We start from the raw sequence: 72,089 nt of genomic DNA on the forward strand, positions 1-72,089 counted from the left end.
AACAAGCTTGAATGCATATCTCTTAGCCTTCTGATCTACGATCAGAGTCTTCGTGGTATAGGCTAGAATTATTGGCGGCCATTCTTGAGATCCGAAAAGTCTAAACCTTGTCTGTGGTATTCCGAGTAGGATCTGGGAAGGGATGGCTGTGACGAACTTCAAACTCGCGAGTGCTGGGCGTAGTGACAGACGCAAAAGGATTACTGAATCCTATTCCAGCATGATCGAGAACCGACAGATGATTAGCCGTGCGGTGACAACGCATTTTGGACCATTTTCACTGAGAGGACGGGAAGTAGCCATTGACAATGGTGATGCCCAACATACAGCTTGCCATGAAAAGGAGTATGAAGGATTGGATGAAGTCAGTAGGAAAGAAGAGATTCAGAAGGAACTAAGCATCTCCATACGCTTATCTGAAATTCTTACCAATGAATTACATAAGTATCTCTATCTTTATTTTACGTTTTATTTGTCTTTTAATTATTAAAACTCTATAAGCATTTGAATCCGCCTGACTGAGATTTACAAGGTGACCATAGCTTGCTTCAAGCCAACAATCTCCGTAGGATCGACCCTTACTCACGTAAGGTTTATTACTTGGATGACCCAGTGCACTTGCTGGTTAGTTGTGCGAAGTTGTGACAAAGAACTAAGATTATGAACGTGCGTATAAAGTTTTTGGCACCGTTAACAAGGAATGAATGATCACGATTTCGTGCACCAAGTTTTTGGCGCCGTTGCCGGGGATTGTTCGAGTTTGGACAATTGACGGTTCATCTTGTTGCTTAGATTAGGTAATTTTATTTTATGTTCAAGCTTTTTACTTCTTATTTTCGAAAAATATTTCAAAAAAAATTTATATTATTTTGTTCTTCAAGACTTTTAAGAATAAATTCTAGAGTTTCATGATGATTTGTTGAAGTCTGGCTGGCTGAGAAGCCATGTCTAATCTTTTGGACTGAGGTTTCAACTTATCATCACAAGGGCGTGTTGATCTCTATCAATCTTGATGTTGAACGTAATGATTTGCTAAAGCTTGGCTGGCCATTGGCCATGTCTAGTGTTTTGGACCGAAGCTTTCACTGAAAGCTTGGCTGGCTAGTAAGCCATGTCTAATTTCTGGACCGGAGTTTTAGACTAACATTGCATGATTCCTGGAATTCTCATTAAGAATTTTGAAGTCCTTTTTCTCTTTTTCCATATAATTTTCAAAAAATCACAAAAAAAATTTATAAAATCATAAAAACCAAAAATATTTTGTGTTTCTTGTTTGAGTCAAGTGTCAATTTTTAAGTTTGGTGTCAATTGCATGTCTTTATTCTTGCATTTTTCGAATATATACATTATGTTCTTCATTGATCTTCAAGTTGTTCTTGATGATTTCATTGCTCTGATCTCTAATTTCTCTTGTTTTGTGTCTTTTGTTGTTTCTCATATGCACTTTCAAATTGTTATAGTCCTTAGTATATAAACTTCTAAGTTTGGTGTCTTGCATGCATTGTTTATTTGATCTCAGTGCATTTTTTTATTGTTTCTCATCATTAAAAATTCAAAAATTTTTTAATTCATGTCTTTTCAAGTCAATAATATAGAGAATTAAAGATTCAGAACATTCAGAAGAGAAATTACACAGAAAAAGCTGGGCGTTCAAAACGCCCAGTGAAGAAGGAAAACTGGTGTTTAAACGCCAACCAGGGTGCCTGGCTGGGTGTTAAACGCCCAAAAAGGTAGCATTTTGGGCGTTAAACGCCAGAATGGATGCCATTCTGGGCGTTTAACGCCAGGAGGACACTAGAGGGAATATTTTGTTTTTAATTCAAATCTTTTTCAAATATTCATAATTTTTCAAAATCAAATTTTTTTCAAATCATATATTTTCAATCATATCTTTTCAAAATCAATTTCTTTTCAATTTTTTATTTATTACTATTTTCGAAAATCCTTGCTACAATTAGTGATTTAATTCAAAATTTTCAAGTTATTACTTGCCTATTAAGAAAGGATCAAATTTTAATTCTAGAATCATATCTTTTAATTTCCTGTTAGTCAAGTAATCAACTTTAATTTTAAAAACTTTCTTCCTTTAAATTTGATTCTCAATCATATCTTCTCAATCATGTCTTTTCAATTACATCTTTTCAAAATTAATTTTCAATCATATCTTTTTGATTTCTAATTTCAAAATCTTTTCCAATAATCACTTAATTTCTTTCCCAATCTTAGTTTTCGAGAATCATTTACCAAATTTTCAAATTTTTTTAATTATTTCAAAATCTTTTCGCGAAGAAACGAATTCTTCCAAAACAGACAAATCTAACCGACAAGTGCACCGGGTCGCATCAAGTAATAAAAACTCACGGGAGTGAGGTCGATCCCACAGGGATTGAAGGATTGATCAATTTTTAGCTTAGTGGTTAATTTAGTCAAGCGAATCAAGATTTAGTTGAGTGTTTTGTGATTTGCAGAAATTAAATTGCATGGAATTAAAGAGAACATGAAATAAATTGCTGAATCTTAAAGAACACGAAATTAAATGGCAGAAACTTAGAGTGCAAGAAATGTAAATTGCGGAATCTTAAAGTGCAAGAAATGTAAATGACTTGAATTGTAAAGGGGATTGGGACTTGGATTTGCAGAAATTAAACAAGGAAAAGTAAATTTGCATCAAGCAGAGAAGTAGAAGAGGGTTTGGGTTAAATCGGATCTTGAAGCAGAAAAGTAAATGAACATGAAAACAGTAAACAGAGAATTAGAAATTGAAAGTTCAGATCTCAGGACCCAGAGACTAGAAAACCGAGTCTAGATCTCAATGCCTTCCTAGATCCAACAAGAACAATTGCAAGGGAATTGTAAATTGCAAGGAAAGTAGATGAAGAGCAATTAACAGAAATTAAATTCAATCAAGCAGTAAATAAAGCAGAGAGATCCAAGGATGAGATTGAAACAGAATTTCTTCAATTCTCCAACCCAAGATCCAAGACAATTGTAATTGAAATTGAAAGCAATAAAACTAAGAGGAAGAGAAGTGAATTCTCCTTCCCCAAGACTAAGAAATTAAAGATCACTCAATATCCAAAGCTCTCCGAAAACTATTATGAAAACTCCAAAGGAAAAAACTCCCCGAAGAACTTGAATTCTATCCTATTTATACACTTTCTTCAAATGATCTTCAAGCCTTGAGTTGGGCCTTTGCTCTTGGTGGAATTGGGTTGAAAGAGGCCTTGGTTGATTGCTCTTGGAGTTTGGAGAAGAACCAAAGTGAACCAAATGAACCGGGTTGAAGTTTTGCAAAAGTTGGACCAAAAGTTGGAGCAAAAGTTTGAGGCAAACTTTTGGTCCAACTTTTCATATCAGCCCCCATATTTTGCTGATACCCACGTTGGTGCAAAAGTTAGGGGTCTAACTTTTGCTCCAACGTTGGCCTTCTTTAGTGCACTTATGGCGCCAACGTTAGCCCAAAAGTTAGGGGCTAACGTTGGCGCAAACTTTTGCTCCTCCCCTTGTATTTTTCATGTGCCAACGTTAGCCCAAAAGTTAGAGGCTAACGTTGGCGCAAACTTTTGGTGCCCAGGGAGTGATTTTCAAGTTCCAACGTTAGCCCAAAAGTTAGGGGCTAACGTTGGGGCTAACTTTTCACCCAAAAGTTTGTGCAAAAGTTTGAGGCTAACTTTAGGTCCAGCTTTTTGCTTCCTGGTTCAATTTCACTTATTCAATTGTCCTCTCTTTGCTCCTAGCCATTCTTTCTTGCATCAACCTTTCTCCAAGCTTTCTTCACCTATCATTAATCAACCAAACACATCAAAGCTATGCTCAAAATCATGAGATATTCATTCTTTCATAATATGTGACAATTATAGCCTAAAACCTCATGAAATAGCATGAATTCATACATGGTTGATTCAATCAAAGGAAGCATGAAAATCTACCCAAATTAGCTTACTTGTAGCTCAAGAAAGTGCATAATTCAATTGAAAACTAAAGAAAAAGGCTAGTGAAACTAGGCTAAGATGACTTGTCATCACAACACCAAACTTAAAGCTTGCTTGTCCCCAAGCAAGAAATGAATTATGCTCATAGGTTCTTTCACTTAAGACGGATTGAAGAATAAATTGTAAGGTCCTGTGAGTGAAGTGATCAAGTGTCAGTGGGGTGAACTCTAAATCATATGCTCATGCAAGGGCTTCAGTGCTCACTAGTCTTCACATATTGGGAGTCTTAGGTCTTAGGATTTTCATCCAAATGGTATCATGGAGATCTCTTTATATGTAGTCACCTTGAAGCAGCTTATAGTTTCTTTGCTTTGGCCTTGACTCTAAGTGTCATGTCTCAAAGCGGCTCTTTAGATAAGCTTTCAATCAATACTCCTAAACCAGTTGGTTTTAAGGTATTAGGTGTTAAAGCACCCCTAAGGATTTACTTGCTCAAGCCTCATTCGTTGACACAGCTCAACCACAAGCATTTACTAGGCTAACAACTCTTTGAGTTTTGTTTCTTCTTTCTTTTTCTGCCTAGTAATTGATGCTCAGAGCCTTGGGCCATGTTCTTTTTGCTTTTGTATTTTCTTTATTTTCTTTTGTTTTGTTTGCTGCTTCTTGGATCAATAAGTTTTTGAGAATCTCCACAATACTTCTTTGAACTTCATGTCCCGCCTATGAGCTCCCATGCAAGTTTTCACAAGCATGCAACCTCAATACATTATCATACAACTAGAACCACCACTTCTCCTAATCTTTTGCTTGCCTCAAAATTGTTTAATTCCTCAATCCTTCTTTTCAAAGAACTTTCATGTGATGCATTTTTGAACATTGAGTGCAAACAAGTTTTGAAGAGAAAAATGTTGTGAATGATCAAGCATCTTGCTTATTGAATTACAGAAAAATTATGCTATGCAGACAGATAATCAGGGAAACTAAACCACTCTCAATCATAGCAGTGTTTGATGTAAGATAATTACTTAACAATACAACCTTTTGGAGTTTGCTTGCTTTACTCCTTATCATCATCATCACTGATCCATACATTCCTCTTTCATCTCTTTGGTTGATGATGCTTAATCCTTCCAAAAGCTTGTATGATGCTCTGCAATGATATTGAAAGTTGCTTGTTCCCCAAGCACTTGAAAAATGGTTAGCATGCATGATTTATTTGTGGGCTTTTGTACTTACTTTGGTGTGGGAATACCAAACTTAGTACCTTGCCAATGGTTCTTGTTCATCAAACTAACCAGATGTGAAACTCTTTTTCTTTTCCAAAAGTGACAAAACTGAAAACTAAAGAATAGCAAAATAGTTAACTAGTTTATCTAGCTGCTTGAAGCTAGCATTATGCAGAAGGTGAGAATATGTTTTAAATGAGATTTTGGTGGAACACCAAACTTAGAATCCTTCATTCTCCCTTAGATTGTTTTGGTGTGCAACACCAAACTTAGCTTCCTGCAATATAGATAAAACTAATTAACCTTTTTATTGAAATAGATATGAAAAGATAGTTACCTCCGGTTGGGTTGCCTTCCAACAAGTGCTCTTTTATTGTCACTAGCTTGACATCTTGCTCTTTGATTATGGAGGCTGGAAATCATAATGCCTCAGTTTTTCTCCTCTTGCTGTAGGATTTCTTTCCTCCATGACCTGCACAATCACAAACAATCCAAATGAAAATTGGATATTCTCATGCCAGAATGTAGTCAGAGGATTAGTTGACACCATGTGTCAAACAGTTGGTAAACTTGAGAGATTAATGAACGAAAATCACTTCTCTCGTTTATTTATCAAGCTATGAGAATCATATTCAGCAAGATAAACCAAGAAAACTTCACTCTATTGCTAAAGTGAGGTTTCAATTAGCTCAGGCAAAAATTCAAACAGTTAGTGTGTCAGTCAAAAATTAAAGAAAAAGTGCTTGATCTAAATTGCCACCTCACTTAGTCATTGTCAATCTAATTAGTCCCCGGCAACGGCGCCAAAAACTTGATGGGATATTTTCGCGAAGAAACGAATTCTTCCAAAACAGACAAATCTAACCGGCAAGTGCACCGGGTCGCATCAAGTAATAAAAACTCACGGGAGTGAGGTCGATCCCACAGGGATTGAAGGATTGATCAATTTTTAGCTTAGTGGTTAATTTAGTCAAGCGAATCAAGATTTAGTTGAGTGTTTTGTGATTTGCAGAAATTAAATTGCATGGAATTAAAGAGAACAGGAAATAAATTGCTGAATCTTAAAGAACACGAAATTAAATGGCAGAAACTTAGAGTGCAAGAAATGTAAATTGCGGAATCTTAAAGTGCAAGAAATGTAAATGACTTGAATTGTAAAGGGGATTGGGACTTGGATTTGCAGAAATTAAACAAGGAAAAGTAAATTTGCATCAAGCAGAGAAGTAGAAGAGGGTTTGGGTTAAATCGGATCTTGAAGCAGAAAAGTAAATGAACATGAAAACAGTAAACAGAGAATTAGAAATTGAAAGTTCAGATCTCAGGACCCAGAGACTAGAAAACCGAGTCTAGATCTCAATGCCTTCCTAGATCCAACAAGAACAATTGCAAGGAAAGTAGATGAAGAGCAATTAACAGAAATTAAATTCAATCAAGCAGTAAATAAAGCAGAGAGATCCAAGGATGAGATTGAAACAGAATTTCTTCAATTCTCCAACCCAAGATCCAAGACAATTGTAATTGAAATTGAAAGCAATAAAACTAAGAGGAAGAGAAGTGAATTCTCCTTCCCCAAGACTAAGAAATTAAAGATCACTCAATATCCAAAGCTCTCCGAAAACTATTATGAAAACTCCAAAGGAAAAAACTCCCCGAAGAACTTGAATTCTATCCTATTTATACACTTTCTTCAAATGATCTTCAAGCCTTGAGTTGGGCCTTTGCTCTTGGTGGAATTGGGTTGAAAGAGGCCTTGGTTGATTGCTCTTGGAGTTTGGAGAAGAACCAAAGTGAACCAAATGAACCGGGTTGAAGTTTTGCAAAAGTTGGACCAAAAGTTGGAGCAAAAGTTTGAGGCAAACTTTTGGTCCAACTTTTCATATCAGCCCCCATATTTTGCTGATACCCACGTTGGTGCAAAAGTTAGGGGTCTAACTTTTGCTCCAACGTTGGCCTTCTTTAGTGCACTTATGGCGCCAACGTTAGCCCAAAAGTTAGGGGCTAACGTTGGCGCAAACTTTTGCTCCTCCCCTTGTATTTTTCATGTGCCAACGTTAGCCCAAAAGTTAGAGGCTAACGTTGGCGCAAACTTTTGGTGCCCAGGGAGTGATTTTCAAGTTCCAACGTTAGCCCAAAAGTTAGGGGCTAACGTTGGGGCTAACTTTTCACCCAAAAGTTTGTGCAAAAGTTTGAGGCTAACTTTAGGTCCAGCTTTTTGCTTCCTGGTTCAATTTCACTTATTCAATTGTCCTCTCTTTGCTCCTAGCCATTCTTTCTTGCATCAACCTTTCTCCAAGCTTTCTTCACCTATCATTAATCAACCAAACACATCAAAGCTATGCTCAAAATCATGAGATATTCATTCTTTCATAATATGTGACAATTATAGCCTAAAACCTCATGAAATAGCATGAATTCATACATGGTTGATTCAATCAAAGGAAGCATGAAAATCTACCCAAATTAGCTTACTTGTAGCTCAAGAAAGTGCATAATTCAATTGAAAACTAAAGAAAAAGGCTAGTGAAACTAGGCTAAGATGACTTGTCATCACAACACCAAACTTAAAGCTTGCTTGTCCCCAAGCAAGAAATGAATTATGCTCATAGGTTCTTTCACTTAAGACGGATTGAAGAATAAATTGTAAGGTCCTGTGAGTGAAGTGATCAAGTGTCAGTGGGGTGAACTCTAAATCATATGCTCATGCAAGGGCTTCAGTGCTCACTAGTCTTCACATATTGGGAGTCTTAGGTCTTAGGATTTTCATCCAAATGGTATCATGGAGATCTCTTTATATGTAGTCACCTTGAAGCAGCTTATAGTTTCTTTGCTTTGGCCTTGACTCTAAGTGTCATGTCTCAAAGCGGCTCTTTAGATAAGCTTTCAATCAATACTCCTAAACCAGTTGGTTTTAAGGTATTAGGTGTTAAAGCACCCCTAAGGATTTACTTGCTCAAGCCTCATTCGTTGACACAGCTCAACCACAAGCATTTACTAGGCTAACAACTCTTTGAGTTTTGTTTCTTCTTTCTTTTTCTGCCTAGTAATTGATGCTCAGAGCCTTGGGCCATGTTCTTTTTGCTTTTGTATTTTCTTTATTTTCTTTTGTTTTGTTTGCTGCTTCTTGGATCAATAAGTTTTTGAGAATCTCCACAATACTTCTTTGAACTTCATGTCCCGCCTATGAGCTCCCATGCAAGTTTTCACAAGCATGCAACCTCAATACATTATCATACAACTAGAACCACCACTTCTCCTAATCTTTTGCTTGCCTCAAAATTGTTTAATTCCTCAATCCTTCTTTTCAAAGAACTTTCATGTGATGCATTTTTGAACATTGAGTGCAAACAAGTTTTGAAGAGAAAAATGTTGTGAATGATCAAGCATCTTGCTTATTGAATTACAGAAAAATTATGCTATGCAGACAGATAATCAGGGAAACTAAACCACTCTCAATCATAGCAGTGTTTGATGTAAGATAATTACTTAACAATACAACCTTTTGGAGTTTGCTTGCTTTACTCCTTATCATCATCATCACTGATCCATACATTCCTCTTTCATCTCTTTGGTTGATGATGCTTAATCCTTCCAAAAGCTTGTATGATGCTCTGCAATGATATTGAAAGTTGCTTGTTCCCCAAGCACTTGAAAAATGGTTAGCATGCATGATTTATTTGTGGGCTTTTGTACTTACTTTGGTGTGGGAATACCAAACTTAGTACCTTGCCAATGGTTCTTGTTCATCAAACTAACCAGATGTGAAACTCTTTTTCTTTTCCAAAAGTGACAAAACTGAAAACTAAAGAATAGCAAAATAGTTAACTAGTTTATCTAGCTGCTTGAAGCTAGCATTATGCAGAAGGTGAGAATATGTTTTAAATGAGATTTTGGTGGAACACCAAACTTAGAATCCTTCATTCTCCCTTAGATTGTTTTGGTGTGCAACACCAAACTTAGCTTCCTGCAATATAGATAAAACTAATTAACCTTTTTATTGAAATAGATATGAAAAGATAGTTACCTCCGGTTGGGTTGCCTTCCAACAAGCGCTCTTTTATTGTCACTAGCTTGACATCTTGCTCTTTGATTATGGAGGCTGGAAATCATAATGCCTCAGTTTTTCTCCTCTTGCTGTAGGATTTCTTTCCTCCATGACCTGCACAATCACAAACAATCCAAATGAAAATTGGATATTCTCATGCCAGAATGTAGTCAGAGGATTAGTTGACACCATGTGTCAAACAGTTGGTAAACTTGAGAGATTAATGAACGAAAATCACTTCTCTCGTTTATTTATCAAGCTATGAGAATCATATTCAGCAAGATAAACCAAGAAAACTTCACTCTATTGCTAAAGTGAGGTTTCAATTAGCTCAGGCAAAAATTCAAACAGTTAGTGTGTCAGTCAAAAATTAAAGAAAAAGTGCTTGATCTAAATTGCCACCTCACTTAGTCATTGTCAATCTAATCAGTCCCCGGCAACGGCGCCAAAAACTTGATGGGATATTTTCGCGAAGAAACGAATTCTTCCAAAACAGACAAATCTAACCGGCAAGTGCACCGGGTCGCATCAAGTAATAAAAACTCACGGGAGTGAGGTCGATCCCACAGGGATTGAAGGATTGATCAATTTTTAGCTTAGTGGTTAATTTAGTCAAGCGAATCAAGATTTAGTTGAGTGTTTTGTGATTTGCAGAAATTAAATTGCATGGAATTAAAGAGAACAGGAAATAAATTGCTGAATCTTAAAGAACACGAAATTAAATGGCAGAAACTTAGAGTGCAAGAAATGTAAATTGCGGAATCTTAAAGTGCAAGAAATGTAAATGACTTGAATTGTAAAGGGGATTGGGACTTGGATTTGCAGAAATTAAACAAGGAAAAGTAAATTTGCATCAAGCAGAGAAGTAGAAGAGGGTTTGGGTTAAATCGGATCTTGAAGCAGAAAAGTAAATGAACATGAAAACAGTAAACAGAGAATTAGAAATTGAAAGTTCAGATCTCAGGACCCAGAGACTAGAAAACCGAGTCTAGATCTCAATGCCTTCCTAGATCCAACAAGAACAATTGCAAGGAAAGTAGATGAAGAGCAATTAACAGAAATTAAATTCAATCAAGCAGTAAATAAAGCAGAGAGATCCAAGGATGAGATTGAAACAGAATTTCTTCAATTCTCCAACCCAAGATCCAAGACAATTGTAATTGAAATTGAAAGCAATAAAACTAAGAGGAAGAGAAGTGAATTCTCCTTCCCCAAGACTAAGAAATTAAAGATCACTCAATATCCAAAGCTCTCCGAAAACTATTATGAAAACTCCAAAGGAAAAAACTCCCCGAAGAACTTGAATTCTATCCTATTTATACACTTTCTTCAAATGATCTTCAAGCCTTGAGTTGGGCCTTTGCTCTTGGTGGAATTGGGTTGAAAGAGGCCTTGGTTGATTGCTCTTGGAGTTTGGAGAAGAACCAAAGTGAACCAAATGAACCGGGTTGAAGTTTTGCAAAAGTTGGACCAAAAGTTGGAGCAAAAGTTTGAGGCAAACTTTTGGTCCAACTTTTCATATCAGCCCCCATATTTTGCTGATACCCACGTTGGTGCAAAAGTTAGGGGTCTAACTTTTGCTCCAACGTTGGCCTTCTTTAGTGCACTTATGGCGCCAACGTTAGCCCAAAAGTTAGGGGCTAACGTTGGCGCAAACTTTTGCTCCTCCCCTTGTATTTTTCATGTGCCAACGTTAGCCCAAAAGTTAGAGGCTAACGTTGGCGCAAACTTTTGGTGCCCAGGGAGTGATTTTCAAGTTCCAACGTTAGCCCAAAAGTTAGGGGCTAACGTTGGGGCTAACTTTTCACCCAAAAGTTTGTGCAAAAGTTTGAGGCTAACTTTAGGTCCAGCTTTTTGCTTCCTGGTTCAATTTCACTTATTCTATTGTCCTCTCTTTGCTCCTAGCCATTCTTTCTTGCATCAACCTTTCTCCAAGCTTTCTTCACCTATCATTAATCAACCAAACACATCAAAGCTATGCTCAAAATCATGAGATATTCATTCTTTCATAATATGTGACAATTATAGCCTAAAACCTCATGAAATAGCATGAATTCATACATGGTTGATTCAATCAAAGGAAGCATGAAAATCTACCCAAATTAGCTTACTTGTAGCTCAAGAAAGTGCATAATTCAATTGAAAACTAAAGAAAAAGGCTAGTGAAACTAGGCTAAGATGACTTGTCATCACCTCGATGAAGGTTGGGAAAGATACAAGCAATTGATCAGAAGGTGTCCTTTTGACATGCTTTTAGAATGGAGCATCATAGGTATCTTCTATGATGGTCTGTCTGAACTGTCCAAGATGTCATTGGACAGCTCTGCTGGAGAATCTCTTCACCTAAAGAAAACACCTGCAGAAGCTCAGGAACTCATTGACATGGTTGCAAATAACCAGTTCATGTATACTTCTAAAAGGAATCCTGTGGGTAATGGGACACCTCAGAGGAAGGGAGTTCTTGAAATTGATATTCTGAATGCCATATTGGCTCATAACAAAATATTGACTCAGCAAGTCAATATGATTTCTTAGAGTCTGAATGGATTGTAAGCTGCATCCAACAGTACTAAAGAGGCATCTTCTGACGAAGAAGCTTATGATCATGAGAACCCTGCAATAGCAGAGGTGAATTACATGGGTGAACCCTATGGAAACACCTATAATCCGTCATGGAGAAATCATCCAAATTTCTCATGGAAGGATCAACAAAAGTCTCAAAAAGGCTTTAATAATGGTGGAAGAAACATGTTTAGCAATAGCAAGCCTTTTCCATCATCCACTCAGCAACAGACAGAGAATTCTGAGCAGAATCCATCTAGCTTAGCAAATATAGTCTCTGATCTATCTAAGGCCACTTTAAGCTTCATGAATGAAACAAGGTCCTCCATTAGAAATTTAGAGGCACAAGTGGGCCAGCTGAGTAAAAGAGTCACTGAAACCCCTCCTAGTACTCTCCCAAGCAATACAGAAGAGAATCCAAAAAGAGAGTGCAAGGCCATAACCTTACTTGGTGTGGCCGAACCCAGAGAGGAGGAGAAGGACGTGAATCCTAATGAGGATTCAACTAGAGACCATAGAGATTCCATTCAACCTGCTTCTGCCCTTCATGAGCTCTGATGAGTATTCTTTCTCTGAAGAGGATGAAGACATTACTGAAGAGCAAGTTGCTAAGTACCTTGGTGCAATCATGAAGCTGAATGCCAAATTATTTGGTAATGAGACTTGGGAAGATGAACCTCCCTTTCTTACTAATGAACTGAATGAATTGGATAGGCAGAAATTACCTCAAAAGAAACAGGATCCTGGTAAATTCTTAATACCCTGTACCATAGGCACCATAACCTTTGAGAAGGCTCTGTGTGACCTGGGGTCAGGCATTAACCTTATGCCAATCTCTGTAATGGAGAAACTTGGGATCTTTGAGGTGTAAGCTGCTAGAATCTCATTAGAGATGGCAGACAACTCAAGAAAACAGGCTTATGGACTAGTAGAGGACGTGCTAGTAAAGGTTGAAGGCCTTATCCCTGCTGATTTCATAATCCTAGACACTGGGAAGGATGAGGATGAATCCATCATCCTTGGAAGACCCTTCCTAGCCACAGCAAGAGCTGTGATTGATGTGGACAGAGGAGAGTTGGTCCTTCAACTGAATGAGGACTACCTTGTATTTAAAACTTAAGGTTCTCCTTCTGTAACCATAGAGAAGAAGCATGAATAGCTTCTCTCACTGCAGAGTCAACCAAAGCCCCCACAGTCAAACTCTAAGTTTGGTGTTGGGAGGTCCCAACAATGCTCTGAATATCTGTGAGGCTCCATGAGAGCTCACTGTCAAGCTATTGACATTAAAGAAGTACTTGTTGGGAGGCAACCCAATGTTATTTAATTATATTTAATTATTTTCCATTTCTATTTTATGTTTTCTTTAGGTTGATGATCATGTGAAGTCACAAAAACTACTGAAAAATCAAAAACAGAATGAAAAATAGCATTAAAAATAGCTCACCCTGGAGGAAAAACTTACTAGCATTTAAATGCCAGTAAGAAGCATCAAACTGGCGTTTAACGCCAGAAAGAAGCATCAAGCTGGCTTTAAATGCTAGAAACAAGCACTAGACTGGCGTTTAACGCCAGAACAGAGCATGGAAGTGGCGTTAAATGCCAGAAACAAGCAGCAAGCTGGCGTTTAACGCCAGGATTGCACTGCAAGGGCGTTTACACGCCTAATAGGAGCAGGGATGATACATCCTTGGCCCCTCTGGATATGTAGACCCCACAGGATCCCATCTACCCCACCTCTTCTTCTCTCCTCTTCACACCTTTTCATAACATTCTTCCCCAAATACCCTTCACCAATCACCTCCATACCTCTTCCCCAAATGCCCTTAACCACTCACATCCATCCACTCTTCCCCATAAACCCCACCTACCTCCAAAATTCAAATTCTTTTCCCTCCCAAACCCAACTCTAATGGCCAAAACCTACCCTCTACCCCACCCTTATATAAACCCCTCAACACTACTCCATTTTCACACATTACAACCATCACTTCTCCCCCTTGGCCGAATACACCTTCTCCCTCCATCACCTCTATTTTCTTCTTCTTCTACTACTTTCTTTCTTCTTTTGCTCGGGGACGAGCAAACCTTTTAAGTTTGGTGTGGTAAAAGCATTGATTTTTGTTTTTCCATAACCATTAATGGCACCTAAGGCCAGAGAAACCTCAAGAAAGAGGAAAGGGAAGGCAATTGCTTCCACCTCTGAGTCATGGGAGATGGAGAGATTCATCTCTAAGGTCCATCAAGACCACTTCTATAAAGTTGTGGCCAAGAAAAAGGTGATCCCTGAGGTCCCTTTTAAGCTCAAAAAGAGCGAATATCCGGAGATTCGATAAGAGATTAGAAGAAGAGGATGGGAAGTTCTCTCTAATTCTATTCAACAAGTCGGGATCTTAATGGTTCAAGAGTTCTATGCAAACGCATGGATCACTAGGAACCATGATCAAAGTGTGAACCCGAATCCAAAGAATTGGCTTACCATGGTTCGGGAAAAATACTTAGATTTCAGTCCGGAAAATGTAAGGTTGGCGTTCATCTTGCCAATGATGCAAGAAAATGCACGCCTCTACACTAGAAGGGTCAACTTTGATCAAAGGTTGGACCAAGTCCTCATGGACATATGTGTGGAAGGAGCTCAATGGAAAGTTGACTCAAGAGGCAAGCCGGTTCAATTGAGAAGACCGGACCTTAAGCCTGTGGCTAGAGGATGGTTGGAGTTCATCCAACGCTCAATTATTCCTACTAGTAATCGGTGTGAAGTTACTGTAGACCGGGCCATCATGATCCATAGTATCATGATTGGGGAGGAAGTGGAAGTTCATGAGATTATACCTCAAGAACTCTACAAGGTGGCTGACAAGTCCTCCACTTTGGCAAGGTTAGCCTTTTCTCACCTCATCTGCCACCTCTGCAATTCAGCTGGAATTGACATACAGGGAGATATCCTCATTGATGAGGACAAGCCCATCACTAAGAAAAGGATGGAACAAACAAGAGATCATGGACCTCAACAAGAGCATGAGGAAATTCCTCACCATGAAATCCCTGAGAGGCCTCAAGGGATGCACTTCCCTCCACAAAACTATTGGGAGCAAATCAACACCTCCCTAGGAGAATTAAGCTCCAACATGGGACAACTAAGGATGGAACACCAAGAGCACTCCATCATTCTCCATGAGATTAGAGAAGATCAAAGAGCTATGAGGGAGGAGCAACAAAGATAAGGAAGAGACATAGAGGAGCTCAAGAGCACCATTGGTTCTTCAAGAAGAGGAAGACGTCACCCTCACTAAGGTGGACCCGTTCCTTAATCTCCTTGTTCTTATTTTCCTATTTTTCGGTTTTATGCTTTATGTTTTAATTATGTTTGTGTCTTTATTACATGATCATTAGTGTTTAAGTGTCTATATCTTAAAGCTATGGATGTCCTATAAATCCATCACCTCTCTTAAATGAAAACTGTTCTAAAAACAAAAGAATAAGAAGTACATGGTTTCGAATTCATCCTTGAAATTAGTTTAATTATTTTGATGTGGTGACAATACTTTTTGTTTTCTGAATGAATGCTTGAACAGTGCATATGTCTTTTGATAATATTGTTTATGAATGTTAAATATGTTGGCTCTTGAAAGAATGATGAAAAAGGAGAAATGTTATTGATAATCTGAAAAATTATAAAATTGATTCTTGAAGCATGAAAAAGTAGTGATTACAAAAGCTTGCAGAAAAAAAAAAGAAAAGAAAAATGGCGAAAAAAAAAGAGAGAAAGAAAAAGAAAAAGTAAGCAAAAAAAGCCAATAGCCCTTAAAACCAAAAGGCAAGGGTAATAAAAAGGATCCAAGGCTTTGAGCATCAGTGGATAGGAGGGCCTAAAAGAATAAAATCCTGGCCTAAGCGGCTAAACCAAGCTGTCCCTAACCATGTGCTTGTGGCGTGAAGGTGTCAAGTGAAAACTTGAGACTGAGCGGTTAAAGTCGAGGTCCAAAGAAAAAAAAAGAGTGTGCTTAAGAACCCTGGACACCTCTAACTGGGGACTCTAGCAAAGATGAGTCACAATCTGAAAAGGTTCACCCTGTTATGTGTCTGTGGCATTTATGTATCCGGTGGTAATACTGAAAAACAAAGTGCTTAGGGCCACGGCCAAGACTCACAAAGTAGCTGTGTTCAAGAATCAACATACTGAACTAGGAGAATCAATAACACTATCTAAATTCTAAGTTCCTATAGATGCCAATCATTCTGAACTTCAAAAGATAAAGTGAGATGCCAAAACTATTCAAGAGGCAAAAAGCTACTAGTCCCACTCATCTGATTGGAGCTAAGTTTCATTGATATTTTGGAATTCATAGTATATTCTCTTCTTTTTATCCTATTTGATTTTCAGTTGCTTGGGGACAAGCAACAATTTAAGTTTGGTGTTGTGATGAGCGGATAATTTATACGCTTTTTGGCATTGTTTTTACATAGGTTTTAGTATGATTTAGTTAGTTTTTAATATATTTTTATTAATTTTTAAATAAAAATCACATTTTTGGACTTTACTATGAGTTTGTGTGTTTTTCTATGATTTCAGGTATTTTCTGGCTAAAATTGAGGGACCTGAGCAAAAATCAGATTCAGAGGCTAAAGAAGGACTGCAGATGCTATTGGATTCTGACCTCCCTGTACTCAAAGTAAATTTTCTGGAGCTACAGAAGTCCAAATGGCGCGCTCTCAATTGTGTTGGAAAATAGACATCCAGGGCTTTCCAGCAATATATAATAGTTCTTACTTTTTACGAGTTTAGATGACGCAAACTGGCGTTCAACGCCAGCTTTCTGCCCTATTCTGGAGTTAAACGCCAGAAACAGGTTGCAAAGGAGAGTTAAACGCCAGAAACAGGTTACAAATTGGCGTTTAACTCCAAAAAGAGTCTCTACACATGAAAGCTCAATGCTCAGCCCAAGCACACACCAAGTGGGCCCGGAAGTAAATTTCTGCATCATTTACTCATCTCTGTAAACCCTAGTAACTAGTTTAGTATAAATAGGACTTTTTACTATTATATTTACATCTTTGGATCTTTTTTGATCATTTTAGATCTCTAGACCTCCATGGGAGGCTGGCCATTTGGCCATGTCTACCCTATTTTCACTTATGTATTTTCAACGGTAGAGTTTCTACACTCCATAGATTAAGGTGTGGAGCTCTGCTATTCCTCATGAATTAATGCAAAGTACTATTGTTTCTCTATTCAAGTCAAGCCTATTTCTTCTCTAAGATATTCATTCGCACACAAGAACATGATGAATGTGATGATTATGTGACGCTCATCATCATTCTCACTTATGAACGCGTGCCTGAAAAACACTTCCGTTCTACATGCAAACAAGCTTGAATGCATATCTCTTAGCCTCCTGATCTACGATCAGAGTCTTCGTGATATAGGCTAGAATTATTGGTGGCCATTCTTGAGATCCGGAAAGTCTAAACCTTGTCTGTGGTATTCCGAGTAGGATCTGGGAAGGGATGGCTGTGACGAGCTTCAAACTCGCGAGTGCTGGGCGTAGTGACAGACGCAAAAGGATTACTAAATCCTATTCCAGCATGATCGAGAATCGACAGATGATTAGCCGTGCGGTGACAGCGCATTTTGGACCATTTTCACTGAGAGGACGGGAAGTAGCCATTGACAATGGTGATGCCCAACATACAGCTTGCCATGGAAAGGAGTATAACGGATTGGATGAAGTCAGTAGGAAAGCAGAGATTCAGAAGGAACTAAGCATCTCCATACGCTTATCTAAAATTCTCACCAATGAATTACATAAGTATCTATATCTTTATTTTATGTTTTATTTATCTTTTAATTATTAAAACTCTATAACCATTTGAATCCGCCTGACTGAGATTTACAAGGTGACCATAGCTTGCTTCAAGTCGACAATCTCCGTAGGATCGACCCTTACTCACGTAAGGTTTATTACTTGGATGACCCAGTGCACTTGCTGGTTAGTTGTGCAAAGTTGTGACAAAGAACTAAGATTATGAACGTGCGTATAAAGTTTTTGGCGCCGTTACCAAGGAATGAACGATCACGATTTCGTGTACCAGGGTTCCTTGAGTGTCCGAACATCGGAAAGGTAATCGATTGATCACTTGCTCCAGTTCGTGAAGAGTTGCATGAAATTTTTCCACTGTTTCCTTCAGATGATCCTGTGATTCTTGTTGCACTCGGCTATCATAAGTAGGACGATAAGGCTCTTGGATTGATGGATATGGATATGGTGCATATGGAGGTGGTGGTTTTTTGGAGTAATTGGGTTAGAATTGGGGTGGTTTTATGTATGGTTCATATGGCTCATAAAGTGGTTGGTATGGTGGATAAGGGTCAGGGTCATATGGAGGTGTTTGGTTGTAGGGGGCTTGTGAGTATGGTGGTTCAAAGGTATGTTGGAGAGGCAGTTCATAAGCATATGGTGGGCCTTGTTGGTAACTACAAGGGGGTCCACCATATCTAACATCTTGGTACGCACCTCGGAATGGTTCTTGACCATAGTAATTTGGTAGAGGTGGTTTGTCACGAAGGGGTCCACCATAACTATTGTCTTGGCATGCATTGTAGGATGGTCGTTGTCCATGGTATCTTGGAAGGTGTTGTTGCCGAAAGGGTTGATCAGATCCTCGTGGCTCCTTCCATCTGTGATTGTTTCGACCTTGATGCATGTTCCTGTTATAATTTCCATTCCTTGCAATAACATTAGAACCAAACTTGAAACCAGAGGGGTGAGAATTCATAGTAGCTAATAAAAATTAAAAACAAAAACAAATAAACAAGCAAAGGAAAATAAAATAAAATAAATAAGAGAAAAGGTTTGAAAAAGATTTGATTTTAAAATTAGAAAAGATAAGATAAGTTAGGTAAGGGAAGATAAGTTTTTAAATTAAAAGGTTTTGAAATTTAAATTTTTGAATTTGAAAATTAAATTTTGAATTTTAAATTTTGAAATTTGAATTTTGAAAAAGTCAACAATTTAAGATAAAGATTTGAAAAAGATTTAAATTTTGAAAAGGTTTGATTTTAAAAATTTTAAATTTAAATTTTGAATTTTGAATTTTGGAAGTTAATTGAAATTTGAATTTGAAATAAGATAAGATAAGATAAAGATAAGATTTTTGAAAAAGATTTGAATTTTCAAATTTAAAACTAAGATAAAATAAGATAAAAAATTTTAAAATAAAAATCTGAAATTTTTTTTCGAAAAAATCAATTTAAAAGTAAATATTTACAATAACCAATAATAAGGCACACGTTTGCAATTCTCCGGCAACGGCGCCATTTTTGACGAACCGATTCTTCGCTGGTAAAGAATTTTATAAAAATATAATCGCGTTGTATGTATAGTTTCTAAACCAACAGAGAATCCTTTCGTACAAAAACTTTGGTTGTCACAAGTAACAAAACCCAATAAAATTTATAACCAAAGTATTTAAACCTCGGGTCGTCTCTCAAGGAATTGCAGAGAGGTAAGATTTATTATTGGTTATAGAAAAAGGTGTATTCCTGGGTTTTTGAAATAGGGAACGAGTAATTTAAATGGCAAGGAAAATAAATTAATAATTATAAAGAAAACTCTTGGTAAGGTATGAGAACTGGAAATCCTATCCTAGTTACCCTTATCAAGTGTGATGAGAATTGTTATTGCTCCCACTTAGTTAACCCTTACTAAATAAAGGAAAGTCAAGTGGACTAATTAATTTGATCCTCAAGTCCTAGTCAACTCCTGTGGAAAGACTAGCTTTAGAGCGATCCAAATCAATCAGCAATTCTCAAATCTCAATCAACTGCTGAGTTTGACAACTCAAGTGTTACCAATTACTTAACCAAAGCCAAAAGGAGAAAATAAATCTAAATTAAGTTGAAAGCATCATAAATAGAGTAAAACAATCATTAATCTGAAATACCTCAAATTATATTAAATAGAATATTCAAATCTAACATGGGAAGATTCATAAACCAAATTGAAAAGATAAATATCAATTAAAGTAATAGAATAAATAAAAGTAGAAAATAAATTAAAGGAACATTGAACCTGTGATTGAAGAGAAGTAGCCTAATCATAATAGAAATTCTAAATCCTAATCCTAATCCTAAATCCTAAGAGAGAGGAGAGAGCCTCTCTCTCTAAAAACTACATCTAATCCTAAAAATTATGAATAATGAATGTTGTATATGTTATTTTTCTGAATGGATTAATTCCTCCACTTTATAGCCTCTAATCTGTGTTTTTTGGGCAAAAAATATGGTCAAAAATAGCCCAGAAATCGCCCTCAGCAATTTCTGGTACGTACAGGTCGCTGCAAAGTCACGCGGAAGCATCGTCCACGCGTTAGCGTGGATTGGGTTTTTGCCAGGTCACGCGTCCGCGTGATCCACGCGTGCGCATCGTCTGGATTCGGAGCAGCTATAATAAATTATATATCGTTGCAAAGCCCCGGACGTTAGCTTTCCAACGCAACTAGAACCGCGTCATTTGGATCTTTGTAGCTCAAGTTATGGTCGATTTAGTACCAAGAGGTCAGGCTGGACAGCTGTAGCAGTTCCTTCAGTTTCTTTTATTCCTTCCACTTTTGCATGCTTCCTTTCCATTCTCTAAGCCATTCCTGCCCTATAATCTCTAAAAACACTTAACACACATATCATGGCATCGAATGGTAATAAGAGAAGATAAATAATTAGTAAATTTAAGACCCAAGAAGCATGTATGTTTTCAATCGTAGCACCAAATCAGGAAGGAAAATGTAAACTCATGCAAATCATATGAATAAGTGAGTAAAGAATTGATATAAACCACTCAATTGAGCATAAGATAAACCATAAAATAGTGGTTTATCAATCTCCCCACACTTAAACATTAGCATGTCCTCATGCTAAGCTCAAGAGAAGCTATAAGAGAGTGAAGGGGAATGGTAAAATGTATGAAATGCAACCTATGTATATGAATGCAACTACATGCTAAGATGTTTCTACCTACTTGGTTAAAAGTAAACAAATCTTTTAAGAACAAACATGAACTGGATTTCACTAGTTCAAATCACAAAATAAAGTACAAGTAAACTTGCAGAAGAAAATAGCTCATGAAAGCCAGGAACAAAGAATCAAGCATTGAACCCTCACTAGTAGTGTATATGCACTCTAATCTCTCAAGTGTATGGGGTTAATCACTCTACTCTTCTCTAGTCATGCTTTCTAAAACTTTGTTCTTCATCTAACCAATCAACAAATATTTAGTATACCAATGCAAACATCATGAGGTCTTTTCAAGGTTGTAATGGGGCTAAGGTAAAGGTGAGGATATATATATATGGCTAAGTGAGCTATGAATTGAATCTTTGACTAGTCTAAGCTCTCACCTAACATACACATACTCTATATAACTCTAAAATCATGCCTAACTACCCAAAATTCCCATTTTTTTCTCATACTCATGCATCAACCTTTCTTTTAATTTTTATAACATATGCATTGATCTTTTTCTTAACTTAACTTAACATTGTGGTAATTTTTGTTCCCTTATTTATTTACTTATTTATTGAATATTTTTTTTGGATTTTATTTTCTCTTTTTTCTTTTTTTTTAATTTTTTTAATTTTTTTATTTTTTAAATAGAAAAATAAACATAACTTATCAATGTACATGGATTTTTAATTTTTCTAGTCTCACATGAGTAGGTACCCTAATTCCCAATATTTTATCAAAGTAAAAATATAACACATTCCCTTATTAACCCATGTTCCCACAGTTCCCTACACTTAATTTATACACAATCTCTAACTTAAGCTAACCAAAGATTCATTTTGGGGTATTTAATTTATTTTTCTGCTTAAGGCTAGTGATGTGGTTATAGAACAGAAGGGGATTAAAAGGCTCAAAGTGGCTAATAAGGGTGACATAAAAGGGTAGGCTTATTTGGGAGAAGTGAGCTAAAACAAGTAATGGCCTCAATCATATGCAAGCATGTAAATATACTAAATAGTGGACATATAGAATGGAACAAAGTAAAGATTTCAATCATAGAGAAGAAAATACACAAGAATAAAAATTTATGGTTAAATAATGTAACCATATAAATAAGCTCAAAATCTCACAGGTTGTGTGTTCTTGGCTATAATTCATGTTCCAATTTACAATCTTCAAACAATTTTAACACAATTTTTTTTTTCAAATTAAATTAGTGAAATATTATAAAATAGAGTCTTGAAAAGAAATTTATTACTTTAACCAAGTAGTAACTAAATTCAAAAAAAATCAAACAAATATGCAATCAAACATGCAAACAAAAAAATAAAATGTTGGTGTTGAGAAGAAAATAACTAACCCATGGAGATCGGTATCGACCTCCCCACACTTAAAGATTGCACCGTCCTCGGTGCATGCAGAGATGTACAAGTGGACGGGTTGCTACAACTGATACTTTTCTCTAGAGAATGTGCAGATAGACTTGTCTGTTTTCCCATATAGAAATTTCTCTTTCCCTTTTTCGATGGCCAGCCTGAAAGAAGAGGAAAAAGAAGAAAAGTAACCCAGAAACAACGATAGAAAACAAATAAAATATGAGTGGGTAATGCCAAATAATAAGGGTCTCAAGTACATGGTAGCTATAACATGCAAGAGAGAAGACAGTAGAAGCAAATGGCATATCAATAGTGCAAAAATTGCAACAATGGGAAAGAGATAGTAGATAATGAAAGACAATAGAAATTCATGTCAATGCAAAAGGAATACAGGGATCATAAAAGATTGACATTGACAGAAAAATAATATCACCTAACATTGTAAAATAAGTCACTAAGCACCAAAATAATAACAGAAAAGATACAAGAGTTGAATAAGAAAATTTAACACCAATGGAAAAATAATAAATTTAGAAAAGAAAATAAAAATATGCACAAAATTAAAATGCAATGAATGAAAGTATGCAGATAAATTAAGAAAAATAGAATGAAATAAAAGAAGGATGAGAAGTTAAAAAGATAAAGAAGAAGAAAGTAAGAAAGGAAGAAGAAAGAAATAAGAAGGGAGAAAAGAAAAATTAGGATTTGGGGAAGAAAAGATAAGATTTCTGGCGCTGATTTGGATAAGCTGTGCGGCGCAGGCGACACAGACGTGTGGAGCATGCGTTCGCATGGTTGGCGTTATTTTTAGATGACGCGGACACGTCAGGGATGCGAACACTTGACCTGATTTGTGCTATTGGCGCGGGAGCAGCCGCGTGCACGCGCAACTCTCTGTTTCGTTCGCTTATTGCCAAATTTTAGGGTGACACGGACGCGTGGGTGACGCGATCGCGTGAGTGGCCATATTTTGAAAACGACATGGACGCATAGGGCACGCATTCGCGTGATAGGGCTTGTGCTTCCAGCATCATTCCAGCCCCACTTCATCATAACTTTCTGCCATACACCTTTTTACGTCGATTTCGCAGGGTCATGCGGTCGCGTGGGTGACGCGGTCGCGTGGGAGGCTCTTTTTCAGAATGATACAGATGTGTCATTGACGTGGTCGTGTGGGCATATTTGTGCCTAAGGCACGCCTCCAGCCACGCTCTCGCGTGACTCTCTGCTTCCTTTCTTCTCGTGTCCAAGGCACATATGATGCGGATGCGTCAGCGACGCTTACGCGTCGCGTACAAAATTTTTTTTAATGCAGTATGCAGAATGCAGATGATTATGCAGAAATTATGAATGAACACGAATGAAAATAAAATAAAATAAAGTTAAGAACAAAAAGGAAAGAATATACCATGGTGGGTTGTCTCCCACCTAGCATTTTTGGGTTAAGTCCTTAAGTTGGACGTTTAGTGCGCTCCCTATTATGGTGGCTTGTGCTTGAACTCATCCAGGAATCTCCACCAATGTTTGCAATTTAATAGCCTCCGGGATCCCATACTAGTTGCATAAATCCTTTAAGCAAGTTAAAGCAAGTGACAAGGCTCCAAGAGTGTTGATTGCCAGAATGAATTCTGGGGTCCCAAACCGTGCTTTTGCACCCGTCTTCTTGTTGATCATCATGATTCCATTTGGGTGTCAAGCAATCTGAATTCTCACTAAAGCGGCCAAACAACTTCCTAGACCCATTCAGTTGAGCTTTACACCAACCTTTGCATTTAAACTTTGAGCTTTCCACCATATTGAATCTTGCATGACGATTCCTACCACTAACCATCTCCCGTTTGCTCTTATAGCCACAAAGAGCTCTAAGTTGCCCATCCGTCTCAAGCAAAGCATATTCAAGTGAGCTAATTAAGCTTAGAGATGAGAGGTTTACCCACTTAAATGAAGGGATGGATGGTGATGGTTTTGGGGGAGAGGTCTCCAATAGCATTGGCAAGGTGATTTCCAGCTTTATTCCCTTGAGTTCTTCCTTGACAACTTCCACCTCTTTGCAAGCCTCTTCAATATCAACCTATTCCTCTTGGTAACTTTCTTCCAATTTGATCTCTTCTTCATTATTCACCAAGAGCATGGGAGGTTGTGCTTCTTCTTCTTTAATCTCCATGTTAAGTCCAATGAGAGGATTCAATTGTAGATAAGAATTCATCAATGATTGAATCCATCTCTTGATCAACCGCTTCAAAGTCTTCAACCATGATATGCCTTGGAGGTTGTACACCCTCCTCAACATGAATTTCAAGCTTCTTGGAGGGAGGTTCTATGACTAGAGGTTCCCATGGAGGTTCCGTATCTCCTAAGTCTTCGACCACTTCTTCCTCTTCAATGATTACGGCTTCCTCCAATTGTTCCAATACAAAGTCATGCTCCTTACTGTCCACCAGAGTTTCTAGTGTCTCCTTCATGCTATGTTCTTCATTAGATTGTCCACATAAAGCCATGGGGGTTCCTTGAGTGTGCGAACATCGGGAAGGTAATCGATTGATCGCTTGCTCCAGTTGGTGAAGGGTTGCATGAAATTTTTCCACTGTTTTCTTGAGAAGATCCTGTGATTCTTGTTGTACTCGGCTATCATAAGTAGGACCATAAGGATCTTGGATTGATGGATATGGATATGGTGCATATGGAGGTGGTGGTTCTTGGGAGTAACTGGGTTGGAATTGGGGTGGTTTTATGTATGGTTCATATGGCTCATAAAGTGGTTCGTATGGTGGATAAGGGTCAGGGTCATATGGAGGTGTTTGGTTGTAGGGGGCTTGTGAGTATGGTGGTTCAAAGGTATGTTGGGGAGGTGGTTCATAAGCATATGGTAGGCCTTGTTGGTAACTACAAGGGGGTCCACCATATCTATCATCTTGGTACGCTCCTCAGAATGGTTCTTGACCATAGTAATTTGGTGGAGGTGGTTTGTCACGAAGGGGTCCACCATAACTATTGTCTTGGCATGCATTGTAGGATGGTCGTTGTCCATGGTATCTTGGAAGGTGTTGTTGTCGAAAGGGTTGATCAGATCTTCGTGGCTCTTTCTATCTGTGATTGTTTCGACCTTGATGCATGTTCCTGTTATAATTTCCAAGAGGGGTGAGAATTCATAGTAGCTAATAAAAATTAAAAACAAAAACAAATAAACAAGCAAAGGAAAATAAAATAAAATAAATAAGAGAAAAGGTTTGAAAAAGATTTGATTTTAAGATTAGAAAAGATAAGATAAGTTAGGTAAGGAAAGATAAGTTTTTAAATTAAAAGGTTTTGAAATTTAAATTTTGAGTTTTAAAATTTGAAATTTGAAATTTGAAATTTGAAAAAGTCAACAATTTAAGATAAAGATTTGAAAAAGATTTAAATTTTGAAAAGGTTTGATTTTTAAAATTTTAAATTTAAATTTTGAATTTTGAATTTTGGAAGTTAATTGAAATTTGAAATTTGAATTTGAAATAAGATAAGATAAGATTTTGAAAAAGATAAGATTTTTGAAAAATATTTGAATTTTGAAATTTAAAACTAAGATAAGATAAGATAAAAAATTTTAAAATAAAAATCTGAATTTTTTTTTCGAAAAAATTAATTTAAAAGTAAATATTTACAATAACCAATAATAAGGCACACGTTTGCAATTCTCCGGCAACGGCACCATTTTTGACGAACTGATTCTTCGCTGGTAAAGAATTTTATAAAAATATAATCGCGTTGTATGTATAGTTTCTAAACCAACAGAGAATCCTTTCGTACAAAAACTTTAGTTGTCACAAGTAACAAAACCCAATAAAATTTATAATCGAAGTATTTAAACTTCGGGTCGTCCTTCAAGGAATTGCAGGGAGGTATGATTTATTATTGGTTATGGAAAAAGGTGTATTTTTAGGTTTTTGAAATAGGGAACAAGTAATTTAAATGGCAAGGAAAATAAATTAATAATTATAAAGAAAACTCTTGGTAAGGTATGAGAACTGGAAATCCTATCCTAGTTATCCTTATCAGGTGTGATGAGAATTATTATTGCTCCCACTTAGTTAACCTTTACTAAATAAAGGAAAGTCAAGTGGACTAATTAATTTGATCCTCAAGTCCTAGTTAACTTCTGTAGAAAGACTAGCTCTAGAGCGATCCAAATCAATCAGAAATTCCCAAATCTCAATCAACTGTTGAGTTTGACAACTCAAGTGTTACCAATTACTTAACCAAAGCTAAAAGGAGAAAATAAATCTAAATTAAATTGAAAGCATCATAAATAGAGTAAAATAATCATTAATCTGAAATACCTCAAATTATATTAAATAGAATATTCAAATCTAACATGGGAAGATTCATAAACCAAATTGAAAAGATAAATATCAATTAAAGTAATAGAATAAATAAAAGTAGAAAATAAATTAAAGGAACATTGAACCTGTGATTGAAGAGAAGTAGCCTAATCATAATAGAAATCCTAAATCCTAAGAGAGAGGAGAGAGCCTCTTTCTCTAAAAACTATATCTAATCCTAAAAATTATGAATAATGAATGTTGTATATGTTGTTTTTATGAATGGATTGATTCTCCCACTTTATAGCCTCTAATCTATGTTTTCTATGCCGAAAACTGGGTCAAAAACACGTACAGGTCGCTGCAAAGTCATGCGGAAGCGTCGTCCACGCGTTAGCATGGATTGGGTTTTTTGCCAGGTCACACGTTCGCATGATCCATGCGTGCGTGTCGCCTGGCTTTAGGGCAGCTATGAAAAATTTTATATCTTTGCGAAGCCCCGGATGTTAGCTTTCCAATGCAACTGGAACTGCGTCATTTGGACCTCTGTAGCTCAAGTTATGGTCGATTTAGTACCAAGAGGCCAGGCTAGACAACTTTAGCAGTTCCTTCAGTTTCTTGTATTCCTTCCACTTTTGCATGCTTCCTTTCCATTCTCTAAGCCATTCCTGCCCTATAATCTCTGAAAACACTTAACACACATATCATGGCATCGAATGGTAATAAAAGAGGATTAATAATTAGTAAATTTAAGACCGAAGAAGCATGTTTTCAATCGTAGCACCAAATCAGGAAGGAAAATGTAAACTCATGCAAATCATATGAATAAGTGAGTAAAGAATTGATATAAATCACTCAATTGAGCATAAGATAAACCATAAAATAGTGGTTTATCACTACTCAAGTGTGTCATCCGGACTTGAATGCTAATTTTGAGCTCAAAACCGCTTTGATCAATCTTCTTCCCAAGTACCAAGGACTTCCCGCTCAAGATCCTATTAGACAACTTAGGGACTTCCAAGGTGTATGTTCTACTACTAGGCGGGAAGGCTCTAGTGAAGTTGCAGTTTGGTTATTTTCTTTTCCTTTCTCTCTCGAAGGGAGAGCTATGGAGTGGTTCTATTCTTTGCCCAGTGAGATTGTTAGCAATTGGGACTTGCTTAGAAGGGAGTTCTTAGACAAATTCTTTTTTGCGGCGGTGACCGATAAGTTGCGGAAAGAAATTTCATGCATTGTCCAAGGTGAATTGGAAACTCTATACGAGTATTGGGAATGGTTCTGAAAGCTTCTTGACTCATGCCCCAACCATATGATTGACACTCTAGTGTTGATTAGCTATTTTTGCCAAGGAATGAAACCGCAAGACAAGATCCTCCTAGATGCTTGAAGCAATGGTTCCTTGACAAAATATAGAATGGCGGAAGAGGCATGGCAATTGATCACCGATTTGGCCGAGTCCACCTTACATGCTAGACAAAGGAGCAATCATCCTAGAGCCGTAAATGAAGTTTCTTCTAGTGGTGAGACCGCCGCCCTTACAAAGACCTTGGGCGAGATGACAAGTATTCTAAAGCAACTCCAAATAAATCAAAAACAACCTCCACTTTATCAACAACAACCTCCACCTCCTCATCAACAACAAAGTCATCAATTGGTTCTCCAAACCAAGGATATCTTCAACAAGGAGGCAATTATAATCAAGGGGGTAACAACTATAATCATGGTTGGCAAGACAACTCCAACCAAGGATGGCGGGACAATTATAACGAAGGAGGTAGGGACAATGGAGGAAATCAAAGGTGGAACAACAACAATCCACAAAATCTATACTCACAAAACCCTCCATATCAACAACCAAACCAAGGAAGAAACTACCAAACCTACCAACCGCCTCATCAAAGGCAAGCACCTCAACCCAACCAACCACAAGCACCTCAAATCGCCTACCCTTCCCCTTCCTCTAATCAAGATGAAACACTCTATTCCATTCTCCAAGGACAAAAAGAACTTCAAACTACACTTACCTCTAGTCTTACCAGTCTTACTTCTACACTCCAAGCTCTCATAGCCTGTATGGAACCACCTTCTACCTCTACTCCTCAAGCTTCAAGTTCTAGTGCCATACCCTCCCAACCTCTACCCAACCCCAAGGGTCACATCAATGCCATTACCTTGAGGTCCGGAACCAAATTACAAGAGAGGAGTTCGAAGGCACTGAGCACAATGATAGTCACTCAAGATGAGGAGGTGGTGGGGATAGAAGAAATTGAAGAGGAGGATGAGGCACATGAGGTAGTTGAAGATGAAGTCCCTCAACCAAGGAGTGAAGTCTCTAAAGATGAGAATGTCTTGGAGGAAGTTGCTCAACCAATTCTATTTCCCATATTAGCAAGGAAGACCAAGAAGCGTGTAGAGCTTGACCCCAAAATGGTGGAGATGTTCAAGAAAGTTGAGGTAGCTATCCCTCTCTTTGATGCTATCCATCAAGTATCTAAATATGCCAAGTTTCTTAAAGACTTATGCATGAACACAGAAAGAATTCATGAGTTAGAAACTATTTCATTGGGGAACTCTATTTTGGCTTTCATGCGAGCAATACCGGAAAAGTATGGTGATCCGGGCCCTTGCTTAGTCACTTGTACCATAGATGGTGTCCAATTCATTGATTGTATGTGTGATCTTGGTGCATGCGTTAGTATTATGACTCTTTCCATTTATCATATATTGAAGCTCCCACCGTTGAAGCGGTCGGCGGCTAGGTTTGTCTTGGCAGACAAGAGCATAATAACTGTGACGGAAATTGCGGAAGATGTGTTGGTAAACATAAAGGGTTTGGTATTTCCGATTGATTTTCATATCCTTGAGATGCCTCCTAGTGAATCCAAAAAGACATTGTCTATCTTACTTGGGAGGCCATTTTTGAGGACCTCTAGGTTCAAATTGGATCTCTATTCGGGAACTTATTCTTTTGAGATTGACGAAAGAGTTGTAAGCTTTAGTCTTGATGAAGTCATAAGGCACTCACCGGAGGATCATTCCATATTCCGGTGTGACTTAATTGATAATATTGTGGCCGAAGTATATTATGCTAATCTTGATGAGAAGAGTATGATTAAAGGATCAAGTGTGGGGAGCCCCCACGAATGTGAAGAGAACACCGTACCCTGTCCGGATCCACCGAAAGTTCAAATGCCAAGTCAAGAATAAAGTGTAGAGTTGAAACCACTACCGGCCCACCTAAAATATGCCTATCTTGATGAATCTCACAAGTTCCCGGTAATTGTTGCAAGGGAGCTCACTCCTCAACAAGAGGAGAAGTTACTTCATGTTTTGAGGAGGAACAAAAGGGCTATAGGATGGAGCTTGGCGGACCTAGTGGGCATAAGCCCCCAAGTGTGTGAGCACCGAATCCTCCTAGAAGAAGGAGCTAGACTCATTCAGCAACCTCAAAGGCGTTTGAATCCTACCATTCTAGAGGTTGTAAAGAAGGAGGTAACCCGGTTATTAGAAGCGAAAATTATCTATCTTATTTCGGATAGTGAATGGATAAGTCCCGTACAATCAAGAATGAGAGCGGAGAGCTTATAGCTACGAGGGTGCAATACTCATGGAGGGTGTGTATTGACTACCGGCGTTTGAACACGGCCACTAGGAAGGATCACTTTCTGCTACCGTTCATTGATCAAATGCTTGATCGATTGTCTGGTAAATCTCATTACTGTTTCTTAGATGGCTATTCGGGGTATTTTCAAATCCATATTGCTTTAGAAGATCAGGAGAAAACTACCTTTACATGCCCCTTTGGAACTTATACCTACAAGCGTATACCATTTGGCCTATGCAACGCACCGACAACTTTCCAAAAGGTGTATTATGAGTATATTTGCGGATCTTCTAGAGCATTGCATGGAGGTGTTCATGGACGATTTTAGTATTTATGGGGACTCCTTTGATCTTTGCTTGGACAACCTTGCAAAAGTGTTAGAGAGGTGTACTAAATCAAACCTTGTTTTAAATTTTGAGAATTGTCATTTTATGGTTAGACAAGGTATTGTTTTAGGACACATTCTCTCTAATAGTAGTATTTTTGTGGATTCAGTAAAGATCAATGTTATATCTAGTTTGCCTTACCCCTCCTCCGAGAGGGAAGTCTGTGCCTTCCTTGGTCATGCAGGTTTTTACCGACGATTTTTTAAGGACTTTAGTAAGGTGGCACTACCTCTATCTTGATTATTGCAAAAGGACGTTGAATTTGATCTAAGTGAAGAGTGCATGGAGGCCTTTAACAAGCTCAAAGTTGCATTGACCCAAGCTCCCATTGTAAGAGGGCCCGACTGGAAACTATGCGGTGGGAGCCGCGCTAGCACAGCGCGAAGGTAAAAATCCTTATGTCATTGCCTATGACTCTAAAACTTTGGATGGAGCCCAATCCAATTACACTGCCACCGAGAAGGAATTGTTGGCTATTGTCTTTGCTTTGGATAAATTCCGAGCTTATCTACTTGGCTCAAAAGTGGTAGTGCACTCGAATCATGCGGCATTGAAATATTTGTTGGCCGAAAAAGAGTCTAAACCAAGGTTAATCCGATGGGTTTTGCTATTGCAAGAATTTGATCTAGAAATCAAAGATAGGAGTGGTTTGCAAAATCTAGTGGCGGATCACTTAAGTCGCCTTGAGCACACAAAGGGTGATTATGCTCCTATTAATGATACTTCCCCCTTTGAGGGCTTGCAAGCAATCTCTGAAGTAATCCCTTGATATGCACCTATTGCCAATTACTTGGTGTCTCGCACCTTTCCTCCCAATTTCTCCAAGCATCAAAAGGATAAGCTCAAAAACGAATCCAAATATTATGTATGGGATGACCCATACCTTTGGAGATGTGGTGCGGATCAAGTAATTAAGAGGTGCATCCCACAAACTGAATTCCAATCTATCTTGGAGGCTTGCCACTCATTTGAAGGAGGTGGCCATTATGGACCTCAAAGGATGGCAAGAAAGATCCTAGATTGTGGATTTTGGTGGCAAACTCTTTTCAAAGACTCTTCTCTCTTTTGTAAATCTTGTTCTCAATGCCTTAGGTTTGGTAATATCTCCAAGAAGGATGAGATACCCCAACAAACCATGTTGTTTTGTGAGATCTTTGATGTTTGGGGTATTGACTTCATGGGGCTTTTCCCAAACTCTAATGGTTTCCTCTATATTCTACTTGCTGTTGATTATGTGTCCAAATGGGTGGAAGTGATACCCACCCGGATGGATGATGCCAATATGGTTCTTTCTTTTATGCGGAATAACATAATTTATCGCTTTAGATCACCACGAGCAATCGTGAGTGATCAAGGCTCACATTTTTGCGACAAGAGAATGACAGGGCTAATGAAAAAGTACGGTATCATCCACAAAGTAGCTATGGCCTACCATCTCCAAACGAATGGCCAAGCCGAGGTTTTCAATCGGGAGATCAAGCACGTATTGGAAAAGATTGTGAAGCCTCATAGGAAAGACTGGAGTGCTAAGCTCACCGACGCGCTATGGGCCTACCGAACCGCTTACAAAACGCCAATTGGCCTGAGCTCTTTCGGTTGGTCTATGAAAAAGCTTGCTATCTACTAGTGGAGATAGAGCATAAGGCATATTGGGCCGTCAAAGAGTGCAATTCAAGTTTGGGGGGAGGGGGGAGGAATTGAAAGAAAGCTACAGTTTGTGGAATTGGAGTGTTTGAGATTGAAAGCCTATGAGAATTCTAGACTCTACAAGGAGAGGATGAAAGCCGTGCATGATAAGAATATAAGAAGAAGAGAATTTAGAGCCGGTGAACTCGTCCTTCTCTACAATTCAAGATTGAGGTTGATGCCCGGGAAATTGAGATCAAGATGGGAAGGACCCTATAGAGTGGAGAAAGTGGAGCCATATGGGGTCTATCACTTGCGTCATCCCTCAATCCCCAACATCTTCAAGGTTAATGGGCATCGTCTGAAGCTATACCATGGGAAAAAGATGAAAAGCAACAAGGAGGTTGAGGTGTTCCATTTGGAGGATGCACCTAATGGCAAAGAGAATTGAGCTAATGACCATCCAACTTAAGGACGTTAAACAAAAGTGTTAGGTGGGGGACACTCCACCATGGTAAGATCTATCTTTTTGTCTCTTTTGTATATAGTTCTTGAACTCTTGCTTGATTTGGTGAATGCTTAGTTTTAGAGATTGTTTGGATAGACTTGATTTTATTAGACTTAGTAGTTGTGATATTCATAAAGGTTTGCATTGATCTTAAGTAGGTTAGATTCTTAGTATAAAAGAAAACACTCCATTTTAAGTATTGCATGGATTTTTGAGTGTTTTTTTGTCTCTTTAGCTTAAAATGCCTACTAAACTTATGATGAAAATGCATTTCTTCATGTTTATGAAAAAAAAGGGGGTATCCATGCGTGAGCGTGCTAGACACATACGCGTCGATGGCTTTTGCAACTCCTGAAACAAAAAAACCAGAGAGTTATGCAAGAATTGAGCCAGCACTGAGCCCCACGCCTGACCCCACTCACGCGTATGCACGCCTGACGCGTGTGCGTCTCTGGTCCTGATCGTGCAACCCACGCGTAAGCGTGGGCGATGCGTACTGGTGCACGAAATCGTGATCGTTCATTCCTTGGTAACGGTGCTGAAAACTTAATACGCACATTCATAATCTTAGTTCTTTGTCACAAATTTGCACAACTAACCAGCAAGTGCATTGGGTCATCCAAGTAATAAACCTTACGTGAGTAAGGGTCGATCCCACGGAGATTGTCGGCTTGAAGCAAACTATGGTCACCTTGTAAATCTCAGTCAGGCGGATTCAAATGGTTATAGTGAATTGATAATTAAAATATAACTAAAATATAAAATAGGATAGAAATACTTATGTAATTCATTGGTGAGAATTTCAGATAAGCGTATAGAGATGCTTTTGTTCCTCCTGAACCTCTGCTTCCTGCTGTCTTCATCCAATCATTCCTACTCCTTTCCATGGCAAGCTTTATGTAGGGCATCACCATTGTCAATGGCTACTTCCCGTCCTCTCAGTAAAAATGGTCCAAAATGCGCTGTCACCACACGGCTAATCATCTGTCGGTTCTCGATCATACTGGAATAGGATTCAGTAATCCTTTTGCGTCTGTCACTACGCCCAACACTCGCGAGTTTGAAGCTCGTCACAACCATCCCTTCCCAGATCCTACTCGGAATACCACAGACAAGGTTTAGACTTTCCAGATCTCAAGAATGGCCGCCAATAATTCTAGCCTATACCACGAAAACTCTGATCTCACGATCAGAAGGCTAAGAGATACACATTCAAGCTTGTTTACATGTAAAACGGAAGTGTTTGTCAGGCACGCGTTCATAAGTGAGAATGGTGATGAGCGTCACATAATCATCAGATTCATCATGTTCTTATGTGCGAATGAATATCTTAGAGAAGAAATAGGCTTGAATTAAATAGAAAAACAATAGTACTTTGCATTAATTCGTGAGGAACAGCAGAGCTCCACACCTTAATCTATGGTGTGTAGAAACTCTACCATTGAAAATACATAAGAATAAGGTCCAGGCATGGCCGAATGGCCAGCCTCCCCAAATGGCATATGAATTCGAAAATAGGGAAAAAGACCCCCAGTACAATAGTAAAGAGTTATATTTATCCTAAACTAGTTACTAGGGTTACAGAAATAAGTAAATGATGCAGAAATCCACTTCCGGGCCCACTTGGTGTGTGCTTGGACTGAGCATTGAAGCTTTCATGTGTAGAAGTCTTCCTTGGAGTTGAACGCCAGTTTGTAACTTATTTCTGGCGTTTAACTCCAGAATAGGGCAGGGAGCTGGCGTTGAATGCCAGTTTGTGTCGTGTAAACTTGGGCAAAGTATGGACTATTATATATTGCTGGAAAGCCCTGGATGTCTACTTTCCAACGCAATTGAGAGCGCGCCATTTAGACTCTTGTAGCTCCAGAAAATTCACTTTGAGTGCAGGGAATTCAAAATCCAACAGCATCTGCAGTCATTCTTCAGCCTCTAAATCATATTTTTGCACAAGTCCCTCAATTTCAGCCAGAAAATACATGAAATCACAGAAAAATACACAAACTCATAGTGAAGTCCAGAAATGTGAATTTTATTAAAAAACTAATAAAAATATACTAAAAACTAACTAAATCATACTAAAAACTATGTAAAAACAATGCCAAAAAGCATATAAATTATTCGCTCATCACGTACGCGTCGACTGCGCCATCTGAAACTCTGGGTACATTTTCCAGAGAGTTAGGAGAAATTTATGTGGATACTGTGCCTCACGCCTAGTCCTGCCCACGCGTACGCACGCATAAGAGTAAGCGTGGATGACGCGTCCGCGTTGATTGCGCAACTCCAATTCTTGGTACATTTTTCCCGAGAGTTGCGCGAACATTGCACGACCACTGTGCTGGGATCCCAACTCCCATCCACGTGTAAGCGTGCGTGACGCTTAGGCGTGAATTTACTTTCTGCCCATCCACGCGGGCGTGCCCCATGCGCGTACGCATCGATGTCCCCACAGCCAACTCTTGGTACTTCAACTAGAGAGTTGCGCGAGATTCATGCTAACATTGTGCTACTAGTGCAACTGCCCCCACGCGTGGGCGACGCTTATGAGACGGAGCATCACAGTAACGGTTGGGAAACTTAGTAGAATCCCTCGCAGGGTTATCCTTCTCGTGTTCATCGACATTAATGATGTTCCTTGCCTTCTTGAGGAGGGGCTTAACTTTTGGTGCTTGGTGCGCCTTGGCGGTGGATCTTTGAGGTGCCTTTTTGGTAGGCGGCTTCTTTGGTGCCTTTCCCTTATTCTTTGTGATGACCATCCTTAGAAAGGGAGGAAAAGAGAAGACATTAAACTCAAAGAACAACACATGAATAGTACCACACAAGTGAGAAAGAAAGCCACAAAAGAATAAGTGTCTTGAAGACATGACAGCTGCAACATGTAAGCAAGACAACAATAGAAAAAATGGGCAAGTGGCGCGCACGCGTGGGGGCAGTTGCGCTAGTAGCACAATGTTAGCATGAATCTCGTGCAAATCTCTAGTTGAAGTACCAAGAGTTGGCTGTAGGGACATCAACGCGTAAACGCACGGAGCACGTACGTGTGGATGAGCAAAAAGCAGATTGACGCCTAAGCGTCACGCACGCTTACGCGTGGATGGGAGTTGGGCTCCCAGCACAGTGGTCGCGCGATGTTCGCGCAACTCTCGGGAAAAATGTAAAAGGAATTGGAGTTGCGCGATTGACGCGGACGCGTCATCTACGCTTACGCCTGGATGCAAAATTAACAGAGGGATGCGTACGCGGCATGCGTGCGTACGCGTGGGCAGGTGAGGAGCGGATAATTTATACACTTTTTGGCATTATTCTTACATAGTTTTTAGTATGATTTAGTTAGTTTTTAATATATTTTTATTAGTTTTTAAATAAAAATCACATTTCTGGACTTTACTATAAGTTTGTGTGTTTTTCTGTGATTTCAGGTAATTTTTTGCTGAAATTGAGAGACTTGAACAAAAATCTGATTCAGAGGCTGAAGAAGGACTGCAGATGCTGTTGGATTCTGACCTCCCTGCACTCGAAGTGGATTTTCTGGAGCTACAAAACCCAATTGGCGTGCTCTCAATTGCGTTGGAAAGTAGACATGCAAGACTTTCCAACAATATATAATAGTCCATACTTTGCCCGAGTTTTGACGACGCAAACTGGCGTTCAAACGCCAACTTCCTGCCCTATTCTGGAGTTAAACACCAGAAACAGGTTGCAAATCAGAGTTAAACGCCAGAAATAGGCGACAACCTGGTGTTTAACTCCAAAAAGAGTCTCTACACATGAAAGCTCAATGCTCAGCCCAAGCACACACCAAGTGGGCCCCGAAAGTGAATTTCTGCATCATTTACTTATCTCTGTAAACCCTAGTAACTAGTTTAGTATAAATAGGACTTTTTACTATTGTATTTATATCTTTTGATCATCTCTGGTTAGTCTTTGACTAATTTTGGGTTCTGAGATCATGTTTAGGGGGCTGGCCATTCGGCCATGCCTGGACCTTGTTCTTATGTATTTTCAACGGTAGAGTTTCTACACACCATAGATTAAGGTGTGGAGCTCTGCTGTTCCTCATGAATTAATGCAAAGTACTATTATTTTTCTATTCAACTCAAGCCTATTTCTTCTCTAAGATATTCATTCGCACACAAGAACATGATGAATGTGATGATTATGTGACGCTCATCACCATTCTCACTTATGAACGCGTGCCTGACAAACACTTCCGTTCTACATGAAAGCAAGCTTGAATGCATATCTCTTAGCCTCCTGATCTACGATCAGAGTCTTTGTGGTATAGGCTAGAATTATTGACGGCCATTCTTGAGATCCGAAAAGTCTAAACCTTGTTTGTGGTATTCTGAGTAAGACCTGGTAAGGGATGGCTGTGACGAGCTTCAGACTCGCGAGTGCTGGGCGTAGTGACAGATGCAAAAGGATTATTGAATCCTATTCTAGCATGATCGAGAACCGAGAGATGATTAGCCGTGCGGTGACAGCGCATTTGGACCATTTTCACTGAGAGGACGGGATGTAGCCATTGACAACGGTGATGCTCAATATACAGCTTGCCATGGAAAGGAGTAAGAATGATTGAATGAAGGCAGTAGGAAAGCAGAGTTTCAGAGGGAGCAAAGCATCACCATACGCTTATCTGAAATTCTCACCAATGAATTATATAAGTATTTCTATCCTATTTTATATTTTAATTATATTTTAATTATCAAATCTCCATAACCAATTGAATCCGCTTGACTGAGATTTACAAGGTGACCATAGCTTGCTTCAAACCGACAATCTCCGTGGGATCGACCCTTGCTCACGTAAGGTTTATTACTTGGACGACCTAGTGCACTTGCTGGTTAGTTGTGCGAAGTTGTGAAAATGAACTAAGATTATGAACGTGCGTATTAAGTTTTTGGCGCCGTTACCAAGGAATAAACAATCACGATTTCGTGCACCAAGTTTTTGGCACCGTTGCCGGGGATTGTTCGAGTTTAGACAACTGACGGTTCATCTTGTTGCTCAGATTAGGTAATTTTATTTTAATTTTAAGCTTTTTATTTCTTATTTTCGAAAAATACAAAAAAAAATTTCTTCTTTTTCGTTCTTCCCAAAATAATTTTCGAAAAAACCAAGAAAAAAATTAATAAAATCATAAAAACCAAAAATTTTATGTTTTCTGTTTGAGTCTAGTGTCAAATTTTAAGTTTGGTGTCAATTGCATCTTTTTAATTTTTCTTTAAATTTTCGAAAACCCATGCATGATATTCTTCATGATCTTCAAGTTGTTCTTGATGATCTTCTTTGTTTGATCTTTGCATTTTCATGTTTTGAGTCTTTTCTTATTTTTCATATGCATTTTCAATTTGTTAGTGTCTAAAGTTTGAAAATTTCTAAGTTTGGTGTCTTGCATGTTTTTCTTTTCTTAAAAATTTTCAAAATTATGTTCTTGATGTTCATCATGATCTTCAAAGTGTTCTTGGTGTTCATCTTGACATTCAAGGTGTTCTTGCATATTTTCCTTGTTTTGATTCATAAATTTTATGTCATGTGTCATTTAGATGTTTTTCTCTCTCCTCATTAAAAATTTAAAAATAAAAAAATATCTGTCCCTTATTCTTCTCATAAATTTCGAAAATTTGATTTGATTTAGTCATAAAGTTTTAAAAATCTAGTTGTTTCTTATGAGTCAAGTCAAATTTTCAATTTAAAAATTCTATCTTTTTCAAATCTTTTTCAAAAATCAAATCTTTTTCATTTTTTCTTTCATATTTTCGAAAATTTCAAATTGATTTTCAAAAATCTTTTTCTTATTTTTATTTCATATTTTCGAAATTAATGCTAATAATTAATGTGATTGATTCAAAAATTTTAAGTTTGTTACTTACCTAGTAAGAAAGGTTCAATCTTTAAATTTTAAAATCATGTTTTTTTTGTTTCTTGTTAGTCAAGTAATCAACTTTAATTTTCAAAATCAAATCTTTTTAAATTTCTTTTTCAAATCTCTTTCAAAATAAATTTCAATAACATCCTTTTCAAAATCAATTTCAAAATCTTTTCTAACCTCTTATCTTTTCAAAATTGATTTTCAAATCTTTTTCAATTAATCTTATCTTTTTGTTTGATTCTTATCTCTTTCAAAACTACCTAACTAATTTTCTCTCTCTAATTTTCGAAAATCACTAACCTCTTTTTCAAAATTTCTTTTCATTAACTAATTATTTTAAATTTTAATTTTAATTTTATTCCTTTTCGTATTTTTGAATTATAACTAATATTTAAAATGAAAATAAAAACATTTTTATTTTATTTTATTTTATTTTTGAATTCTTCTCCCTCTCATCTCCTTCTATTTATTTATTTATCTACTAACACGCCTCTTTCACTCAAAAATTCGAATCCACTCTTCTTCTCTGTGTTCGAATTCTTATCTTTTCCTTCTTCCATTCTTCTCTTCTTATACTCATATAAGGAATCTCTATACTGTGACATAGAGGATTCCATATTTTCTTTTTTGTTCTCTTCTTTTTCATATGAGCAGGAACAAGGATAAGAACATTCTTGTTGAAGCCGATCCTGAACCTGAAAGGACTCTGAAGAGGAAGCTAAAGCACAACTCTCTGGAAAAAATCTGACAAAAATTTTCGAAAAAGAAGGAGACATGGCCGAAATAATAACAATGGTGGAAATGCAAGGAAGATGCTTGGTGACTTTGCTGCACCAAATTCCAACTTACGTGGAAGAAGCATCTCAATCCCTACCATTGGAGCAAACAATTTTGAGCTAAAGCCTCAATTAGTTTCTCTGATGCAACAGAATTGCAAGTTTCATGGACTTCCATCAGAAGATCCTTTTCAGTTCTTAACTGAATTCTTGCAAATCTGTGATACTGTTAAGACCAATGGGGTTGATCCCGAGGTCTACAGGCTTATGCTTTTCCCGTTTGCTGTAAGAGATAGAGCTAGAATATGGTTGGACTCTCAACCTAAAGATAGCCTGAACTCTTGGGATATGCTGGTAATAGCTTTCTTAGCCAAGTTCTTTCCTCTTCAAAAGCTTAGCAAGCTTAGAGTGGATGTTCAAACTTTCAAACAGAAAGAAGGTGAATCCCTCTATGAAGCTTGGGAGAGATACAAGCAACTGACCAAAAAGTGTCCTTCTGACATGCTTTTAGAATGGACCATCCTGGATATATTCTATGATGGTCTGTCTAAATTATCAAAGATTTCATTGGACCATTCTACAGGTGGATCCATTCACCTAAAGAAAATGCCTGCAGAAGCTCAGGAACTCATTGACATGGTTGCAAATAACCAGTTCATGTACACTTCTGAAAGGAATCCTGTGAGTAATGGGACGCCTCAGAGGAAGGAAGTTCTTGAAATTGATACTCTGAATGCCATAATGGCTCAGAATAAAATATTGACTCAGCAAGTCAATATAATTTCTCAAAGTCTGAATGGATTGCAAGCTGCATCCAACAGTACTAAAGAAGCATCTTCTGAAGAAGAAGCTTATGATCCTGAGAACCCTGCAATAGCAGAGGTGAATTACATGGGAGAACCTTATGGAAACACCTATAATCCCTCATGGAGAAATCATCCAAATTTCTCATGGAAGGATCAACAAAAGCCTCAATAAGGCTTTGATAATGGTGGAAGAAATAGGTTTAGCAATAACAAGCTTTTTCTATAATCCTCTCAGCAACAGACAGAGAATTCTGAGCAGAATCCATCTAGCTTAGCAAATATAGTCTCTGATCTATCAAAGGCCACTCTAAGTTTCATGAATGAAACAAGGTCCTCTATTAGAAATTTGGAGGCACAAGTGGGTCAGCTGAGTAAAAGAGTCACTAAAACTCTTCCTAGTACTCTCCCAAGCAATACAGAAGAGAATCCAAAAAGAGAATGCAAGGCCATAACCTTACTTGGTGCGGCCGAACCCAGAGAGGAGGAGGAGGACGCGAATCCTAGTGAGGAAGACCTCTTGGGACGTTCACTGACCAATAAGGAGTTTCCCTTTGAGGAACCAAAGGAATCTGAGGCTCATCTAGAGACCATAGAGATTCCATTGAACCTCATTTTACCATTCATGATCTCTGATGACTATTCTTCCTCTGAAGAGGATGAAGACATCATTGAAGAGCAGGTTGCTAAATATCTAGGAGCCATCATGAAGTTGAATGCAAGTTTATTTAGTAATGATACTTGGGAGGATGAACCCCCCTTGTTCACCAATGAACTAAGTGCATTGATAAGGCAGACATTGCCTCAGAAGAAATCGGATCCCGGAAAATTCTTCATACCTTGAGCGGATAATTTATACGCTTTTTGGCATTGTTCTTACATAGTTTTTAGTATGATTTAGTTAGTTTTTAATATATTTTTATTAGTTTTTAAATAAAAATTACATTTCTAGACTTTACTATGAGTTTGTATTTTTTTCTGTGATTTCAGGTAATTTCTAGCTAAAATTGAGGGACTTGAGCAAAAATCTGATTCAGAGGCTGAAGAAGGACTACAGATGCTGTTGGATTCTGACATCCCTGCACTCGAAGTGGATTTTCTAGGGCTACAGAAACCCAATTGGTGCGCTCTCAATTGCATTGGAAAGTAGACATCCAAGGCTTTCCAGCAATATATAATAGTCCATACTTTTCCCGAGTTTTGATGACGCAAACTTGCGTTCAAACGCCAACTTCCTGCCCTATTCTGGAGTTAAACGCCAGACACAGGTTGCAAATCAGAGTTAAACGCCAGAAACAGGCTACAACCTGGCGTTTAACTCCAAAAAGAGTCTCTACACATGAAAGCTTAATGCTCAGCCCAAGCACACACCAAGTGGGCCTCGGAAGTGAATTTCTGCATCATTTACTTATCTCTGTAAACCCTAGTAACTAGTTCAGTATAAATAGGACTTTTTACTATCGTATTTACATCTTTTGATCATCTCTGGTTAGTCTTTGACTAATTTTGGGTTCTGAGATCACGTTTAGGGGGCTGGCCATTCGGCCATGCCTGGACCTTGTTCTTATGTATTTTCAACGGTAGAGTTTCTACACACCATAGATTAAGGTGTGGAGCTCTGCTATTCCTCATGAATTAATGCAAAGTACTATTGTTTTTCTATTCAACTCAAGCCTATTTCTTCTCTAAGATATTCATTCGCACACAAGAACATGATGAATGTGATGATTATGTGACGCTCATCACCATTCTCACTTATGAATGCGTGCCTGAGAAACACTTCCGTTCTACATGAAAGCAAGCTTGAATGCATATCTCTTAGCCTCCTGATCTATGATCAGAGTCTTCGTGGTATAGGCAAGAATTATTAGCGGCCATTCTTGAGATCCAAAAAGTCTAAACCTTGTCTGTGGTATTCCGAGTAGGATCTGGGAAGGGATGGCTGTGACGAGCTTCAAAGTCACGAGTGCTGGGCGTAGTGACAGACGCAAAAGGATTACTGAATCCTATTCTAGCATGATCGAGAACCGACAGATGATTAGCCGTGCGGTGACAGTGCATTTGGACCATTTTCACTGAGAGGACGGGATGTAGCTATTGACAACGGTGATTCCCAATATACAGCTTGCCATGAAAAGGAGTAAGAATGATTGAATGAAGGCAGTAGGAAAGCAGAGATTCAGATGGAGCAAAGCATCTCCATACGCTTATCTGAAATTCTCACCAATGAATTACATAAGTATTTCTATCCTATTTTATATTTTAATTATATTTTAATTATCAAATCTCCATAACCAATTGAATCTGCCTGACTGAGATTTACAAGGTGACCATAGCTTGCTTCAAACCGACAATCTCCGTGGGATCGACCCTTACTCACGTAAGGTTTATTACTTGGACGACCCAGTGCACTTGCTGGTTAGTTGTGCGAAGTTGTGAAAAAGAACTAAGATTATGAATGTTCGTATTAAGTTTTTGGCGCCGTTACCAAGGAATGAACAATCACGATTTCGTGCACCAGCAGGGTTAGGCGTTAGGCATACTATCCGCATAAATCTCGCCTAACTCTCTGGAAAATGTACCCAGAGTTTCAGATAGCGCAGTCGACGCGTACGCGTCACCCACGCTTACGCGTGGGTTGTGCAATCAGGACCAGAGACGCACACGGATTAGGCGTGCGTACGCGTGAGTGGGGTCATGCGTGGGGCTCAGTGCTGGCTCAATTTTCGCATAACTCTCTGGTTTTTTTTGTACCAGGAGTTGCAAAAGCCATCGACGCGTACGCGTCTAGCACGCTCACGCGTGGATACTTTTTTTTTCATAAACATGAAGAAATGCATTTTCATCATAAGTTTAGTAGGCATTTTAAGCTAAAGAGACCAAAAACACTCAAAAATCCATGCAATACTTAAAATGGAGTGTTTTCTTTTACACTAAGAATCCAACCTACTTAAGATCAATGCAAACCTTCATGAATATCACAACTAAGTCTAATAAAATCAAGTCTATCCAAATAATCTCTAAAACTAAGCATTCACCAAATCAAGCAAGAGTTCAAGAAATATATACAAAAGAGACAAAAAGGTAGATCTTACCACGGTGGGGTGTCTCCCACCTAGCACTATTGTTTAACGTCCTTAAGTTGGACGGTCATTAGCTCAATTCTCTTTGCCATTAGGTGCATCCTCCAAAAGGAACACCTCAACCTCCTTGTTGCTTTTCATCTTTTCTCCATGGTATAGCTTTAGATGATGCCTATTAACCTTGAAGATGTCGGGGCTTGAGGGATGACGCAAGTGATAGACCCCATATGGCTCCGCTTTTTCCACTCTATAGGGTCCTTCCCATCTTGATCTCAATTTCCCGGGCATCAACCTCAATATTGAATTGTAGAGAAGGACGAGTTCACCGGATCTAAATTCTCTTCTTCTTATATTCTTATCATGCACGGCTTTCATCCTCTCCTTGTAGAGTCTAGAATTCTCATAGGCTTCCATTCTCAAACACTCCAATTCCACTAACGGTAGCTTTCTTTCAATTCCGGGCCCCCAAACTTGAATTGCACTCTTTGATGGCCCAATATGCCTTATGCTCTATCTCCACCGGTAGATGGCAAGCTTTTCCATAGATCAACCGAAAGGGGCTCATGCCAATTGGCATTTTGTAAGCGGTTCGGTAGGTCCATAGCGCGTCGGTGAGCTTAGTACTCCAGTCTTTCCTATGAGGCTTCACAATCTTTTTCAATACGCGCTTGATCTCCCGATTGGAAACCTCGGCTTGGCCATTCATTTGGGGATGGTAGGCCGTAGCTACTTTGTGGATGATACCGTACTTCTTCATTAGCCCTGTCATTCTCTTGTTGCAAAAATGTGAGCCTTGATCACTCACAATTGCTCGTGGTGATCCAAAGCGACAAATTATGTTATTCCGCACATAAGAAAGAACCACATTAGCATCGTCCGTCCAGGTAAGTATTGCTTCCACCCATTTAGACACATAATCAACAACAAGTAGAATATAGAGGAAACCATTAGAGTTTGGGAAAGGCCCCATGAAGTCAATACCCCAAACATCAAAGATCTCACAAAACAACATGGTTTGTTAGGGTATCTCATCCTTCTTGGAGATATTACCAAACCTAAGGCATTGAGAACAAGATTTACAAAAGAGAAAAGAGTCTTTGAAAAGAGTTGGCCATCAAAATCCACAATCTAGGATCTTTCTTGCCGTCCTATGAGGTCCATAATGGCCAACTCCTTCAGAGGAGTGGCAAGCCTCCAAGATAGATTGGAATTTGGTTTGTGGGATGCACCTCCTAATTACTTGATCTGCACCACATCTCCAAAGGTATGGGTCATCCCATACATAATATTTGGATTCGCTTTTAAGCTTATCCTTTTTATGCTTGAAGAAATTGGGAGGAAAGGTGCGAGACACCAAGTAATTGGCAATAGGTGCATACCAAGGGATTACTTCAGAGATTGCTTGCAAGCCCTCAAAGGGGGAAGTATTATTAATAGGAGCGGAATCGCCCTTTGTGCTCAAGGCGACTTAAGTGATCCACCACTAGATTTTGCGAACCATTCCTATCTTTGATTTCTAGAATAAATTCTTGCAATATCAAAACCCATCGGGTTAACCTTGGTTTAGACTCTTTCTTGGCCAACAAATATTTCAATGCCGCATGATCCAAGTACACTACCACCTTTGAGCCAAGTAGATAAGCTCGGAATTTATCCAAAGCAAAGACAATAGCCAACAATTCCTTTTCGATGGTAGTGTAATTGGATTGGGCTCCATCCAAAATTTTAGAGGCATAGGCAATGACATAAGGATTTTTACCTTCGTGCTGTGCTAGCGCGGCTCCCACCGCATAGTTTGATGCGTCACACATTATCTCAAATGGCCGACTCCAGTCGGGCCCACTTACAATGGGAGCTTGGGTCAATGCAACTTTGAGCTTGTCAAATGCTTCCATGCACTATTCACTTTTATCAAATTCAATGTCTTTTTACAACAATCGAGATAGAGGTAGTGCCACCTTGCTAAAGTCCTTAATAAATCACCGGTAAAAACCTGCATGACCAAGGAACGCACGGACTTCCCTCTCGGAGTAGGGGTAAGGCAAACTAGATATAACATTGATTTGCCGGATCCACAGAAATACCACTATTAGAGACAATGTATCCTAAAACAATACCTTGTCTAACCATAAAATGACACTTCTCAAAATTTAAAACAAGGTTTGATTTAGTACACCTCTCTAACACTTTTGCAAGGTTGTCTAAGCAAAGATTAAAGGAGTCCCCATAGACTCTAAAATCGTCCATGAACACCTCCATGCAATGCTCTAGAAGATCCGCAAATATACTCATCATACACCTTTAGAAAGTTGCCGGTGCATTGTATAGGCCAAATGGCATGCGCTTGTAGGCATAAGTTCCAAAGGGGCATGTAAAGGTAGTTTTCTCCTGATCTTCTAAAGCAATGCGTATTTGAAAATACCCCGAATAGCTATCTAAGAAACAGTAATGAGATTTACCAGACAATCGATCAAGCACTTGATCGACGAATGGTAGCGGAAAGTGATCCTTCCTAGTGGCCGTGTTCAAACTCCGGTAGTCAATACAAACCCTCCATGAGTTTTGCACCCTCGTAGCTATAAGCTCCCCACTCTCATTCTTGATTGTAGTAACTCTGGACTTCTTTGGGACGACTTGTACGGGACTTATCCATTCATTATCCAAAATAAGATAGATAATGTCCGCTTCTAATAACTGGGTTACCTCCTTCTTTACAACCTCTAGAATGGTAGGATTCAAACGCCTTTGAGGTTGCTGAATGGGTCTAGCTCTTTCTTCTAGGAGGATTCGGTGCTCACACACTTGGGGGCTTATGCCCACTAGGTCCGCCAAGCTCCATCCTATAGCCTTTTTATTCCTCCTCAAAACATGAAGCAACTTCTCCTCTTGTTGAGGAGTGAGCTCCCTTGCAACAATTACCGGGAACTTGTGAGCTTCATCAAGATAGGCATATTTTAGGTGGGCCGGTAGTGGTTTCAACTCTACACTTTGTTCTTGACTTGGCATTTGAATTTCCGGTGGATCCGGAGGGGGTACGGTGTTCTCTTCACATTCGTGGGGGCTCCCCACACTTGATCCTTCAATCATACTCTTCTCATCAAGATTAGCATAATGTACTTCAGCCACAACATTGTCAATTAAGTCATACCGGAATATGGAATGATCCTCCGGTGGGTGCCTCATGGGTTTATCAAGACTAAAGCTTACAACTCTTCTGTCAATCTCAAAAGAATAAGTTCCCGAATAGACATCCAATTTAAACTTAGAGGTCCTCAAAAACAGCCTCCCAAGTAAGATAGACGATGTCCTTTCAGATTCACTAGGCGGCATCTCAAGGTTATGAAAATCAATCGGAAATACCAAACCCTTTATGTTTACCAACACATCTTCCGCAATACCCATCACAGTTATTATGCTCTTCTCCGCCAAGACAAACCTAGCCGCCGACCGCTTCAACGGTGGGAGCTTCAATATATGATAAACGGAAAGAGGCATAATACTAACGCATGCACCAAGATCACACATACAATCAATGAATTAGACACCATCTATGGTTCAAGTTACAAAGCAAGGGCCCGGATCACCACACTTTTCCGGTATTGCTCCCATTAAAGCCGAAATAGAACTCCCCAATGGAATAGTTTCTAACTCATAATTTGTTCATGCATAAGTCTTTAAGAAACTTGGAATATTTAGGTAGTTGATGGATAGCATCAAAGAGAGGGATAGTTACCTCAACTTTCTTGAACATATCCACCATTTTGGGGTTAAGCTCTACACGTTTCTTGGTCTTCCTTGCCAATGTGGGAAATGGAATTGGTTGAGCAACTTCCTCCAAGACATTCTCATCTTTAGAGACTTCACTCCTTGGTTGAGGGACTTCATCTTCAACTACCTCATGTGCCTCATCATCCTCTTCAATTTCTTTTATCCCCACTACATCCTCATCCTGAGTGACTATCATTGGGCTCGGTGCCTTCGGACTCCTCTCTTGCAATTTGGTTCCGGACCACAAGGTAATGGCATTGAAGCCAACCTTGAGGTTGGGTAGAGGTTGGAAGGGTATAGCACTAGAACTTGAAGCTTGAGGAGTGGAGGTAGAAGGTGGTTCTATGCGGGCTATTGATGGGTGGAAATCAGATTCCACACCAAAACTCACCGACAAGTGTACTGGTCGCATCAAGTAGTAAAACTCACTTAGAGTGAGGTCGATCCCACAGGGATTGATGGATCAAGCAACTTTAGTGAGTGATTAGTCTAGTCAAGCTAACATTGGTTAATTGGATGAAATTGAAGCAACAGAACACAAATTACAGGAATTGTAAAATGCAGAAGGTAAATGGTAGAAGCTTAGAGAGCAAGGAATATAAATTGACAGAATCTTAAATGACAAGAAAGGTAAATTGCATGAAATTTAAAGGGGGCTAGGTGCTGGAAATTAAAGAGGCTGAAAATCAAAGCTCAGGATAATTGCAGGAATTGTAAATTGCAGAAAATGTAAATTAAGCTCACAGCAAACTCAAATGTAAATTGCAGAGGAATTAAATTGCTGGTGCACGAAATTGTGATCATCAATGGCGCCATCAACATGATACGCACAATTGTAATCTCAACTCTTTATCACAACTTCGCACAACTAACCAGCAAGTGCACTTGGTCGTCCAAGTAATAAACCTTACGTGAGTAAGAGTCGATCCCACGGAGATTGTTGGTATGAAGCAAGCTATGGTCATCTTTTAAATCTCAGTCAGGCGGATTCAAATGGTTATGGATGATGAATGATTAAAAGATAAATAAAACATAAAATAAATATAGAGATACTTATGTAATTCATTGGTGAGAATTTCAGATAAGCGTATGAAGATTCTTTGTCCCTCCTGTCTCTCTGCTTTCCTACTGTCTTCATCCAATCCTTCTTACTCCTTTCCATGGCAAGCTGTATGTTGGGCATCACCGTTGTCAGTGGCTACAATCCCGTCCTCTCAGTGAAAATGTTCAACGCACTTTGTCACAGCACGACTATTCATCTGTCGGTTCTCGATCATGTCGGAATAGAATCCAGTGATTCTTTTGCGTCTGTCACTAACGCCCCACAATCACGAGTTTGAAGCTCGTCACAGTCATTCAATCCTTGAATCCTACTCAGAATACCACAAACAAGGTTTAGACCTTCCGGATTCTCAAGAATGCCGCCATCAATTCTAGCTTATACCACGAAGATTCTGATTAAGGAATCCAAGAGATATCCACTCAATCGAAGGTAGAACGGAGGTGGTTGTCAGGCACACGTTCATAGGTGAGAATGATGATGAGTGTCACGGATCATCACATTCATCAAGTTGAAGAACAAGTGATATCTTAGAACAAGAATAAGCTGAATTGAATAGAAGAACAATAGTAATTGCATTGATACTCGAGGTGCAACAGAGCTCCACACCTTAATCTATGGTGTGTAGAAACTCCACCGTTGAAAATACATAAGAACATGGTCTAGGCATGGCCATGAGGCCAGCCCCAAAACATGATCTAAGGTAGCATAGAACTACTCAAAGATTAGACTTCAAATACAATAGCAAAAGGTCCTATTTATAGAGAACTAGTAGCTTAGGGTTTACAAAAATGAGTAAATGACGTAAATATCCACTTCCGGGCCCACTTGGTGTGTGCTTGGGCTGAGAATTTTTAGCATTTTCGTGTAGAGACTTTTCCTGGAGTTAAACGCCAGCTTTTGTGCCAGTTTGGGCGTTTAACTCCCACTTTGGTGCCAGTTCCGGCGTTTAACGCTGGGAATTCTAATGCTGACTTTGAACGCCGGTTTGGGCCATCAAATCTTGGGTAAAGTATAGACTATTATATATTTCTGGAAAGCCCTGGATGTCTACTTTCCAACGCAATTAAGAGTGCGCCAATTGGGCTTTTGTAGCTCCAGAAAATCCACTTCGAGTTCAGGGAGGTCAGAATCCAACAGCATCTGCAGTCCTTTTCAGCCTCTGAATCAGATTTTTGCTCAGGTCCCTCAATTTCAGCCAGAAAATACCTGAAATCACAGAAAAACACACAAACTCATAGTAAAGTCCAGAAAAGTTAATTTTAAATAAAAACTAATAAAAATATAATAAAAACTAACTAAAACATGCTAAAAACATACTAAAAACAATGCCAAAAAGCGTATAAATTATCTGCTCATCACAACACCAAACTTAAATTGTTGCTTGTCCCCAAGCAACTGAAAATAAAATAGGATAAAAAGAAGAGAATATACAATGAATTCCAAAAATATCTATGAAGATCAGTACTAATTAGATGAGCGGGGCTTTTAGCTTTTTGCTTCTGAACAGTTTTGGCATCTCACTTTATCCTTTGAAGTTCAGAATGATTGGCATCTATAGGAACTCAGAATCCAGATAGTGTTACTGACTCTCCTAGTTAAGTATGTTGATTCTTGAACACAGCTACTTTATGAGTCTTGGCCGTGGCCCTAAGCACTTTGTTTTCCAGTATTACCACCGGATACATAAATGCCACAGACACATAACTGGGTGAACCTTTTTAGATTGTGACTCAGCTTTGCTAGAGTCCCCAATGAGAGGTGTCCAGGGTTCTTAAGCACACTCTTCTTTTTGCTTTGGACCTCGACTTTAACCGCTCAGTCTCAAGTTTTTACTTGACACCTTCACGCCACAAGCACATGGTTAGGGACAACTTGTTTTAGCCGCTTAGGCCAGGATTTTATTCCTGTGGGCCCTCCTATCCACTGATGCTCAAAGCCTTGGATCCTTTTTATCACCCTTGCCTTTTGGTTTAAAGGGGTATTGGCTTTTTCTGCTTGCTTTTTCTTTCTTTTTTTTCGCATATATCGTTTTTTTCTGCAAGCTTTTCACTGCTTTTTCTTGCTTCAAGAATCAATTTTATGATTTTTCAGATCATCAGATAACATTTCTCCTTTTCCTTTCATTCTTTCAAGAGCCAACAATTTTAACATTCATAAACAATCAAATTCAAAAATATGCACTGTTCAAGCATTCATTCAGAAAAACAATAGCATTGCCACCACATCAAGATAATTAAATTGTTTTAAAATTTGAAATTCATGCACTTCTTTTTCTTTTTCAATTAAAAACATTTTTCATTTAAGAAAGGTGATGGATTCATAGGACACTTATAGCTTTAAGGCATAGACACTAAGATACTAATGATCATAAGACACAAACATAGATAAACATAAGCATAAAAAATTCGAAAAACAGGAAAGTAAAGAACAAGGAGATTAAAGAACGGGTCTACCTTAGTGATGGCGGCTTGTTCTTCCTCTTGAAGATCTTATGGAGTTCTTGAGCTCCTCAATGTCTCTTCCTTGCGTTTGTTGCTCCTCTCTCATGATTCTTTGATCTTCTCTAATTTCATGGAGGAGGATGGAATGTTCTTGGTGCTCCACCCTTAGTTGTCCCATGTTGGAACTCAATTCTCCTAGGGAGGTGTTGATTTGCTCCCAATATTTTTGTGGGGGAAAGTGCATCTCTTAAGGCATCTCAGGGATTTCATGATGAGGAATTTCCTCATGCTCATGTCCATGAGTGGGATCCCTTGTTTGCTCCATCCTTTTTTTAGTGATGGGCTTGAGGTCATGCCTTCTTAGTTAAACCGGCTTCCCTCTTGAAAGGGACCTCGGGGATCACCTTTTTTTTGGCCACAACTTCATAGAAGTGGTCTTGATGCACCCTTGAAAGGAATTTCTCCATCTCCCATGACTCAGAGGTGGAAGCTTTTGCCTTCCCTTTCCTCTTTCTAGAGGTTTCTCCGGCCTTAGGTGCCATAAATGGTTATGGAAAAACAAAAAGCAACGCTTTTACCACACCAAACTTAGAAGGTTTGCTCATCCTTGAGCAAAAAAAGAAAGAGAAGAGTAGAAGCAGAAGAAAAATGGAGGAGATGGAGGAGGCTTTGTGGTTCGGCCAAGGGGGAGAAGTGGTGTTGAGGTTGTGTGAAAATGAAGGAGTGAAGATGGGTTTATATAGGAGTTGAGAGGGGTGTAGGGTTCGGCTAGTATGGGTGGGTTTGGGAGGGAAAGTGGTTTGAATTTGGATGGTGAGGTAGGTGGGGATCCTGTGGGGTCCACAGATCCTGAGGTGTCAAGGATAGCTCATCCCTGCACCGAGTGGCGTGCAAAAATGCCCTTTCTGCCAATTCTGGCGTTAAACGCCGGGCTGCTGCCCTTTTCTGGCGTTTAACGCCAGCTCCTTTCCCATTCCTGGCATTAAACGCCAGTTTGGTGCGTCTTTCTGGCGTTAAACGCCCAGAATGGTGCCAGACTGGGCGTTAAACGCCCATTTGCTGCCCTTACTGGCGTTTAAACACCAGCAAGCTTTTCCTCCAGGGTGTGCTGTTTTTTTCTCTATTTTTCATTCTGTTTTTGCTTTTTCAATTGTTTTTGTGACTTCACATGATCATCAACCTACAGAAAACATAAAATAACAATGGAAAATAGATAGATATAACATTGGGTTACCTCCCAACAAGCGCTTCTTTAATGTCAGTAGCTTGACAGTGGGCTCTCATGGAGCCTCACAGATGTTCAGAGCAATGTTGAAACCTCCCAACACCAAACTTAGAGTTTGAATGTGGGGGTTCAACACCAAACTTAGAGTTTGGTTGTGGCCTCCCAACACTAAACTTAGAGTTTGACTGTGGGGGCTCTGCTTGACTCTGTTTTGAGAGAAGCTCTTCATGCTTCTTCTCCATGGTTACAGAGGGATATCCTTGAGCCTTAAACACAAGGGATTCTTCATTCACTTGAATGATAAATTCTCCTCTGTCAACATCAATCACAGCCTTTGCTGTGGCTAGGAAGGTTCTGCCAAGGATGATGGATTCATCCATGCACTTCCCAGTCTCTAGGACTATGAAATCAGCAGGGATGTAGTGGTCTCCAACCTTTACCAAGACATCCTCTACAAGTCCATAAGCTTATTTTCTTGAATTGTCTGCCATCTCTAGCGAGATTCTTGCAGCTTGTACCTCAAGGATCCCTAGCTTTTCCATTATAGAGAGAGGCATGAGGTTTACACTTGACCCTAGGTCACACAGAGCCTTCTCAAAGGTCATGGTGTCTATGGTACAAGGTATTGAGAACTTCCCCGGATCCTGTCTCTTTTGAGGTAATCTCTGCCTAGTCAAGTCATCCAGTTCTTTGGTGAGCAAAGGGGGTTCATCCTCCCAAGTCTCATTACCAAATAACTTGTCATTTAGTTTCATGATTGCTCCAAGGTACTTAGCAACTTGCTCTTCAGTGACATCTTCATCCTCTTCAGAGGAGGAATACTCATCAGAGCTCATGAATGGCAGAAGTAAATCCAATGGAATCTCTATGGTCTCAGTGTGAGCCTCAGATTCCCATGGCTCCTCATTAGGGAACTCATTGGAGGCCAGTGGACGTCCATTGAGGTCTTCCTCAGTGGCGATCACTGCCTCTTCCTCCTCTCCAAATTCGGCCATGTTGATTGTGTTTATGGCCTTGCACTCTCCTTTTGGGTTCTCTTCTGTATTGCTTGGAAGAGTACTAGGAGGGAGTTCAGTAACTTTCTTGCTCAGCTGACCCACTTGTGCCTCCAAATTTCTAATAGAGGACCTTGTTTCAGTCATGAAACTCTGAGTGGTTTTAATTAGATCAGAGACCATGGTTGCTAAGTCAGAGTGGTTCTACTTAGAGTTCTCTATCTGCTGCTGAGAAGATGATGGAAAAGGCTTGCCATTGCTAAACCTGTTTCTTCCACCATTGTTGTTGTTGAAGCCTTGTTGAGGCCTCTGTTGGTTCTTCCATGAGATATTTGGATGGTTTCTCCATGAAGGATTGTAGGTGTTTCCATAGGGTTCACCCATGTAATTCACCTCTTCCATTGATGGGTTCTCAGGATCATAGGCTTCTTCTTCAGATGAAGCGTCCTTAGTACTGCCTGGTGCAGCTTGCATTCCAGACAGACTTTGAGAAATCATATTGACTTGCTGAGTCAATATTTTGTTCTAAGCCAATATGGCATTCAGAGTATCAATCTCAAGAACTCCTTTCTTCTGACTTGTCCCATTATTCACAGGATTCCTCTCAGAAGTGTACATGAATTGGTTATTTGCAACCATTTCAATGAGTTCCTGAGCTTCTGAAGGCGTCTTCTTCAGATGAAGAGATCCTCCAGCAGAGCTGTCCAATGACATCTTGGACAGTTCAGACAGACCATCATAGAAGATACCTATGATGCTCCATTCAGAAAGCATGTCAGAAGGACACTTTCTGATCAATTATTTGTATCTTTCCCAAGCTTCATAGAGGGATTCACCTTCCTTCTGTCTGAAGGTTTGGACTTCCACTCTAAGCTTACTCAATTTTTGAGGTGGAAAGAACTTTGCCAAGAAGGCATTGACTAGCTTTTCCCAAGAGTTCAGGCTTTCCTTAGGTTGTGAATCCAACCATATCCTAGCTCCGTCTCTTACAGCAAAAGGGAATAGCATAAGTCTATAGACCTTAGGGTCAACCCCATTGGTCTTGACAGTGTCACAGATTTGTAAGAATTCAGCTAAAAACTGATGAGGATCTTCTAATGGAAGTCCATGAAACTTGCAATTCTGTTGCATCAGAGAAACTAATTGAGGCTTAAGCTCAAAGTTGTTTGCTCCAATGGCAGGGATAGAGATGCTTCTCCCATAGGAGTCGGGAGTAGGTGCAGTAAAGTCACCCAGCACCTTCCTTGCATTGTTGGCATTGTTGTTGTTTTCGGCTGCCATGTCTTCTTCTAGTTTGAAGATTTCTGTTAGGTCCTCTACAGAGAGTTGTGCCTTAGCTTATCTTAGCTTTTGCTTTAAGGTCCTTTCAGGTTCAGGATCAGCCTCAACAAGAATGCCTTTGTCTTTGCTCCTGCTCATATGAAAGAGAAGAGAACAAGAAAGTATGGAATCCTCTATGTCACAATATAGAGATTCCTTGAGGTGTCAGAGGAAAAGAAGAATAGAAGGAGGAGGTAGAAGAATTCGAACTTATCAAGAGAGATAAAATTCGAATTATTGATAATGGAGGAGTGTTAGTCCTTAAATAGAAAGATGTGGGAAGAGGGGAAGAATTAAAGTAAAATATTTTGAAATAATTTTGAAAAATTGAAGAATGATTTTCGAAAATTAGAGTTGGAAAAGAAATCAAGTGATTTTTGAAAAAGATTTTGAAATTAGAAAAAGATATGATTGAAAAAATTAATTTTGAAAAAGATGTAATTGAAAAGATATGTTTGAAAATATATGATTGAAAATCAATTTAGAAAAAGAAAATTTTTAAAATTAAAGTTGATTACTTGACTATCAAGAAATTAAAAGATATGATTCTAAAATTTAAAATTTGATCATTTCTTAATAGGCAAGTAACAACTTGAAAATTTTTGAAGTAAATCTTGAATTGAAGCAAGGATTTTTGAAAATGGTAAAAATAAATATAAAATAGAAAGAAATTGATTTTGAAAGAGATATGATTGAAAAGATATGATTTGAAAAAGATTTAATTTTGAAAAAAAATGAAAACTTGAAAAAAATGTGAATTAAAAACAAAATCTTCCCTCTAGTGTCATCCTGGCGTTAAACGCCCAGAATGGTGCCCATTCTGGCGTTTAACGCCCAAATCTCTACCTTTTTGGGCGTTAAACGCCCAGCCAGGTACCCTGGCTGGCGTTTAAACGCCAGTTTTCCTTCTTCACTGGGCGTTTTGAACGCCCAGCTTTTTCTGTTTGATTCCTCTGTTGAATGTTCTGAATCTTCAATTCTCTGTATTATTGACTTGAAAAGACATAGTTTTGAAAAATATTTTTGAATTTTTTTGATGATGAGAAACAATAAAAATGCAACTAAGATCAAATAAACAATGCATGCAGGACATCAAACTTAAAAATTTTCATATAGGAGACACTAACAAATTGAGAATGCATATGAAAAACAACAAAACACACTAAACAAGAGAATTTAAAGATCAGAGCAAGAAAATCATCAAGAACAACTTGAAGATAAATGAAGACACATGCATGTAATTTTTGAAAAATGCAAGAAAAATAGAAATATGCAATTGACACCAAACTTAAAATTAGACAATAGACTCAAACAAGAAACATAGAATATTTTTGGTTTTATGATTTTAAAATTTTTTGTATTTTTTCGAAAATTGAGTGGAAAAGAAAATAAAGGGGTTCAAAATTTTTAATAAGAGTTCCAGGAATCATTGCAATGCTAGTCTAAGACTCCGGTCCAGGAATTAGACATGGCTTACTAGCCAGCCAAGCTTTTAATGAAAGCTCCGGTCCAAAACACTAGACATGGCCAATGGCCAGCCAAGCTTTAGCAGATCATTGCTTTCAACAGCAAAATTGATAGAAATCAACAAGCTCTTGTGATGATAAGTTGAAACCTCGGTCCAAAAGATTAGACATGGCTTCTCAGCCAGCCAGACTTCAACAAATCATCATGAAACTCTAGAATTCATTCTTAAAAACTCTGAAGAACAAAATAGAAAATCTTTTCGTATTTTTGAAAAAAATTTTTCGAAAAAATAAAAAGGAAAAGTACCTAATCTAAGCAAAAAGATGAACCGTCAGTTGTCCAAACTCGAACAATCCCCGGCAACGGCACCAAAAACTTGGTGCACGAAAATGTGATCATCAATGGCTCCATCAACATGGTACGCACAATTGTAATCTCAACTCTTTATCACAACTTCGCACAACTAACCAGCAAGTGCACTGGGTCGTCCAAGTAATAAACCTTACGTGAGTAAGGGTCGATCCCACGGAGATTGTTGGTATGAAGCAAGCTATGGTCATCTTGTAAATCTCAGTCAGGCAGATTCAAATGGTTATGGATGATGAATGATTAAAAGATAAATAAAACATAAAATAAAGATAGAGATACTTATGTAATTCATTGGTGAGAATTTCAGATAAGCGTATGAAGATGCTTTGTCCCTCCCGTCTCTCTGCTTTCCTACTGTCTTCATCCAATCCTTCTTACTCCTTTCCATGGCAAACTGTATGTTGGGCATCACCGTTGTCAGTTGCTACAATCCCGTCCTCTCAGTGAAAATGTTCAACGCACTCTGTCACAGCACGGCTATTCATCTGTCGGTTCTCGATCATGTCGGAATAGAATCCAGTGATTCTTTTGCGTCTGTCACTAACGCCCCACAATCACGAGTTTGAAGCTCGTCACAGTCATTCAATCCTTGAATCCTACTCAGAATACCACAGACAAGGTTTAGACCTTCCGGATTCTCAAGAATGCCGCCATCAATTCTAGCTTATACCACGAAGATTCTGATTAAGGAATCCAAGAGATATCCACTCAATCGAAGGTAGAACGGAGGTGGTTGTCAGGCACACGTTCATAGGTGAGAATGATGATGAGTGTCACGGATCATCACATTCATCAAGTTGAAGAACAATTGATATCTTAGAACAAGAATAAGCTGAATTGAATAGAAGAACAATAGTAATTGCATTGATACTCGAGGTGCAGCAGAGCTCCACACCTTAATCTATGGTGTGTAGAAACTCTACCGTTGAAAATACATAAGAACATGGTCTAGGCATGGCCATGAGGCCAGCCCCAAAACGTGATCTAAGGTAGCATAGAACTACTCATGATTAGACTTCAAATACAATAGCAAAAGGTCCTATTTATAGAGAACTAGTAGCTTAGGGTTTACAAAAATGAGTAAATGACGTAAATATCCACTTCCGGGCCCACTTGGTGTGTGCTTGGGTTGAGCATTGAAGCATTTTCGTGTAGAGACTTTTCCTGGAGTTAAACGCCAGCTTTTGTGCAAGTTTGGGCGTTTAACTCCCACTTTGGTGCCAGTTCCGGCGTTTAACACTGGGAATTCTGATGCTGACTTTGAACGCCGATTTGGGCCATCAAATCTTGCGCAAAGTATGAACTATTATATATTGCTGGAAAGCCCTGGATGTCTACTTTCCAATGCAATTGAGAGCGTGCCAATTGGGCTTTTGTAGCTCTAGAAAATCCACTTCGAGTGCAGGGAGGTAAGAATTCAACAGCATCTGCAGTCCTTTTCATCCTCTGAATCAGATTTTTGCTCAGGTCCCTCAATTTCAGCCAGAAAATACCTGAAATCACAGAAAAAAACACAAACTCATAGTAAAGTCTAGAAAAGTGAATTTTAAATAAAAACTAATAAAAATATAATAAAAACTAACTAAAACATGCTAAAAATATACTTAAAATAATGCCAAAAAGCGTATAAATTATCTGCTCATCAATTGCATAAAAGTAAATTGAGAGCAATAGAAACAAAAAGAAATGGGAACAGAAGATTAAAATCAAGCTCAATGTAACTGAATTGTAAAATTACAGAAGAGGGAAATTGGAGTAGAAGATTGCAGGAATTGAATTTTGCATAAACTGAATTCAAGATTTAAAAATAGAAAGTGCAGAAAAATTAAAAGTGTTTCAAAGAAGATTTTCTATTCTATCCTACTCCTAATGCTCTCTAGCAGAGCCAGCCTCCTTTTTTCTAAAATGGAACAGATGCCTTTATATAGGCATTTTACAAAATAAAAAATGAAATTGAAATTGAAAACAAATTACAATTAAATGAAATTCCTAATCTAGCTTGTTCTTGTGCCTTTGAGTGATGATATGGGCTTTGCTTGCTTCAGATTTGAAGAGAGATGGGTCCGGTTGGCCATGGTTCAATTGGTTTGGAGCATGGGTCAAGGTTGCTTGGTTCAAGTTGGTTTGAGGCATGGGGCAGCTCCCAGTGAAGCGCTCAGTTAAGTAATGCAACGTAGCGCTACTTGAAACATTGCCTAGCGCTCACTTATTGAGCGCTCAGTTCACTCATTGAGTGCTACCTAATGCATAGGATGGCCTACCAAGTGTGAAAGTCACGAAAAAGTTAAAAGAAGTAACGTAGCACTACACATGATGCCTTGGTTCCCTTCTTCGATCCTTGGTTGCTTCATTTTGTGAGCGCTATGCTTGATTTTTGGGCCTTAAAGATGTCTTTCACTTGTGCTTCAATTTCATGCCAAATATGGATTGCTATATATCGTTGGAAAGCTCTAAATGTCAGCTTTCCAACGCAACTAGAAGCACATCAAATGGACATCTATAGCTCAAGTTATGGCCCTTTGAAGGAGGCATGGTCATGCTGTCACAAGGCTAGAAAAAAACCCGAAAAAGTTAACAATTTTAACGTAGCGCTCCCTGTAATTGAGCGCTAGCCTTTGTTTCCTTCATTCATGGTCATGGCCCTTTTAAAAGCGTGGCCTAAGGCATCAAAGTGTGCTCTAACTTCAAAGTGTGCTCTAAAACTCTTTTTTTCTCCTTTTTAGCTTATTTTGTGCTTTTTTGCTTCTTTTTCTTCTTATTTCCTACAAAGTTTATCAAATCAAAAGATCAGAGAAATATACCATTTAAGCACAAATGAATGTAATATTTAAGCACTAATTATCAATTTCTTGTATGAAAAAGTATAGAAAAATATGACATGATGACATGTCATCACAACACCAAACTTAAACCTTGCTTGTCCCCAAGCAAGAAAAGAATCATGCAATAAAGATTGACTATCCAAGGTATGAAGAATAGCAATTCAATATTCATGGTTAGCTAGTTTTCTATGTATGCTACAATCACAAAAGAGATATAAATGATTGATGCTTCTATCTAGCTCAATTTATGAAATCTTTTCCTTATAATTCTCCCTTGAAACAAGCTTTTGGTTTTCTTATTAGCTTCTCCTTTTGGGTGCTTTGCCCCATGAGTTGATAACAAAGCTACGACTCTAAATGCTTTGTTTTCAAGTATTACCACTTGATACACAAGCACACAAGCATTTGAATTAGAGGACTTCATTAAGCTCAATTTTTCTTTTCTTGACTCTCTAATCATTGATGCTCAGAGCCTTGAGCTTTGAGGGAGTGCATTTGCACTTGAGCCTAGCTTTGACTTCTAAGTGTTTTGTTTTCAAGCTTTTTGCTTGATACATAAACACCATAAGTACTTAACAAATGAATTGTCATTGGTACTCAGAGCCTTCAGCTTTCTCATTCTTTCCCTTTTTCTTTTCTTGCTTTAATTGTATTTGCTTTTTCAAGGTTTTCATGATTTCCAAAGATTTCACAAAATGTTCTAGATGAAAACTTTAATTAAATAAAATCTAATGTAATTGAGCAACAGTTAACCATACTAGCCTTCCAATACTTGTATGCACATGCTAAATTCTTCTTTAATAACCTTGTTTGTTTATGATCATGATACTTTACTGCTTTGAACTTTACAAAACTCAAGTTGGTAGTTATAGTGGCACAGCAACATGTTACAAATCAAAATTCAGGCTATGCTTATTCATACCACACATGCATACAGAGAAGATAAAGACAACCATGCAATTTAAAGTGCTGGAAACAAATGAGAGGAGAAGGAACTTTACAACCTTGTAATTCATCTTCTCTACTATTATCCTTTTCCTTCAATTCTTCCCTTTTCCTTGCCAAACTCAGAATGCTTACTCATCCTCAAGCAACACTTAGAACAATGGCTATGGGGCTAAGATGAATCATGAATGTCTCATACAATGAAATGTTAGTAGTACATGTGTTTTAAGCAAGCAAAATAATCATCAAGACACAGGAGACAGAGACATTGTGATTGCAAACATAAAAGAGTGTTCATGATACATTGCATAAAAATATAAGTGGCATACCAAACTTAGTATGACACTCTCACTTGGAATTGATGCAAGTGTCCAGTATTGATTGGAAACAAATTTTGTTGCATAGCAACACCAAACTTAGAATGCAACCACATGTCAGTTTATTTGAACTAAAACTAAACACAAGGAACTGTTGTATGTTAAATACAATCACCAAGCCAAGAATCTGTCATGAATAAGGATCTCTTGGTGATGTATTAACAAAAATAGCTAATAAAAGAAAGCATTAAAAACAAAGAAATGACTAAAACAAAGAGAAAACTAAAATTGTCTAACTAAAAGAAAGATAACACTACAAAGGGCATTATGATTATGCAGACAAGTGGTGTTGCTTAATGAATTGCATAGAAAATAAGTGGCACACCAAACTTAGAATCTTAGTGTGACATTTTCAATTCAGATTTGATGCAATCATCCATAGGGATTAAAAATAAATTGTTGCAGGGCAACATCAAACTTAGAATGTAATCATATGCCAATTTATTGAAATTTAAACACAGCAAAGAAAGAAAATAAACCAAGCAGATAAATGAAATGTTACCTAAGGTTGGGTTACCTCCCAACAAGCGCTCTTTTAATGTCATTAGCTTGACATGTTGTTCTTCACTTTCTTCCTCTTCTTCCAGTTTGTTAAGAGGAATGACCTCAAGGGGGAGAAATGTACTAGCTAGTGTCCCCTTTCTTGGTCTCTTCTCAGCAAGCTTCCTTTTGTAAATGGCTTGATTGAGCTTGCTTGCTGAATCAGGGATAGGATTGGTGCTCTTTTTAGTTGCCTTCACTTCTTTGGATTCAAGATTTAGTTGCTGTGTGCTTATTGGAATTTTATCTTCATCCAGAGCCTTTTGAATTGGTGGCTCAATGAGCTCTTCCTTCATGTACTTCTCTGCCTCACTTGAGTGTGAATTTTCTTGACTGACTTCCTCACTTTCTTGTTCTTCCACTTCCTCTTTTGCACTCAACATTTGACTTAATAGCACTTTCATGGAGGAGGTCTGTTGTTCTTCCCAAGATTTCTTTATCTCCTCTTTATATCTTTTAATCACAGGTTCAAACGCTGAAAATTTTTAGTTCAGGGAAGTTTGTGAGGATTGTGAGTTTTCATGTTCCTTTGTCATCTCAAGTGGCTTCTGTGGATATGCAATTTCTGGTTCAAATGCCTCCTCCAACTCATTCTTCATTAACATTTTGCTTGACACAGGGGCCTCTTCATCTTCCTTCTCCACTTCTTCCTTTTTATCCACCAATTGATCTTCACCTTCCTTGCTTAGCAATTCTCTGTTTCTTCTTTCTTGCTCCAAATATCCATTCATTTTATTGTAGAGGGTTTTTTGCCTTTTCCATGATTGTTCTTATTGATGCCAGGGCATTTTGGCCAGTTTCATTGACCTTTTCTTTACTGTTTTTAGGGTAGTTTCATGCATTTTCTTAGAAAATAAGCTAGTTTTTGGTAGATATTCACTTACATCTTGATTCAAGCATACATTGTGCACTTTACATGATTTCATGAGGATTTTGCATGAATTTGATGACAAATTGGACGTTGTATTTCCCATGACTTGGACTAGAACTTTGATGCACTCTATTACTTGATTTCAGGACAAAGGAAGCAAGGAAGAACCACGTTAGCAGCCACGTTAATCTAATTAACGTAACTCCTAATGTGGAATGGGAGTAACTTGCAAAGTTAATGAGAAAAGTAATCGCCAATAACGCTCTCGAAGCCATCATTACCCACGTTAAGAGTCACGTTAACTAAGTTAACGTGAACTCTAATGTGGAGGAAAGGAAATGGAGCCAACGTTAGTGACACTTACCTTTGTCACTAACGTTGGACCAAGCTCATAAGTGGCCACGTTAAGAGCCACGTTAACTTAGTTAACGTGGCCTCTAACGTTAAGAAGTAAAGGGGAAGCCAACGTTAGTGACATTCAACTTTGTCACTAACGTTGGCCAAGTCACAATAAGCCACGTTAACTTCCACGTTAACCTAGTTAACGTGGAATCTAACGTGAAGAAAGTAGGTGATCGACAACGTTAGTGACACCAAACATTGTCACTAACGTTGGATTAACCCACACAAGCCCCAATAAGCCACGTTAACTCCCACGTTAACCTAGTTAACGTGGAAGCTAACATGAAGAACGAAGGTGATCGCCAACGTTAGTGACACCTAACATTGTCACTAACGTTGGAAGGAGCCCACACAAGCCACAATGAGCCACGTTAACTCCCATGTTAACTTAGTTAACGTGGAAGCTAACGTGAGGAGGAGAGATGATGAGCCAAAGTTAGTGACATTCACCTTTGTCACTAACGTTGGAGATGGCTAGCACAGCCACATTAAAGGCCACGTTAACCTAGTTAATGTGGACTCTAACGTGGGAGCTAGGGGCACATTGGAACGTTAGTGACAAAGGTAAGTATCACTAACATTCTCGAAGGTTGGCAAGCCTACGTTAAGGAGCCACGTTAACTAAAGTTAACGTGGACTCTAACGTAGGGAAGGAGGAGACTTCTCAACGTTATTGGGAAAGGTAAGTCCCAATAACGTGTGCGAAGGACAAAGAGGCAACGTTAGTAACAACGTTTGTGCCACTAATGTTGGAGTTAACGTGGCTCTTACTTTGGTGAGGAACGTTAGTGAAAAAGGTAATTGTCACTAACGTTCGCGAACCCACATTTCCACTTAAACATTAACACCACTAATGTCCTGAGCTAAAGTCTCTGCCCACTTCACACTTTCTCTCTGCAAGTAAAACTAGGCCCAATGAAGAAGATAACTGCTTCAAACTCAAAATCCAAAGGCCCATACCCAAGACTTGAAGAGCCAACTAGAAGATCAGAAGAGTAGTATATATAGGAGTAGCTTTGAATTAAAAGGGAGTTGGAAAATATAGGGAGCCTCTTGGCATAGAACTACTCTCTGTATTTTACTTTCTCTAAACTTCTAGTTTCATCATGTATTCTCCATCTTTGTTTTTATTTTCCAGAGCTATGAACAACTAAACCCCTTTCATTGGGTTAGGGAGCTCTGTTGTAATTTGATGGATCAATACTAGTTTTCATTATTCTTCTTCTATCTTTTCTCTTGATTTTACTTGAAAGCTTTCGATCTTCATCCAATTGGGTAGTTATCATGGAAATAAAGCTATTTAAACTTGGATCTATTCTGAACCTTGAAAGAGGAATGAAGAGATCATGCTAGAAATGCTTTCTCATGCTGGACCAAATTGGGTTTGGATGGATATGTGACTATAATCCTCTCAACACTTGATTTGGGAAATGCATGTGGTATAATCAGTGACCATACTTCATCTCTTCTCATGAGCAATTGACTAAGGAATTGGCTATTGATCAAGATTTGAGAGATTGACTTACAAGGAATTGTAATTCCATCACTTAAGATTGCCAAGGAGATCAATAAGTGCATTGATTGAGGAAAAGATGAAAATGAAATTGATCCGGAGAATGCAACATCTCCTGAGCCCAATGAACTCCCCATTTCTGATCTTACCCATTCTCTTTAATTTCTGTCATTTACTTTTATGAGCAATTACCCCATTCCCATTTAAGATTCTGCAATTTACTTTCCGTCATCTACATTCATCTCTTTATTTCTAGCATTTACTTTTCTGTTATTTACTTTCCCGCCATTTAATTTTCTGCAATTCTCAACCCAAATTCTGATTCACTCAACTAGAACATTCCTATAATTAAAGTTGCTTAATCAATCAATCCCTGTGGGATTCGACCTCACTCTATTGTGAGTTTTTACTTGACGACAAATTCGGTACACTTACCGAAGGAAATTTGTTATGAGACAAGTTTTCCGTGCATCAAGTTTATGGCGCCGTTGCCGAGGATTGATTGTGCATCAACAATGATTAAATTGGAAGATAACTAGATTGAGCATTTTTGTTTTGTTTGATTTAATTTTCTGTTTGAGTAATTTACTTTCAGTTTTAGTTAATTTCTTCCCTTCCTCCTACTTTTTCGTTTTTAGTTATTTACCATTCATTTCACTAACCCACTAACTATTTGATATATTGCATCACTGACACTAACAGTCATTCTGACAGAAATACTTTCTACATCTATTTTCATTGCTTGTACTTGTTAGTTGTATGACAGGGAGAAGAAGTGGGGCTTCAACTTCCTTTAATTCTGAACCTGAGAGGACCTTCTTTAGATTAAGGAGGGAAGCAAGAGGAAAAAGAGTAGTTGGTGCTGAGGAAGAGGAGGAATACTTTGAACCAAGCATGGAAGAAAACATGGAAAACCATCATGAAGAAGAGGCTCACAACCATGGCGGAGGAGGTCGAGCAAATCATGCTGGGGAGGATAGAAGAGTTTTAGGCTCTTACATCAATCCAAACCCAGGAAACTGTGGAAGTAGCATTCAAAAGCCAACCATCCATGCCAACAATTTTGAACTAAAACCACAGCTCATCACCCTTATTCAGAACAACTGTTCCTTCGGAGGAGGTGTCCAAGAAGACTGATGAGCGGATAATTTATACGCTTTTTGGCATTGTTTTTAGTAGAATCTAGTTACTTTTAGGGATGTTTTCATTAGTTTTTATGTTAAATTCACATTTTTGGACTTTACTATGAGTTTGTGTGTTTTTCTGTGATTTCAGGTATTTTCTGGCTGAAATTGAGGGACTTGAGCAAAAATCAGATTCAGAGGTTGAAGAAGGACTGCTGATGCTGTTGGATTCTGACCTCCCTGCACTCAAAATGGATTTTCTGGAGCTACAAAACTCAAAATGGCGCGCTTCCAATTGAGTTGGAAAGTAGACATCCAGGGCTTTCCAGCAATATATAATAGTCCATACTTGGCTCAAGTTTAGACGATGCAAACTGGCGTTCAACACCAGCACTCTGCCCAATTCTGGCGTCCAGCGCCAGAAACAAGTTGCAAAGTGGAGTTCAACGCCCAAAATGGCACAAAAGCTGGCGTTCAACTCCAAGAATGACCTCTCCACGTGTAGACTTCAAGCTCAGCCCAAGCACACACCAAGTGGGTCCCGGAAGTGGATTTATGCATCAATTACTTACTTCTGTAAACCCTAGTAGCTAGTTTATTATAAATAGGACTTTTTACTATTGTATTAGACATCTTTGGATTATAAACCCTATTGATCACGTATGGGAGGCTGGCCACTCAGCCATGCCTACCCTCTATTCACTTATGTATTTTCATACGGTAGAGTTTCTGCACTCCATAGAATAAGGTGTGGAGCTCTGCTGTTCCTCAAAGATTAATGCAAAGTACTACTGTTTTTCTATTCAATTCAACTTATTCCTCTTCTAAGATATTCATTCGCACTTCAACCTGAATGTGATGAACGTGACAATCATCATCATTCCCCATGAACACGTGCCTGACAACCACTTCCGTTCTACCTTCGATTGAATGATTATCTCTTAGATCTCTTAATCAGAATCTTCGTGGTGTAAGCTAGATTGATGGCGGCATTCATGAGAATCCGGAAAGTCTAAACCTTGTCTGTGGTATTCCGAGTAGGATTCAGGGATTGAATAACTGTGACGAGCTTCAAACTCGCGAGTGCTGGGCGTAGTGACAGACGCAAAAGGAGGGTGAATCCTATTCCAGCATGATCGAGAACCTCAGATGATTAGCCGTGCTGTGACAGAGTATTTGGACCATTTTCACAAGAGGATGGGATGTAACCATTGACAACGGTGATGCCCTTGCATAAAGCCAGCCATGGAAAGGAGTAAGACTGATTGGATGAAGACAGCGGGAAAGCAGAGATTCAGAGGAACGAAAGCATCTCTACACGCTTATCTGAAATTCTCACCAATGAATTACATAAGTATTTCTATCCTTATTTTATTATATTATTTTCGAAAACTCCATAACTATTTTATATCCTCCTGACTGAGATTTACAAGGTGATCATAGCTTGCTTCATACCAACAATCTCCGTGGGATCGACCCTTACTCACATAAGGTTTATTACTTGGACAACCCAGTGCACTTGCTGGTTAGTTGTATCAAAGTTGTGACAAATTATGAATTGAGACTAGAGCACCAAGTTTTTGGAGCCATTACCAGAGATCACAATTTCGTGCACAAAGTTTTTGGCGCCGTTGCCGGGGATTGTTCGAGTTTAGACAACTGACGGTTCATCTTGTTGCTCAGGTTGGGTAACTTTCTTTTCGTTTTCTTTTCAAAAAAATTTTTCAAAAATCTTTCAAAAATTTCTCATATGTTTTCGAAAAAAAAAAATAAATGTTTTCAAAAATATATTTTTCTTCAAAATTTTTTAGAATGAATTCTAGTGTTTCATGAAGCATGTTGAAGCCTGGCTGGCTGTAAAGCCATGTCTAATTCCTCTGTAGGGCATGTTAGGCGTGTCATGTCTAAGTTACATACTAAAGCCTGGCTAGCTATTAAGCCATGCCTTACCCTTTGATTGGAGCTTTAGACTAAAGAGCATAAGATTCCTGGAATTCATATTAAAAATTTTGGAAGCCTTATTTTTTTCTTTTTCAAAATGATTTTCGAAAAAAAAAATTTTTTAAAGAAAATACAAAAAAAATCATAAAATCATAAAAATCAGAAATATTTTTCATGTTTCTTGTTTGAGTCATGTGTCATGTTATAAGTTTGGTGTCAATTGCATATTCATTTTGTATTTTTCGAAAATTCATGCATTCATGGTGTTCTTCATGATCTTCAAGTTATTCTTGGTAAGTCTTCTTGTTTGATCTTGATGTTTTCTTGTTTTGTGTTGTATGGTGTTTTTCATATGCATTCTTGCATCCATAGAGTCTAAGCATCAAAGATTTCTAAGTTTGGTGTCTTGCATGTTTTCCTTGCATTAAAAATTTTTCAAAAATATGTTCTTGGTGTTCATCTTGACATTCATAGCATTCTTGCATGCATTCATTGTTTTGATCTAAAAATTTCATGCATTGCATCATTTCCATGTTTTTCTCTCTCATCATAAAAATTCAAAAAATCAAAAAAATATCTTACCCTTTTTCTCTCTTAAAATTTCAAAAATTAGATTTGACTTTCTCAAAAATTTTTAAAATCTAGTTATTTTTATGAGTCAAATCAAATTTTCAATTTAAAAATCTTATCTTTTTCAAAAATCAAATCTTTTTCATTTTTCTTAGTTATTTTCAAAAATTCTAAAAATATTTTTCAAAAATCTTTTTCTTATTTTTATATCAAATTTTCGAAAATAACAATAACAATTAATGTTTTGATTCAAAAATTTCAAGTTTGTTACTTGCTTGTTAAGAAAGATTCAAACTTTGAGTTCTAGAATCATATCTTGTGATTTCTTGTGAATCAAGTCATTAATTGTGATTTTAAAAATCAAATCTTTTTCAAAACTAATTTCAATCATATCTTTTCAAAAATATCGTCTTATTTTGTTTTTTTTTTTAAAAAATTTGATTTCAAAATATCTTTTCTAACTTCTTATCTTCTTATCTTTTCAAAATTTGTTTCAACTAACTAACTAACATTTTGTTTGTTTCTTATCTTTTTCAAAACTACCTAACTAACTCTCTCTCTCTAATTTTTGAAAATATCTTCCCTCTTTTTCAAAAATTCTTTTTAATTAACTAATTATTTTAATTTTTGATTTCAATTTTCGAAAACTACTAACCTTTTTCAAAAACTATTTTCAAAAATCACTAACTCTTTTTCAAAAAAATTATTTTCGAAATTTTCCCTCTCTCATCTTATTCTATTTATTTATTCATCCACTAACATCTCCTCCTCTCACCAAAAAAAATCCGAACTCCCTCTCTCTCTCTCTCTAAGTTCAGATTTTCTTCTTCTTTTCTTCTACTCACAGAAGGACCTCTATACTGTGGTATAAAGGATCCCTATTATTATTATTTTTTTTTCTGTGCCCTCTTCTTTGTCATATGAGCAGGAGCAAGGACAAGAATATTCTTGTTGAAGCAGATCCAGAACCTGAAAGGACTCTGAAGAGAAAACTAAGAGAAGCTAAATTACAGCAATCCAGAGAGAACCTTTCAGAAATTTTCGAACAGGAAGAGGAGATGGTAGCCGAAAATAATAATAATGCAAGGAGAATGCTTGGTGACTTTACTGCACCAAATTCCAATTTACATGGAAGAAGCATCTCCATTCCTGCTATTGGAGCAAACAATTTTGAGCTGAAACCTCAACTAGTTTCTCTGATGCAGCAGAACTGCAAGTTTCATGGACTTCCATCTGAAGATCCTTTTCAGTTCTTAACTGAATTCTTGCAGATCTGTGATACTGTTAAGAGTAATGGAGTAGATCCTGAAGTCTACAGGCTCATGCTTTTCCCTTTTGCTGTAAGAGACAGAGCTAGAGTGTGGTTGAACTCTCAACCCAAAGACAGCCTGAACTCTTGGGATAAGCTGGTCATGGCTTTCTTAGCCAAGTTCTTTCCTCCTCAAAAGCTGAGCAAGCTTAGAGTGGATGTTCAAACCTTCAGACAGAAGGAAGGTGAATCCCTCTATGAAGCTTGGGAAAGATACAAGCAGCTGGCCAAAAAGTGTCTTTCTGACATGCTTTCAGAATGGACCATCCTGGATATATTCTATGATGGTTTATCTGAGCTATCAAAGATGTCATTGGATACTTCTGCAGGTGGATCCATTCACCTAAAGAAAACGCCTGTAGAAGCTCAAGAACTCATTGACATGGTTGCTAATAACCAGTTCATGTACACTTCTGAGAGGAATCCTGTGATTAATGGGACGCCTATGAAGAAGGGAGTTCTTGAAATTGATACTCTGAATGCCATATTGGCTCAGAACAAAATATTGACTCAGCAAGTCAATATGATTTCTCAGAGTCTGAATGGAATGCAAGCTGCATCCAACAGTACTCAAGAGGCATCTTTTGAAGAAGAAGCTTATGATCCTGAGAACCCTGCAATAGCAGAGGTGAATTACTTAGGTGAACCTTATGGAAACACCTATAATCCATCATGGAGAAATCATCCAAATCTCTCATGGAAGGATCAACAAAAGCCTCAACAAGGCTTTAATAATGGTAGAAGATACAGGTTTAGCAATAGCAAGCATTTTCCATCATCCACTCAGCAACAGACAGAGAACTCTGAACAAAATACCTCTAAATTAGCAAACTTAGTCTCTGATCTGTCCAAGGCCACTGTAAGTTTCATGAATGAAACAAGGTCTTCCATTAGAAATTTGGAAGCACAAGTAGGCCAGCTGAGTAAAAGGATCACTGAAATCCCTCCTAGTACTCTCCCAAGCAATACAGAAGAAAATCCAAAAAGAGAGTGCAAGGCCATTAATTAATTACCATGGCTGAACCTGTAAGAGAAGAGGAGGACGTAAATCCCAAGGAGAAAGACCTCCTGGGACGTCCAGTGACCAATAAGGAGTTTCCCTTTGAGGAACCAAAGGAATCTGAGGCTCATCTAGAGACCATAGAGATTCCATTAAACCTCCTTATGCCATTCATGAGCTCTGATGAGTATTCCTCTTCTGAAGAGAATGAGGATGTTACTGAAGAGCAAGCTGCCAAGTTTCTTGGTGCAATCATGAAGCTGAATGCCAAATTATTTGGTATTGAGACTTGGGAAGATGAACCTCCCTTGTTCACCAATGAACTAAGTGATCTGGATCAACTGAGACTGCCTCAGAAGAAACAAGATCCTGGAAAGTTCTTAATACCTTGTACCATAGGCACCATGACCTTTGAGAAGGCTCTGTGTGACCTTGGTTCAGGGATAAACCTCATGCCCCTCTCTGTAATAGAGAAACTGGGAATCTTTGGGGTGCAAGCTGCTAAAATCTCATTAGAAATGGCAGACAATTCAAGAAAACAGGCTTATAGACAAGTAGAGGACGTGTTAGTAAAGGTTGAAGGCCTTTACATCCCTGCTGATTTCATAGTCCTAGATACTGGGAAGGATGAGGATGAATTCATCATCCTTGGAAGACCCTTCCTAGCCACAGCAAGAGCTGTGATTGATGTTGACAGAGGTGAATTAGTCCTTCAATTGAATGAGGACTCCCTTGTGTTTGCAACTCAAGGTCATCCTTCTATAAACATGGAGAGGAAGCATAAAAAGCTTCTCTCAAAACAGAGTCAACCAGAGCCCCCACAGTCAAACTCTAAGTTTGGTGTTGGGAGGCCACAACCAAACTCTAAGTTTGGTGTTGAACTCCCATATCCAAACTCTAAGTTTGGTGTTGGAGAGTCTCAACAATGCTCTGAACATCTGTGAGGCTCCATGAGAGCCCACTGTCAAGCTATTGACATTAAAGAAGCGATTGTTGGGAGGTAACCCAATTTTTATTTATCTAACTATATTTTTCTTAGTTATATGTCTTTATAGGTTCATGATCATGTGGAGTCACAAAATAAATATAAAAATTGAAAACGGAATAAAAAAACAGCAAAAGAAAAATCACACCCTGGAGGAAGACCTTACTGGCGTTTAAACGCTAGTAAGAAGCATGTTTTGGGCGTTCAACGCCAGAACAGAGTATGGTTCTGGCGCTGAACGCCAGAAATGGGCAGCATCTGGGCGTTTGAACGCCAGAAATGCACCCTGGAGAAGAGCTGGCACTGAACGCCCAGAACAAGCATGGTTCTGGCGTTCAACGCCAGAAATGGGCAACAAATGGGCGTTCAACGCCCAGAACAAGCACCAATCTGGCGCTGAACGCCCAGAGTTGTGTGCAAAGGCACTTTACATGCCTAATTTGGTGCAAGGTTGTAAATCCTTGAACACCACAGGATCTGTAGACCCCACAGGATCACCTCAGGATCTGTGGACCCCACAGGATCCCCACCTACCTCCACTTACTTCTTCTCACCCCTCTTTCACACAATCCCATAAACACTCTTCCCCAAAACCCTTCACCACTCACATCCATCCTACCTCATAAACTCCACCTACCTTCAAAATTCAAAATCAATTTCCCACCCAAACCCACCCTAAATGGCCGAACTTACCCCCCTCCCTTCCCTATATATAACCCTCCATTCTTCCTCATTTTCACACAACACAACCCTCTCTTCTCTTCTTGGCTGAAACACACCTCCCCCCTCTCCTCCATATTTTTTTCTTCTTCTTCATCTATTCTTTCTTCTCTTGCTCGAGGGCGAGCAAAATTCTATGTTTGGTATGGTAAAAGCATAAGCTTTTTGTTTTTCCATTATCATTGATGGCACCTAAGACCGGAGAATCCTCTAGAAAAGGGAAAGGGAAGACAAAACCTTCCACCTCCGAATCATGGGAGATGGAAAGGTTCATCTCCAAAGCCCATCAAGACCACTTTTATGATGTTGTGGCCAAGAAGAAGGTGATCCCCGAGGTCTCTTTCAAACTCAAGAAAAATGAGTATCCGGAGATCCGACATGAAATCCAAAGAAGAGGTTGGGAAGTTCTAACAAACCCCATCCAACAAGTCGGCATCCTAATGGTTCAAGAGTTCTATGCCAATGCATGGATCACTAGGAACCATGATCAAATTAAGAACCCGAATCCAAAGAATTATGTTACAATGGTTCAGGGAAAATACTTAGATTTTAGTCCAGAGAATGTGAGGTTGGCGTTTAACTTGCCTATGATGCAAGGAGATGCATGCCCCTACACTAGAAGGGTCAACTTTAATCAAAGGTTGGACTAAGTCCTCATGGACATATGTGTGGAAGGAGCTCAATGGAAGATTGACTCCAAAGGCAAGCTGGTTCAACTAAGAAGACTGGACCTTAAGCCTGTGGCTAAAGGATGGTTGGAGTTCATCCAACGCTCCATCATCCCCACTAGCAACCGATCTGAAGTTACTGTAGATCGGGCCATCATGATCCATAGCATCATGATTGGAGAGGAAGTAGAAGTTCATGAAGTCATCTCCCTTGAACTCTACAAAATAGCCGAAAAGCCCTCCTCTGGGGCAAGGCTAGCTTTTCCTCATCTTATTTGCCATCTATGTTACTCAGCTGGAGCTTTCATAGAAGGAGACATTCACATTGAGGAAGAGAAGCCCATCACTAAGAAAAAGATGGAGCAAGCAACAGAGCCCATTCATGGAGCTCAAGAGGCGCAGAAAGCTCATCACCATGAGATCCCGGAGATGCCTCAAATGCATTTTCCTCAACAAAACTATTGGGAGCAAATCAACACCTCCCTAGGAGAATTAAGTTCCAATATAGGACAACTAAGGGTGGAATATCAAGAGCACTCCATCATCCTTCATGAAATCAGAG

The 72,089-nt window shown here is 38.5% G+C and overlaps 2 protein-coding genes and 2 non-coding genes across 4 annotated transcripts; 3 read left to right on the forward strand and 1 right to left on the reverse strand.

Moving 5' to 3' along the window:
• Window positions 1–28,654: 28,654 nt before the first annotated feature.
• On the forward strand, window positions 28,655–29,638 carry LOC148576175 (uncharacterized). Its single transcript, XM_088502686.1, has one exon. It carries the CDS (start codon window positions 28,655–28,657, stop codon window positions 29,636–29,638), a length of 984 nt encoding a protein of 327 aa, XP_088358812.1.
• Window positions 29,639–31,688: 2,050 nt separating this feature from the next.
• LOC148576176 (uncharacterized) lies at window positions 31,689–32,498 on the forward strand. The gene is made up of 2 exons (XM_088502687.1): window positions 31,689–32,016; window positions 32,167–32,498. The coding sequence occupies exons 1-2, from the start codon at window positions 31,689–31,691 to the stop codon at window positions 32,496–32,498; spliced, it is 660 nt and encodes a 219-aa protein (XP_088358813.1).
• A 7,107-nt stretch (window positions 32,499–39,605) lies between these two features.
• On the reverse strand, window positions 39,606–39,713 carry LOC148576177 (small nucleolar RNA R71). Its single transcript, XR_015904661.1, has one exon. It is a non-coding gene; the product is annotated as a small nucleolar RNA R71 (small nucleolar RNA).
• Window positions 39,714–53,352: 13,639 nt separating this feature from the next.
• On the forward strand, window positions 53,353–53,460 carry LOC148576178 (small nucleolar RNA R71). The gene has a single exon (XR_015903546.1). It is a non-coding gene; the product is annotated as a small nucleolar RNA R71 (small nucleolar RNA).
• The last annotated feature ends 18,629 nt before the right edge of the window (window positions 53,461–72,089 follow it).

The sequence above is a fragment of the Arachis ipaensis genome, chromosome B1 (assembly GCF_059453495.1).
Source record: "Arachis ipaensis isolate K30076 ecotype BB chromosome B1, ASM5945349v1, whole genome shotgun sequence".
NCBI lineage: Eukaryota > Viridiplantae > Streptophyta > Magnoliopsida > Fabales > Fabaceae > Arachis > Arachis ipaensis.

Coding starts and splice junctions, on each gene's coding strand:
- LOC148576176 (XM_088502687.1), top strand. CDS start 31,689: ATGGATGATGCCAATATGGTTCTTTCTTTTATGCGGAATAACATAATT. Junction 32,017..32,166: donor AATTGGCCTGAGCTCTTTCG/GTTGGTCTATGA, acceptor TGAGATTGAAAG/CCTATGAGAATTCTAGACTC.
- LOC148576175 (XM_088502686.1), top strand. CDS start 28,655: ATGATAGTCACTCAAGATGAGGAGGTGGTGGGGATAGAAGAAATTGAA.